Raw genomic sequence first — 69536 nt, 5'->3', positions numbered from 1 at the left:
ATTAAATTGACTTTACCTTTGTCCTGAAGCACCAAAACCTGGCTTTCAGTCTCTTTCAGTTTTGTTTCCAAGGATTTATCTTTCTCGTTGAGAACCAGAACCTGGCTTTCGGTTCCTTCCAGTTTTGTTTCCAAGGATTTACCTTTCTCGTTGAGAACCAGAACCTGACTTTCGGTCTCTTTCAGTTTTGTTTCCAAGGATTTACCTTTCTCGTTGAGAACCAGAACCTGACTTTCGGTCTCTTTCAGCTTTGTTTCCACAGCTTCTAATTTTGCTTTCACAGCACCGAGCTCTAGGAGCAAGAGTGACATTTCAGGAAAACTTAACTTTGTTTCACCAGAGATTTCTGTTTCATTAACATCATTCTGGGCCAAAGTTAGACCACAGAACAACACCAGCATCCAAGTAGTGAAATTCATGTTGATACTGTCTGCAAATTCAGACTAAATGAAATGATTTCTGGTCCTTTTATATGTTTTTTTTTACGGTTACCTGTTTAATGTTTAACAATAATTGTTGACAGAGTGATTGTAGGGCCTATTCATGACCACCAAGCATTATATCCTGCTTAGATAAAACTTTTATCAGAAGATATGCTTTGCCAGTGTACTGGGGTTTATGTCATGTTTTCAATTGCTTGACTTGACCTCTAACACCTGAGAATTGATATTCATACTTAACCAGTTTATAATTTTCATTAATGAAACTATATTGTGGTTTTGGAGCTGCGATAATATGAAAGAGAGTAGAGCTTGAGTAGGAGGTTGATCTGTAGAAAGTGTTTGAAAGATTTTGTTCCAGTGAGCACCGCAAAAAGAGCAGGGGGATCAATAGTGTCCACACTGGCAGTCTCACTGGAAGGAAACAAACACATCCTAGAAGAGGCTTCCAGTCCCCAGCATAACACCCTCATTCTATTGGCTGGGATGGTTGCCAGACAATGATACTTTTTATTTTGCGAGAGAGCAGAAAAGAAATACGCAAGCGAGCAGAGAGTTAATCCGTGCAGAGAGACGTTTTGCGCGTAAGGAAAATACAGTATCTGAGTGTGAACATAAAGATTTAATAAAGACCTGAGAATATTTGAAAGAAAGCAGAAGTTTTGAGTGCAAGCATTACTAGTTTTTTTTTTTTGAAGTCCTGCTTGCAAACTGAAAATGTGTGCTTTTGACCTATAGTAGTAAAACTCCCTCTTACCAATGGAAAGGTTTGCTAGGCAATAAAAGAGGTTGATCTGAAGTTATCATCTTTGGACCTAAACAGGAACGATCTAGAGTAAACACCCAGCTTCAGCTATTACAGCTAGAAACTAGTGATGGACTCTGAACCTTCAGAGTTACAAAGTCGGCCTTCTATCACCTGAAGAACATTTCCAGGATTAAAGGACTAATGTCCCAGCAAGATCTAGAGAAACTCATCCAGGAGTTTATCATTAGTCGCATTGATTACTGCCACACAGCTCTGCCTAAACAATCAATCAGACAGCTGCAGCTGATCCAGGATGCTGCTGCTGGCGTTCTCACTATAACTAGAAAATACATTATAGACTTGTTGTCGTATCAACCTTCCACACCTCTCAGGTCTTCGGGTTCTGGCTCTGCTCTGCATGCCCAGTAACCAGAACCAAACATGGAGAAAGCAGCATTCAACTTTTATGCTTCTCTAATCTGGAACAAACTTCCAGAAAACTGCAAAACAGCTGTAACACTGAGTTCCTTTAAATCAAGGCTAAAAATTCACCCGTTTAGAGTTGCCTTTGATTAGTAGTCAATGGAACATTGATCAACATATTTGATGTTTATTGATGATTTCAATGAGGAAAGAGGATCCTGACCACACTTTCCTCGTGATTTGCACTTGACTCACCCTGCAGTTACAACAAGCGGCAAGATGGAGCTGGAAGATGCTATACAAAAGCTAATAATAGAAGCTACATTGCTTATTTAAATGGTGGTCAAAAATTGAAAGCAGTAAAATTATAATTAAAAATAATGATAGGTTTACTTTGGGCTCGGGTCTATAATTCAAGTTATTTAGTTGGGCTTGGACAAAATGCCTATGGGATTGGTCAGGTTGAAGGTTTTAGGCCTGATCTAAACTCTGCAGTAGGGGCAAGAGGTGAGCTCAGGTTAGTTTTACTACAAGATATGGAAACACCAGCTTAGTTTTTGATACAACACTGTGGAATTTAGTTGGGACCGTTGAGCGATAGAGATGTGTTGTCTGCGAACTTCATTTTTCTTTGGTACCTTTCTATGTTTTCATTGTCCTCTTTGCCATGTTCCATAAGTTGGGTATGGATGGTTCAATATCCCTCAGTCTCAAGCAGTCAGTGAGGTTGCTAATGTTTTCTGTGACCGTCTGGTCTTATGGTAAAAATATTTTTGCCAAAGTGTTCAAAACAAAGAAGCTTAGGCCAGGGATTTAGGTTGGGGACGGGGCATCGATTTTCATTGTTGTTCTTGGAATGATTACTTTATAAAGTAAACACACAAGCTTGGCAATTGCACAGACACTATTTTAATGGGTATATACAGGACAGAGAAACAATGAATGAATTCCAAGCAGACAAATTCTAATGAGTCCAACAAATGTGTTTTTTGTTTGCAGGGACATTTATTTATACATCAGGAATTGTTTCAATTTTATCCTCTCTCTCTTTAGCTTTACCTGCTAACCTAGCGTCTTGTATTCCTTTTTGGAAGAGACAAAGGTAGCTGTTCAGGTTTTATTTTTTCAGACTTGATGAAGAACATCACTAAAAGTTGTGATATGCAATACATTTATATGTATTTGCATCAATCTGCACGCACACCTGGTTTTCCTGCAGCTGAACAAGGCGTCACAATAGAACTTTGAACTACGTCTAAAGCAGTTCAGGTCTGACTTTATTAAGTTGACATTTGAAATGCTCTTCATGGAAGACCTTCAAGGAGAAAACCTCTGCTGACCAAAAGGTCTGTCCAAAATTTCCAAAACAATATCTACATGATCCGTGGGACTTTTGAGAAAATATGGAATTACAAGTGTACAAAAGATTATTGAATATTTGTTTTCAGCCCTCTAATTTAGTTTTCTTTTAACAAGGTATGTAGTTTTTATTTTCCGCCACTAAGTGGCTGCTCGATCCCATTGATACATAGTTCTGAACATTGTGCAGTTCAGAGACACGGACATCGTTTACTAGAGCCTCTCAGCTGTGTGTGTTCATTACAAGCGAGTATTACTGATGGTGCTTGACCTTTGTTTTTTTTAAATGCCTAAGAGCTGTATTTACACTCTGTATTTTAAATTAATTTGGTGGTTTGGGCTAGTTATCTGCATGTTTTGAGGAGCTAACTGCTAGCCTCTTATATATGACTAAGCTTGATTCAACGTGATTTTATACAGTTGTTGTTTGAGGTTCTCATTTTTCTTTTGAAACGCCTCATTTTTGGCGTATGTTTTGTCATGAGACTATTATCGGCAGGTTTGATTACCAAGGGTGTAACTTTGTGTTGGTGGGGGCAAAAAGAAGCGGGGCAGAAGGGGGTTAAGGTGCTGATCCACCCACAGTTACTGGAAGGCCTTTTCTTTTCTAGTGCTAAGAATAAAGCCAAAAGTTACATGTGAATTCCAGACAGTCTTATTCAATAAATTAGGATATAAGTCCTGATCAGGCTTGTCAGATTAATAGTACCTTTCTAAAATAATCTTTTAGGAGGTGTTAAACATACTACGAAATATAAATATGTTAAAACATACATCATCAAATTAATCTATATAATGTCTTTGACTTGGTGATGGAACTGCTGACGAAGGAACTTTTCAGTCATTTTCTAATTTATGGAATCAGCCTGTATTTGCTCAATGCTTCCCTACAGTGGAAAACAGTTTCATAATTCAGTAATATTTTTGTGAAGAATTATCACAGTTGCCTTTTATTGTCTGATTTTTATCAAGTGCTAAAAACATAAAAAACATGAGATTCTACAGCAATAAAAAAGTTATTAAACATTTCAAAAGCAGAATAAGTGACTTCTGTGTAAACCAAATGAATCCTTTTCAGTACAAACTTTGTATTTTTCAGTTCTGTGATTCTGACTCCACAGCTGTCCCTCAGCTGGTTGGCAAAACCTTTTTGTCCTGCTGACTCACAAATAGCAGATCAGATATGATGTGTCTTTAATATAGCAAATAATAAAAATGCAAAAACCTTTTTTGGGTTTGGTTGGAGCAGCTGGTGAATAGATTGACCATCAACGTTACTGGATTCTATAAAATGTGGCTTAAAGCTGAGATGCTGATGTTTGGATATGTAAAATATATATTCTCTCTGCTAATAAATCTATAGTTTGGTTTCTGTCGGTTCTAGAAACAAGAGAGAACAAAGCGAATTTCTCTTTATAATGGCCCATAATTTAATTTTACTTAATAGGAGCTATGATTTAAAACTTAACAAACTTTGTCTTCTATATACATTATGAAATATTTCATCCTATTTGATGATTGTTCTGAATATTGCCACGTTCTACGAACAAATGATGCAATTTGTCCTGGGAAAAATGTAGAAAAACGGGTGATGGTATTATTTGTTTTCTCAGTCTGTCAGCTTAACGTCATACGCAGACACGTTGCCACGGCAACCAGTAAACAACAGCCCCCGGGGAGCCCAAAGCAAAGATTACGTTCAAGTGCATCAGAAATTTACACTAAAAAAACTACAAAAACATTTCCCACACAAAAAAGTAAAAACACCAAACAGAACATTCTGTCTGTTGCAGATTTATGTTTCTGAATTTCCATTTTGCATCATTAGCAAGTGATCCCAAGAAAACTGGCGGTGGTTGATTAACTAACTTAAACACCTGAACATCTGATTATCTGTCAGAAAATCTATGTGGGTCGCCTTGTTTTTGTGTTAATTGAACCGAAGTACATGTTGAAGTGATAAAAGTTAAGCTAGCATAACTAGCCTACTCTCCACTTTCTATATTTTTTTAATTAAAGCTTTTTACTGACCTGTGAAATGTGATCCCTTTGGACCTTGTTGTCTTGCTATAGTAGTGTTGACAATTAATATCAAAACTTTACGTCCCTTTCTCAGATTTATGCTTGATGGTGTCATTTTGACCACCGATATTCCTGACTCAATGTAAAGCAGCAGCTCATGTGGCGCACAGTGAGTCATGTGATGTCCAATCCACTAGATCATTGAGTGAACTTGCCATTTACGTTTTACAGCATTATTTAAAGCATTACCTGGCTGTTAATGCTTTGAATACAACGTGCAGCTGCTGCCGAGTTACATAGATGCAGGCACATAAAAAAAAGGTGCAGAACTTATTGGTGAGGACATGAGTCACCAGTCCTTCAGGGAGCCTATGTTGATTACTATTTATGTTTTGGTAATGATGTACATTTTTATAGCTAAAGTCAGCGAATCGCAGGTAATCAACTTCATAGCATTGTGGTAGACTTTGATCATGTTTATTCCCTTTGTCGATTTTTTTGGTGGTCTTTGTGACAAGAGTATTTATAGATTAGTAGTTATAATTTTGTATTTGTTTATTTGTCTTTGTAGAATCCACACACACACACACTCGAGTATAAACCCACACTGGCATGGTGATATTTGTATGGAGGAACATCAGTGCCTAATTATCAGTAGCGAGGTAAGTGTCATTGCCAGTTAAAGGCAGCATTTTTTGGCAACTAATGTGGCCAAGGTTGGTGCAACCTGGTCTTGGTCTAAGGTTCACTCAGTCATATTCTAGTTGGTTTGGTAAAAAATAATGAAAATAATTTGAGATGTACATTTTTTATTTACTTAGATTATCTTTCATTTACAGACCCAGTCAATAAATTATAAGTAAGTAATGTGAGGACTGCCATGTAGTGTTTTCAGATACAAATTGCAGAATGCCGTCAAGTACAGGGAAACGGAGCGTCCTGTACTGGACAATTCAACTTGGCTTAAAATACGGGACATTCCGACCAATTCGGTACAGATAGCAGCAGTCCAGTCGTCAAATATACTTTGTAACATATTTCCCAAACTTTAACAGCCAGGAAAGGATCTTTTTTATCACACAACTGATGCTTGTTGCCACATTGTTTCCCCAACACCACGTACACACACATCGCAGTAAACCCATTTACAGAAGGTCCCCCAACAGGAAGCACTTTCAACACTTTTCTGTGTCACACACACACAGGAAAGAGGTGATGAATTAATTATTCAGATGGCTGTTGGTTCCACCCAAGCTGAAGTATTAAGGAGCAGCAACGTTTCCACGTTTCTTGTCCAGGACTCCACTTTCAGACGACACAGATTCATTCACAGAGAAGGTGAGCAACACCTCGTCACACCGAACAAATGTTAAGAGTTTTAACACGAAGTAGAAGGTGAGTTTTAACTTAGTGCATTTTAGAGGGTCAGCAAACTTGTAACATGGTTTATTGAATTTTTAGTAACATAAAATAAAGTTTCACAATGTACACCAAAAACTAACTGTTGTAAAAGACTGTTCCCCGAGCTTTTTAGATTCCTGTCAATACTTTGTAGATGTATTTTTTTGTTTTTATTATTCATGAATTTATAATCAAATTATGAAGGACTGTAAGGTAAATACATCATAAGTATATTAAATATATTCTTAAGTATATTCTTTAAAACCACCATAGGGAAATATTTCTGCCACAACCCAAGAGCACACATTTTCAGTCTGAAAGCAGGGTTTCATGTCTTTTGTTCTCAAAACTTTTAATACTTTTGCTTACATTTTTATTTTGAAAGCAGGACTTTCTTCTCAAAACTTGTAATGCTTGTTCTCAAAACTTCTTCTCGCACTCAGACTGAGGCCCTATTTACACGACAATGATCCAACGAAAATGGAATTTTTGTTCCGTTTCTGTTACTACATTTACATGAAGACGTTCTGATTACAATCTTTGTTTACACAGTAACAGTACACATCGAAAAGGTGTAATGCTCTCACCACGCCACTAGTTAGTGCTAGGTTCTTAGTGCGCATGTGTTTAAAAAAAAAAAAAAGTTCTACTTGAAAACACGTCGATTCGCGTTTCCCCATCAGGTACCGTTCCCCCAGATACTGGGGGAAAACACGCACTATGTGCGTCTGATTAGGGCGCAGTTGGAGAAAAGAGTAATAACTTTGCTGAAACACGTTTGAGCTTTCACAGTGTCTGTAATTCTCTAGATAAGAGCACTTAACAAGCGAGTGCTTTTTATCAGCGCTGAACAAGGACACGTATATTTTGTCACCTGGGCTGTGAAGAGACGCTGAGGGAACCGTATCTGACGGGGAAACATGAATTGTAATAACACCAGGATTATCAGTAGTTTCTTCTTCTGTGGATTGTAGGAAGCAGCTATGTCTTGCGTCATGCTATGCATGAGCTAGGGATTCCCTGACAGAAAAGATCCATTTACTCTGTTTACAAGACAATGGACACCGGTACGTTTCAGAACCATTGCACTCTGGAACCCATTTTCAATCTGTGCCGTTGTCAGAGAAAACATTCGGTGGTTTCATGTAATGTACAGTACAAACACAACAAAACTCTTCCAATTTCACCCGAAATTGTTGCCGTGTAAACAGGGCCTGAGTCTCTGCTCGCTTTTGGAAACGCCTTTTATCACAGTCGCCTGGCAACCGCTCAGCCAATAGAATTTCCATGTGTAATTACAGCACCATATAAAGGAACATTGTTGTTGGGGGATTTTTGCATTATACAAACCATCTGATCCAAACTGTAAACTCATCAGTCTCATCACCCAGGCTTTAAAAACAGCAGTTATCAAACTACTGATAAAGAAACAACAATCTGGACAAATCACTACTGCAGAACTACAGGCCGAACTCCAACCTCCCATTCATCATCAAAATGATTGAAAAAGCTGCTTAGACAGTTAAATAGCTTCCTACCTATAACCAACAGCTTTGATGTCTTTCAGTCTGGTTTCCCGTCTCAACACAGTACTGGGACTGGCCTCATAAAAGTGTTCAATGACATTCATATAAACACGGACTGGAAGAACCACAGCGAAGAACATTTCAATTGTATTAGAGGTCTAATCCTCTAAACTCATTCATGAGTTTATCTTTAGTCGTATTGATTACTGCAACAGTGTCTTCACAGGTCTGTCTAACAAATCAATCCTCCAGACCTAGAAACTTCGAAAGTGCAGAAGAAAGTTGCTACATGTCAGAATAAGTCAAATATTTGTGTTACCACTACTCTAATATGCATCAGCAAATCGCCAATTCAGTTCATTGTAAATGGAAATCAATTGTGGTAATATTAACCAATTATCTTGGAGTTGGTGGATGTTGTTGCTGTGGGGAAGAAGGATAATCTCCAGCATCAAGCAGTCTTCTAAAGACAGTGTTGCTGCCATGGCATGCTAACAAATAAATATTCCAATATTCCACAATCACAAATCTTGGATGAGACCATAAGTTGTTGTGATGAACTGGTAAATCAATCTCCTCTGCCTCTGCTGCTGCTCCCTTATAAAAATCTCTCTGGCTGTTTGGTTTGAAAGCTGGGCAGAAAGATGTTGGACTTGGGGATTTGATTCTTGCCCATTACAAAACTATGGAAGAACTTTCACCTTTCCTCTGTTTTGTTTGCACAAAGCCTTCTTTTCAAGTTTTAGTACAGGTGACAGTAGTTCACTATTTTAACGTTTGAGATGATAATTAGCATATCGCAATAGTAAAATAATACCTCTTTGCCATGGATATCAATCATGTGAAACTAAAAAAGTAAGAGCAAAAAAAATAACCATGAATCAAAATGTATTTATTCTACAGAAAGAATAAATCAGTCACCCTAACACTGTATAACTGAGGAGGCTGGTTGGTCAGTGTGGTAGATTTCTCAAACACTGGCATCATCATCATTCCAAAGATGAAGGAAAACTCTGTGATGTCACAACTAGTCATGCTTGTGATGTCATCAGCACTGTATGTATGTAACAAACTGCTACCTTCTTGTCATTGCTTCCTGCACTACTGACGAGTTCAGACGTACGCAAAGCGCTTTTTGAAATGGAGACAGAGAGAATGTTTGAATTGACCCAAAAGCTAGCCTCCACCCAGAAAGAACTGGAGGAAACAAAAAATGAGCTGCAGACGCAGAAAACTATTAAGGGGATTTTCATGAAGATGCACAGAGACTTAAAGACAGAACTAGAGGCAGTAAAGAAGTTTAACAGTCCAGAAGCTGTAAACGCTTCAGACAAGATGCAGCTGACCAACGATGATGACAAGGAGAAACGTCTGCAGAGAGAGTTAGATCAGATGAAAACATCTTACCAACAACTGAAATGGACGTATGAAGCTGATGTTTCTGCCTTAAGACAAGAAATCACTAAACTAAAAAATATTGTGGATCTGGCTACAATTGCATTCGAAGGACTTAAAGCCAGACATGAAAGAGAAGTTTCTGGCCTGATGCAGCAGGCAGACATTTTGAAGCAGGACGGAGCTAAAGAGAGGGAAGCTTCCTCTCTAAAAATCATGGCGCTTGAAGCTGAGAACGAAAACCTTCTAAAAGAGCTGACTGACTTCCAGCAACTGCACTCTGGCTGTAAACTTAGTTGCAAAACGGAGCAGGAAAAAATTAAATCAGACCTTCAAGACGGAAATGAAAAAGACACAACCAACAATTCTGACAATGCAGCCAAAAATCAGGAACATCACTTGGAGGAAACCAAGTCAGAGGACAGTGATGTTCCTCATACATCGATCAAGCAAATAAATGATTTTGTGGTAGAGAGAGATCCTGAGGCCACAGAAGTGAGAGACAGCTGTGTGGCAAATCGGTCAGAGGAACCAGTGGAGGCAGCCGGAAAAAAAACCTCCGTGTGGAAAAGGATTCAAGATAGTTTTAGGCTGAAGAAATCACAGGAGAAAAAAACCAAGAAAAAATCTTAATAGAGCAACTAGGACAAAATGTCTAGTTAATTTCTGAACCGTTTGCAAAACCCCAAAATAAATCTCTTATTTTAGAGCAGAAAAAAAAAATGGCCGTGGGTTTTCTCCGGGTGCTCCGGTTTCCCCCAGATTTCTAAAAGCCATGTAAATTTTGATGATTGTCCAATGTAACGTGTCCTCAAGAAAGGTCGTATTAATTTCTATCAAATTTAATTTGCAAACGGTTCAGATTGGAGAAACACTTGTGGTGAGTAAAGAAAACCTCTAAAACAAGCAACTAGTTAAAAGAGTCCAGGTCAGAACCATTTTCAAAACCCCAAATTACATCTCATATTTTAGACAAAAAAAAAGGTCACCACGGTGGTGCAGTGGTTAACACGACATCTTCACAGAAAAGAGGCCTTTGTTCTCAACCAGGCGCCTCTTTCTGTGGGAGTTTGTCTGTTCTCCCCGTGTTAGTGGAGGGTTTTCTCCGGGTGCTCCGGTTCCCCCCAGGATTTCAAAAATGATGTAAATTGGGGTGATTGACTATAATGAACATTGTCCTCAAGAAACGTAGTATTAATTTCTAGAAAACTGAATTTGCAAACGGTTCAGATTAGAGAAACATAATGTCAGGTGAGAGTTGCTCTCCACAAGTTGCTCTCCACAGGTTGCTCTCCACAAGTTGCTCTCCACAAGTTGCTCTCCACAGGTTGCTCTCCACAAGTTGCTCTCCTCAGGTTGCTCTCCATACGTTGCTCTCCTCAGGTTGCTCTCCATACGTTGCTCTCCACAGGTTGCTCTCCACAAGTTGCTCTCCACAGGTTGCTCTCCACAAGTTGCTCTCCTCAGGTTGCTCTCTACACGTTGCTCTCCACAGGTTGCTCTCCACAAGTTGCTCTCCACAGGTTGCTCTCCACAAGTTGCTCTCCACAGGTTGCTCTCCACAGGTTGCCCTTTGTCACCAGTGTCTAGATGCAGTCAAGGTTTTGATGGGATCCGTTTTAGTGGCCTTAGCGTTGCGTCTCTGCTTTTTGCAGATGTGACGAGGTCCTATTGGCTTCAACAGCTGTGAGCAAATAAACTTTGTTGTCGGCCTAACAAGGCGAATGCCTGAACTGGAAAAGGAGTGGCCTTTGCTGGCCCTTACTGGCCCTTGGTGGCCCTTGGTGGCCCTTGCTGGCCCTTGGTGGCCCTTGGTGGCCCTTGCTGGCCCTTGGTGGCCCTTGGTGGCCCTGCCCATTCAGATTTCTGGCTCCCCACAAGACAGACTATGAAGATACTTTGAACTAACCAATAGCATACAAAGCTAATGCTGATGTTACACCAGTGAGTCACTAAGGAGAGTCTTGAAGCTCAGCACAGATGGACAGAGTACAGAAAAGATGTTGCAGTTTTTTTTCCAAATAATCATGTAAGTTGACTAATGTTGTTGTATCCACAAGATGTTGGCTAGATGATGACTAGTTAATTCATGCCAATATATCATGAAATGCCTGTTAACATGAATATTAATGTTGCTGTTAACCCATGTAATATTCCTTGATAGATAGTTGTTGCCAGGAATAAACCCAGTTCTCTTTATTTTCTTTGCAAAAGTTGTTCTCACTGTTGCTTTTGATATATTTCAAAGAAATGTTTATTGTCACAACAGAAGGAGCAAAGAGTCAGAGAGGAGACAACAGACCAGAGGTCAGCAGCAGGACCATGATGTAGGATCTTCTGTTACCTGAGAATAATTTGCTTAAGACGAGCAAATAATTACTTATTAATCATTTGTTTATTACTAAGATGAGTGATAAGCAAATTATTACTTATTAATAATTTGTTTATTACTAAGATAAGTAATAAGCAAATTATTACTTATTAATAATTTGTTTATTACTAAGATAAGTAATAAGCAAATTATTACTTATTAATAATTTGTTTATTACTAAGATAAGTAATAAGCAAATTATTACTTATTAATAATTTGTTTATTACTAAGATAAGTAAAAGCAAATTATTACTTATCATACAGGTAAGTAATAATTTGCTTATGCCCTAATTTCCACCCATACAAACACAAAACCAACACAATGCTTATGACCCACACAAATACAGGCTACAAGCACACAAATGTAGACACGTTGTGTGTCTGACCCACACAAAGACAAACACACACAATGTGACACAGCCACACACACAAACATATATTCCTACATAGCCTATTTCTTACAAATTACACTAAGTTATAAAAATAGTCAAATAAACCTTACCTAGTAGATATGAACTCTCCTCTTGCCGGTTCTCAGGCTCAGATTCTGTCTGTGACACCCAGAGGAGGTGAAATGATCCCATACGCTCCATTTCTTTTCTTTTTGTAAATATTTCTGACAAAATGTAACTGTCTACAATCTGTTACACAAATTCTCTGTTTAATTTTTAGCTTCACATTTAGATATGGAAAATGTGTGAGTCACAAAAAAACCCCAAGCAGTTTTGAATCTGAACTCAGATCCAGAACTGCACAGCATTCTGGGAGATGTAGGCAGAGGCATGACTTTAGCAGTTCTTCCTCACTCTCTCTTTGGTTACCTAGCAACTTAGTCATTCTTTGGTTACCTAGCAACGACCTTTTGCGTAACTTGCGCAGCAGCAGTTTCAGGTTTGGCCACTGTGCCTCATAACTGGAAAAAAAATTAAAAAAACAAACATGTGGAGTTAAAACTGGATAAAATAGGACATTTCACGCCACCAGTTTATAGTATTTTGGATAATTAAAACAAAAGACTAATAAATAATGATCAATATTAACAATTATTGACAGACTGATGTGAAATACTTTTACTGCTATGAGTTTTTCAGCTTTATTGTCCAGCTTACATTCAATAGAGATCTAAAAAACTCGTTTCCTTCCCTTGTGAAGTGACGTTTACAAACGTTGCTCTTGGTTATAGTCTGATTTAATGTCACACAGAGAGGAAATGCTTGTTTCATTTTATGTAATGTTGGCAAATACAATATGTCGCTTCAATAGTTTTTGCCTTACTTGAACGGCAAGCTCTCTTGTCCTTCTCATTTTGAATACTGACTAAGAAAAACAGGCCTTAAAGAAGTTTACTTGCATAGACTTTGTTTGTCTAGAAAGTCTGATTCGTTTGGGGAGTGTGAATCCAAATTTGAATTCCAAAACGGGCTGAAAAAGCGAACTCTGATCCGCCTAAAATCCTCGGTCTGCGGTCCGGCTGAAGTGAACTCTGATGGCTTGGAGGTCAGTGTGAATGCAAGCGGATCGGAGGTCGCTCCAAAAGTAGGACGCTAACTGTAGTTAGCATTCAGGGCATTCTGGTGTTGTGGAAAAAAAATACTACTTCCAAACACTGTTCAGGTAAAATCAGTCAATCAGGTTTATTCATATATTGCGCACAATACAGAGAGCTCATAAGACAATCAGTAATGTCAGGCAGAGACAACACATGAGGTTCACACCAAGGATAAAGAATTAACAACAAGGGGCTGAGACAGTCTGGTTCCGATGCAGCTGTAAAAATCATCTTCCAACCTTCTACATGAAACCCAAATAGTTCTTTTGGTGAGAGTTCACAACCATTTCATATAACATGACTAGCAGATGTGACCTTATTGTAATTTTTCCATCACACTGGTCAATATATTACTCTCTGCTCTGTAGATGAACGGAGATGTGGCGTCGGTTGCCATGGCAACGGGTCTGCCCCCGTGCCGTCACAAAGAGAGAGAGGAGTCTAAGGCCTCGTTCACACTGCAGCCTGAAGTAATCTAATTCCGATTTTTTTTTGTCAAATCTGATTTTTTTTTTTTTGTTGCTTTTGCCGTTCACACTTCCAAATAAATGCGACCTGTCTGAACGGGCAAACGACCTGAGGGCGCAATAACGCCAGCCTTCTCAGTGTTTTGCCAACCGCCATAAAAAGAAGAAGTGCTCAGTGTTTTGTAGACGTAAACATGGGGGGTAACGGTGGAGCGTAACTTACACGTTTGAAGTTGAATATTAGAATATTAACAACTTAATCCTCTTTATAGTCCGTCACAGTTGTTGAATAGTGAGATTTGTCGAGTATCAGTGACGTTCAGGTCAGGTGAACGCGGCCTGGACGTTCGGTCAGATTTAAATCCGATACCCAAGTGGCCTGGTTCGCATTCGAAAAGAATCCGACCTTTTGTTGTTCCGACTGTTATGGAAAGATCGGATACAGGTCGCATCACGTCAACCAAAGCGGAATTGGGTCACTTCAGGCCGCAGTGCGAACGCAGCGCAAGTCTGAGCGCAGGGAGAAGTTTCGGGTTTTGAGCATTACAAGCTTTGAGAAGAAAAACATGAAGTCCTCCTTTCGAAATGAATGTGTAAGTGAAGGTATTAAACGTTGTGAGAAGAAAAGACATGAAATCCTGTTTTCAGCCTGAAGATGTGTGCTCTTGGATGATGGCAGGAAGATTATCCCATAAACCACATTTTGTTCATAAATGTAAAAATGTAATTTTAGGGCGTTAGTATTATTTTACCAACTTATCAACTAATTGTTTGTGTTATTTTAGAGAGGATGAACGCTGTTCTTGTGATCACTGTCCTTTGCCTGGTTGTTGGTGAGATTCCAGCCATCTTCTTCCCTCCCTGTCGGGAGTCGGCTCCCAAGAATGCGTTCAACCTATTTGTTTACAACCACGTCCTGCGGGCACCATTTGACACTAAATCAAAGACTAGATGGGAAAGGTGAGTTAATAAAGTCAACCATTCAGCACTCCATTTAGATGGGAATCAATTACTGCACATACTGTGTAAATTCTGCTTGCTTGGATGTTTTTACTACAAACAGGACCGTCAACCTAGGAGGAAATTATTATTATAAGTTATGCTACCTATACTAGAGCCAAAAAAGGAGTGAATTTCTACCCCAAAATCTTCAGATTAATAAGAGAAATATTCTAGAAAATAGTCAGAAATTTCTGAGCTCCAATAGTCAAACATTTGCAAAAAAAAAAAATTAGGTGAATCAGAAACTTTCCAGAAAAAAATTTGTGAATTTCTGAGTTTCAAAAGTTTCTGTTTTCCGAAAGCCCTAAATGTTCAACTTTTGAAACTTTGAACATTTCTGAGATTCATCTCAAAATGTCTGAGTTTATTCTTGCAACTGTTCAACTTTTTAGATCTCGTTAGATCTTTTTCAAAAGTCAAAAGAAAAAAAAAATGCAGTCTTTTGAAACTCAGAAAATTTCCAAAAGGCGAAAAGCTTCCGACTTTTTGAACAGAGAATTTTCTAGTATTTTTCTTGAAAATATCTAATATTAATCTCAAAATTGAGGTTTTGGTGGAAATTTACTCCTCACTTTTGTTCTCTCTACCCCCCTAATAAGTGTTTTTTTCTTCTTTTTTTTTTTGCTTTAACAGTTTATTAGAAATCAGGTATTTGAACATAAACTGCATTGGACGCAGCTACTTTAATCGGCATAATGTCAATATTGGCTGCACACTTGTTACCAGTATGTCAGTACTTGTCTGATTTGTGAATTAGTCAACAGTTTGATTAATTAGCCGCAGTAAAAAAGGGGAGTAATTTATAACATTTATCCATTTAAATAAATGGAGGCATTAAAAGTGCAAATTTTGTTCAATGTTTAACATTCATTGAACATTCATCAGGTTGAAGGTTAAATGCTCATTTAACCTGGTGATCTTCCAAATAAATACATTTCAAACAACACCAGATTGTGATTGTTTTTCTGTTTGTTTTTCTCCTCTTCAGGTACTTGACAAACTTAAATCTCTGCGTCGGACCTAGGCGTGCCTTTGTGAGCCGCAGAGACCAACGGCATTTCGTGGAGATCTGCAACGGCTTCGGGATGCGTCAGGAAGGCAACCATTGCACCAGCACCCGCTTTGTTTGGCTGTACGATCTCAGAATCCGTCGGACTCGTCGAGGTTGCGTCGTCACTAATTTAATTCACGTACCGCGGTTCGTGACTGTCGCTTGTGACAAAGTCAACGACCTCTGCCGTCCTGTTCACTTGGACCGCCTTGAAACCAACAGCCCGAGCCGCAGAGCTCCGCGCTGCTGAAATCTGGATGCAACGCCGGAAATTAATGCGTCCTTGTTACGATACCTTGTCTTTGATTGGTCTTTAGTCTTTGATTCAACCATTTGCGGTCTTTGGTTTGGTTTGCCTTTCTAGCTGTGAGAGGACGTGCATTATTTCTTATGTTTCAATACCTGTTGTGCTCATTTTGGCCTTCATGGAGTTTTTTTTTTTTTAGCAAGAAACTAAAAAAAGAAAAAGACACTTTCAGAGCTCTGCTACAATTCTGCTACAATTGTTTCCTCAGCATTTTAATCAGAACTAATAAAATCCACAATGTATTTCTGTTGTCAAGTCATGTTTTCTCAGAACCGTTGTAGTTTTTCTCTGCCCTTGTTCTTTTTTTAGCTTCTGGTTTTAGTTTTCCTGGTGACAGAACTATTAACCATTTCCCTTTAAATAATACAATGTATCATTAACCTTTTCTAATTCCATCCAAGTCCATGATACAATATTTCTATTTCAAGTTTCAAACAATCATTTCATGTGCAGGTTCCCTAAAGTTTCGGACACAACTTGACATGATGATGCCCATCCGTTCACACTGAAACACGGCACAAGCCTGTTTGCGTCTGTAAAAATGTCATCTCACTATAGCACCAGAGTTAAAGGGACAGTGTTTTGTTTTCCAGGCACATAGTTATAAAACTGTTGTATCTATCAAATAGCTTGACTTTGTAATTTAAAGCCTTGAAATTGGGCCTCTGTCTCTTTAAGAAACTCCTGCTCTCTCTGAAAATTGCACTTAAAAGTCTCATTGCTGGAGGTGATTATTGTTATTATTAATAATGTACAATATATTTATTGACCTCCATTCTCATCCCACCGTACCTTCGATATGAGTTAAGAGTTTTTTCACCTAGCAGAAAAACTGCCTTGTGACGGGTAAACCCTTTGTAATTTTGGAGTTTTGGTTTAGCTCACATTAGAATTTGATTCAAGATTCAAGAGCTTTGTATGATTTTACCTCTTCCGCTTCCTCTTGGCCTCAGCAGCTCTCGTCAAATCAACTGACCCGTACTTGCAGCAGAGACGGGCGGTCGAATTCAATAAATGTGACAACCGACGAGTTCATTTCTCAGTTCACCGTGCGAAACACGTTATATTGATTAATTAAGTTACTTTTTTGAAGCCTCGGTCTCTGCTAATTAAGATGTACCGTTGATGAAAACACAACATTTAAGATTAAAACATATATATATATATACAGTACAGACCAAAAGTTTGGACACACCTTTTAATTCAATGAGTTTCCTTTATTTTCATGACTATTGACATTGTAGATTCACACTGAAGGCATCAAAACTATGAATAACACATGTGGAAATATGCACTAAACAAAAAAGTGTAAAACAACTGAAAATACCCCTTATATTCTAGTTTCTTCAAAGTAGCAACCTTTTGCTGTGATTACTGCTTTGCACACACTCTGCATTTTCTTGATGAGCTTCAAGAGGTAGTCACCTGAAATGGTTTTCACTTCATAGCTCAACCTGCCCTGTCAGGTTAATAAGTGGGATTTCTTGCCTTATAAATAGTCATGAAAATAAAGAAAACCCATTGAATTAGAAGGTGTGTCCAAACTATTGGTCTGTACTGTATACATACAGTATATATATATATATATTTATATTACAGTGTATTTTTTGCAGTCTCATTTAAAGCCACACAAATGTTTCACCTGATTTTACTCCCGGTTCCCAGCAGGGGAGAGTCTGTGCTGCTCTGCAATAGGCGCGTTCAGCCAACAGCATAAAAATCTGTTAGTGTGAGAGGGGTGAAGGCTGCAGGGGTTGAAACATCAGCTGCAACCACAAACAAACATGTTTGATTTTTTTTGTTTTATCTGGGTAGTTTGAACAGGTCACTGACCAACCCACCTTCCTCTCCACCCTTTCCCGCACTTGTTGTTGAGTCAATGAAAAAAAGAAAAAAAGCATGGCAGCAACTGTTAACTGATTATTTTTATTTTTTTTTTTATGTTTGAAGAAGGAGGATCTCACTGAAAGAGCAGAGCTGCAATGGAAGAATTGAAATGTAAAATATGTACGGAGGAGAATTGTCAGGTCAAGAATCTGTGATCATCCTTGAAAAATGATGTCGACTTAAATCAGTAAAGCTTCGAGGTAATTTGCCTTTCAAGTCTTCATCTCAGGTGAAATGGAGACGCTGTTGTAGGAAACCAAAAAAGGCTCTACAAAGTATTTACTACAGGGCGTTTTTTGGTACCAGCATTTTATTTGACTTTTATTTGAGGAACATTTAGGAAACCATGCATCGTTTGCCAAATGTATCCTCAACTTTCATTTGGCCAGTCAGCGAAAACGTACATTGAAGTTCATCTTTGTAATGTCACTAAATGTGAAACAGCTCAATGCCTTTTCAAGGTACCACATAGATGATGTACATAAAACTTTGTTGTGCATTCACAAGGAATAGCAGGTATATATTTGATTAAAACTCAGGACCACTGCATCATGAGTTTACAACAGGCTACAAGGAATCTCAAGAGCATTTTTTGGAAAGGTCACGTTAGATCAATGGTTGCTGCATTCCCGTAAGCCCTCTGGTAGAGTCAAGGTCAAGGAAACGGAACAGTAAATAGAGACTTTTTGACAGTATCAGCAGTTTTGCAGGTTTTTGTTGACTTGGTCTTGGTTACATTCCATGTATTTATCAATCGACTGTTAAATTTTAACAATCTGTATTGATCATTTAATCTGATCACACAGTATCGTCGGATTTCAGAAATCCGAGGATAAGACAACAAGCCTGCTTGTAAACCTGTTGACCGAGGGCAACGCACGCCGTTGTCGTTTACATTAGCCGAGCCGCTGCTAAATGAGGCAGAGTGCTACCTAGCACGGATGTTAACATGTTGTAAGAGCAACCCGCTATAGGCGTGACGTTATACCAACAAGTATAACATGTTGGCACAAATATAATCAGTGAGATTGATATGAGTGCATATATATTTGTGAACAAAGAATAACGAGTGGCATGTGCCTTTACTTCACACACATAAGTGGCAGAGACTTCTAAAGAAAATGGTTGGATTTAGGAAAGGAGAAGAAAATGTAATAATTCATCATTCATCAAATTCATCATTTTCTAAACAAAGAGCTTGTGGTTTTAGCCCACATCCCAAAATTCACTGTGCCCAGTCCTCACACAGCAGTCAGCTCCAACTTCAGTCAGAACCACCATCTCCATGTCCAGAATGCTAACAAAGAGAAAACCTGACAGGCTAATCTCCTCACAGTCGGGTAAAAGACTGAGAATCTGCTTCACACTGTTGAGGAAAAGGCAACAGTGAATCTGCTTTCATTTGTGACTGGTGAAAATATGCAGGTGAATATTTTGTAAATTAATACTTGGGTAACATGATGATAGGCAGCAGTACATTTCCTCATTCCCACACTGTCAGAACTATTTGATGTTTTTGTTGCAGTTGCAACTTGTCAACACAAGAGGGAGTAGAAATGCTGCTTGTCACTTTCTCCAGACCCATTTACCTCTGGTTCAATGGTGCTCTAGTGAGATGAGACAGGACAGAGTCAAACAGTGTTTTTGATTATTATTATTATTATTATTACATGGATTATTCTTAATGAAACAATATTGTGGTTTTGGAAGACCACAGGAACATTGTTCTCACTAAAACTAGGAAATAAATTCAAGCTGTTACAATATGAAAGAGGTTAGAGCTTAAATAGGAAGTTGATATGCAGAAAGTGTTTAAAGTTTTATTATCAATGGAAATGTTTACTAAGCAAAGAAAAAAATGAACTGAAGTTATCAACCTCAAATTTAAAAAAGGGGCACATTGAACAAAATCACCGTTCAACAACACAGCAACAACCCATATTAATCAAGAATTTAATTGGATCCTATTATATCATTGCCATCATGTGGAGACAATGCAAAGCAAATCTAGTTTATATTTTCCCCAACAGGTATAAAGTTTCTGTTTCTGCTGCTGACAGTCCTGGAGGGCTGAGCTGATCTGAGACTGTAGCTGTTAAACAGGCCAGAGGAGAGAAGGTCAAAGGTTATGAAGTTATGAAATAAGAACATTTGCTGCAATTTTAATAATTAAGCCCTAATAATGTCTATTTAACCTCTAGAACAACTTGGCTGCAGACTGATTTATAGATCAAAAAAGCTCAAAGGGGTTAACTCTATATAATGTTTTGATTTTAGTATCTCTGAGATCTAGAATTATAAGACTGAGATATCAAGGCAAAGATAACTCAGTAGCTGGTGGTGGGGCCATTCAGACATTCAGGGGCCTCCAGACATTCAGGGGCCCCTAGAAATGGTTTAATTGTAACAGAGACCATAGATCTAAACCTGTAGCATCCTTTATAGAGAATAACAATGTTATTAAATTTTATTTAATGCATAAATAGTACATTTAGGATTTAATTAGGACGTTTACTTTGTAAAAGTTTAAAGAATCATCTTGATAGTTGGATTGTTGTGTTACCATGGCTACAATATGGTGTAATCTTTGAGTTTGAATTGGGTTTGTTCACAAATACATCACAGCAATTAACCAATAATCAGTGATTGATTTTAAACTCGGCCAATAAACCTGGTCTCCCTCTCACAGATTCACCTGATCGATATTTAAACATGTTAGTGATGCTGATGTTCTTAGTAGGACGGGTTCTGGAGGGAGGGGGGTTCTGTCTAAGGCCCCATATTACCTTGGGCCGGCCCTGGAGGAACAGCTGCTGCAATGAACATCTCTGGAATCTACCTGGAATCCACCTGGAATCTACCTGGAATCCCCTGGCGGCCCCTGTCAGTCCCCCGATGCTTTGGAGACATTTTGATTCATTTCATTGTGGCATGTTTGGCTTTTTGCTGCGGTTCTAATTATTGCTACAATATTTTCTCTGATGTTTATTTTGTGACTCTAAATGGGCCGAATCTTCCTTTAACACTTAAGGTTCTGCAGTAACTTCTATTTACAGCCGTGAACCTCCAGCCCAGATCCAGTCAGCAGCGGCTTTAAACCGCCTGGTAGAAACGTTAAGGAGAAGCAGAGTGAACAGAGAGCAGGTGGTACCAGGTGGTACCAGGTGGTACCACCTGGTACCGGGGCTTTGATCTGCGTCGCGACTCGCGTTGACAGTCGGTACCGTGTCTTATATCAGTATGTCTGATATAAAGACAGATATTCTTTCTATCTGTCGGTGGGACCAACTCAAGCTGCCTGTAGTGAACCGGGCCTTTAGCAGAATGATGAAGTTAAAGTCACAAGTTTCTCTGGATCTGCAGCATTTCTGTGTTTAGGGGCGAGGCGGGTTTTTTACTGCTATTGCAAGGACGATAATAAAAATATAAATAGAAACAGTTTTTCTAACATCAGACCTACGTTTTTATTCACAAACCATGTATGAAAAAATATTCTTGCCCATAATTTGATAGAGGACACAGACCTGCCTCCTCCTCCTCACCATGGACCCGGAGTCTGAACAACATGGAGGCTCTGAGAGTCATTAATAGACTGAGGGCAGCCAGACTAGTTTATTTTTACTATTATTGCTGAGGGGCACAAACAGGCCTTCTGACATACAGATTAAAAATAAAAAATAAAAATACAAATTTTTTGAAAAAAAAAAACACTCAAAAAGGGCAATAGGGGCATCAAGGATAAAAAGGACAGGGGCTCAAGGCTCCCTCGCTCCCCTCCTCTGCACGTGCCTGTAAACATTAGTGGTTTATTGCAGAAATTATTCCAAGGTCATTCTTCATCGGGTACAATTTGAATTCTGGATTCATTCCCACTTGTGCTTACACAATAAATGACTCGAGGGCTGTTAACATAGTAAATTTAGTTTGGAGACAAGAAATTTATTAAAAAGCTTATACGTTAAGCGTATAGTAGCGTATGTTACATGCTCGTACTTTGCTTCCGCCTCCTGATTGTTTATTTTTGTTTTATTGTTGGCACCTTTGACGGTTCACCAGTGGGGGGCGGGGCTTAGCCAGCCCAGGTGTTTTAGTTGGGCTGGTGGCGCACCTGAAAAATGATGAGTGATGGTGGCGTGTGAAAAGCTGCGGTAGCAGCGGAGTTCGACAAAGAAAAATGGATTAAAACGGTGCGGGAAGGCTCTGGGAAAAGAGTACCTTCACCTCGGGACGGATCCACCCAGAGGGGAGCGTCGGAAGTTTTGGCCGGGAGGAAGTTTATCTTCGTTTGTTTGGATTTGTTTATTTATTTTTTTTTGTTTTGAAAACCGGCTGGACGCTAGGACTTTAAGCACCGGGGAAGTTACACGCCTGCCAAGACCAACCACCATTGAAATCACCAGAGGTGCGGATGTTTTAAGGAAAAGAGAAAAGAAAACTATATATATATATATATATATATATATATATATATACATATTTAAAGACAAAGAAAACATAAAAACTATTAAACAAAACGCCTGACGTATGAAGAATCGCGAGGGCTGGCCTTCTCCATGGATGAGTTCTGGATTGAGGAACGTAACCTACGGATTGGACGTTTAAGGTAAGCCCCACCACACTGTGTGTTCCGTCAGGTGCCCTTTTGTTTCTTTTTCTCGGTTTCTTTTGGTTGGAAAACATTACGCACTTAATGTTGCGGCCCCTCTTCCCCGTAATCTGTATAAAGGAACTAAGAACGAGCCAGGGTGAGGGTAGCGGGTCGTAACACGTAGCATATATAGTTTATTTCAGAGTTGACGCAGAAGAACACCACTGAAGGTGGTGAGGTGTTCGTTCTGCCAGACGTGACTGTTCGCATGCATCCGCATGTACACTTGGTCTCCTTGTTGCAGTTGCAGGAAAGCTGCATTGCCTCCATTATCAGCCACATCATGTGATGTTTTGTGGTCATAGGTTGTCACAACTTCCTCGTTGTTCTTCATCAGGGATAGATTGACAACTTGTGTTCCAACAGCATGATAAAAGTAGGTGAAGTAGTATATGCCTGGAACTGGTGCAGCGAAGATACCTGGGGAAAAACAAGATTTAGGTTTAATAAATATTATAAAACACGATTCAGTCTTTTTATTTAAGGAGGTTACTCATTTGCGTTGACTTTGGAGAGGCCGCTGACTAGCATGCATAGGCTGTTGACCAAATGGATTGCTGTCCATTAGCACAGATAGGCTAGCATTAGCCTTGGATATGCTCTTAGTCTCAGTCTTAATAGTGCGTTCACATCAGATGCGCTTTGATCATCAGACGTGTCCGGTTTACATTCAAAGTTTATGTGGTGACTCACATAAACGTGAGTTACGGTTCGTCACGGCGCATTTTGAGCTTCTAGCACGGCGCGATTTGAAGATTCGGAGCGTTTGATGCATCAAGCGCGTCCGTCACGTATGACAAATAGGCTGGCAACAGAAAACAAGGGCTAGAGCCACTTTGACACGTCAGACACGCAGGTAGCTTTATACATTTGTCTCTTTTAATCAGATTGAATTGCATGTTTTTGTTTTTTTATATTGTTGTTATAAAGTTAACAGGAAACCCTCTTATTTGTTTAGCAATAGATATTGTTAATAATTAACTACATTCTGGTTGTTGTTTATTGGTTTATTGCCCTTCGGCTTGACGGAGTTGTAACAATATTGTGTTTTAAAGTCTTGGACATCCGCAGTAGGAGAGTTCGTGAACTCCTACCCTAGTGACTCTGATACTACAGGTATTCAAATATAGAAATGTATGATTTAAATAATAGAATGACCCACCTGTGTGCTGATTGTAGGCATTGCCCACATTGATTATTAGTTTTCTGTAGATTATGGTTGTGTCTGTGCTGAAGGGTCCAATGTGTCCATTGCTTCCACTGCCACCAATTGCAGCACTAAATGCTATGTTGGATGCATCTAAAAAAAAAAAAGTATAAAAATATCTGTAAACTTTTCATTTGTTTAGTAATATATATTTTTAAAATGTCCAAAAACAGACTTTACCTTTCTTCTTCAGTTCTAGAACCTGGTTTTCAGTCTCCTTCTGCCTCGTTTCCATGACTTCTTGTTTCTCTTTCATGGCTCCAAACTCTTTGAGGAACTTACACATATCAGGAAAGCATGACCCGGTTTCAGAAGCGACTTCTGTTTGAGGTAAAACATTCTGGCCCAAAGTTAAACCACAGAAACACACTAACAACCACACACTGAAAGTCATCCTGGTTCTGTATGCTGTCTCTATTATTCTAATTTACTTGATCCTGTTTGCTGTTTTTATAAAGCTTCAGGATTAATGGTTAACTGTCGGGAAAACATGCTGTGAATGCTCCGTTTACTTTACCAGTGCTTTTGCGATGGTGAAATATTTCTTGAAAATCAATGTTGGCACTAACGGAGTTGGCTGACATAGAGATGCTCATATAAATTTCATTCAAAGTGACAATCATAATAATGAGGAAAATTATATACTTCAGATTCTTGTGAACACAGAGCCTGAATGACAAAAAACCTTTTAATCGTTTCTGTGTGAACACGTCTTTAGTGAGTCGCTGCATCTTGTGAAGATAACACTTCAAGGGATTACTCTGATACAGGGAAGAAGTAAGTATAGGTTAGTTTCACTAGAAGATAGACAAACACAAGCTTAGGTTTTGATACAATACAGTGGAATTTAGTTGACAGCCTGGAACGACAGAGACGTGTGTTGACTGCGATTGGTGCAAAAACCAGAGCTTTATTTTCCTTTGGTATAATGTTAGGTTTTCATTTTCCCATTTGCCACATTCTGATGATGGGGCGATTTTTCAAAAGGTTGCTGTGGTTGGCATCGTCAGCCTCACATGGTTGAATTCAGATGTGTTGAACAAGGGAGACATTTAAATGTTGCAGAAAACTGGCCCTGAATACCTGAGCTGGAGGACTCCTGCTCCAGACACAACACCTTAGATTCTCCATGGGGCTCCGGTCAACATGTCCAGTAACATCATGGTCATTGAATCGGGTCTTGATACATTTGGCATCAGAAGAGAAAAGTTCAAATTCCAGCTGGAACAAACATCAGGAAACATTTTCATGTGAAAAGAAAACTTTGGACCACTGAGCAACAACCTGGTTCTTTTCCACTTGGAACCAGATCAGACATTTCTGACAACACCTGTCTGATTCTAACAATGTCCTAGCATTTAAAAAAGTTCCTTTTCAGCATGTCTAAACCACCATGCTTCTCTATGATGCCGTTTACAAGAGTTTGTTGGAGCGTTGTACAATTGTATTTAATTCAACTCAAACTTTACTGACAGACTGAAGTCCACAGTTAGACATCTTGGAAAAACAAAATGTTCCTTGAGAGACTTGTATTTAAAAGGAACATTAAAAAAGGAAGACAAGTCAGGCATCTCTAAAACTATCATGAAACTATGTAAAAGAAGTAGCTATTAAAAAAAACTATTAAATATGTATTATGTAGTAGGCAAAGTGTGGCCCAGGGGCCATTTGTGGACCTTGAAATTATTTTTTCTGTCCCTGACCACAAGGCAAGAATGGTAAGAATTTGGTCAACAAAACAGAAATTGTTTGATTTTCTTTCAATAAGGTAACAGTTCTTAGCCATTGAATTAGAAGGCGTGTCCAAACTTTTGGTCTGTACTATATACATACAGTATATATATATATATATATTTTTTTTTACAGTGTATTTTTTGCAGCCTCATTTAAAGCCACACAAATGTTTCACCTGATTTTACTCCCGGTTCCCAGCAGGGGAGAGTCTGTGCTGCTCTGCAATAGGCGCGTTCAGCCAACAGCATAAAAATCTGTTAGTGTGAGAGGGCTGAAGGCTGCAGGGGTTGAAACATCAGCTGCAACCACAAACAAACATGTTTGATTTTTTTTTGTTTTATCTGGGTAGTTTGAACAGGTCACTGACCAACCCACCTTCCTCTCCACCCTTTCCCGCACTTGTTGTTGAGAGTCAATGAAAAAAAGAAAAAAAGCATGGCAGCAACTGTTAACTGATTATTTTTATTTTTTTTTTATGTTTGAAGAAGGAGGATCTCACTGAAAGAGCAGAGCTGCAATGGAAGAATTGAAATGTAAATATATACGGATGAGAATTGTCAGGTCAAGAATCTGTGATCATCCTTGAAAAATGATGTCGACTTAAATCAGTAAAGCTTCGAGGTAATTTGCCTTTCAAGTCTTCATCTCAGGTGAAATGGAGACGCTGTTGTAGGAAACCAAAAAAGGCTCTACAAAGTATTTACTACAGGGTGTTTTTTGGTACCAGCATTTTATTTGACTTTTATTTTAGGAACATTTAGGAAACCATGCATCGTTTGACAAATGTATCCTCAACTTTCATTTGGCCAGTCAGCAAAAACGTACATTGAAGTTCATCTTTGTAATGTCACTAAATGTGAAACAGCTCAATGCCTTTTCAAGCTACAACATAAATGATGTGGATAAAACTTTGTTGTGCATTCACAAGGAATAGCAGGTATATATTTGATTAAAACTCAGGACCACTGCATCATGAGTTTACAACAGGCTACAAGGAATCTCAAGAGCATTTTTTGGAAAGGTCACGTTAGATCAATGGTTGCTGCATTCCCGTAAGCCCTCTGGTAGAGTCAAGGTCAAGGAAACAGAACAGTAAATAGAGACTTTTTGACAGTATCAGCGGTTTTGAGGGGTTTTGTTGACTTGGTCTTGGTTACATTCCATTTATTTATCAATCGACTGTTAAATTTTAACAATCTGTATTGATCATTTAATCTGATCACACAGTATCCTCGGATTTTTCTGAAATCCGAGGATAAGACAACAAGCCTGCTTGTAAACCTGTTGACCGAGGGCAACGCAGCCGTTGTCGTTTACATTAGCCGAGCCGCTGCTAAATGAGGCAGAGTGCTACCTAGCATGGATGTTAACATGTTGTAAGAGCAACCCGCTATAGGCGTGACGTTATACCAACAAGTATAACATGTTGGCACAAATATAATCAGTGAGATTGATATGAGTGCATATATATTTGTGAACAAAGAATAACGAGTGGCATGTGCCTTTACTTCATACACATAAGTGGCAGAGACTTCTAAAGAAAATGGTTGGATTTAGGAAAGGAGAAGAAAATGTAATAATTCATCATTCATCAAATTCATCATTTTCTAAACAAAGAGCTCGTGGTTTTAGCCCACATCCCAAAACTCACTGTGCCCAGTCCTCACACAGCAGTCAGCTCCAACTTCAGTCAGAACCACCATCTCCATGTCCAGAATGCTAACAAAGAGAAAACCTGACAGGCTAATCTCCTCACAGTCGGGTAAAAGACTGAGAATCTGCTTCACACTGTTGAGGAAAAGGCAACAGGCTTTCATTTGTGACTGGTGAAAATATGCAGGTGAATATTTTGTAAATTAATACTTGGGTAACATGATGATAGGCAGCAGTACATTTCCTCATTCCCACACTGTCAGAACTATTTCATGTTTTTGTTGCAGTTGCAACTTGTCAACACAAGAGGGAGTAGAAATGCTGCTTGTCACTTTCTCCAGACCCATTTACCTCTGGTTCAATGGTGCTCTAGTGAGATGAGACAGGACAGAGTCAAACAGTGTTTTGATTATTATTTATTATTATTATTATTATTACATGGATTATTCTTAATGAAACAATATTGTGGTTTTGGAAGACCCCAAGAACATTGTTCTCAATAAAACTAGGAAATAAATTCAAGCTGTTACAATATGAAGGAGGTTAGAGCAGGCATGTCCAAAGTCCGGCCCGGGGGCCAATCACGGCCCGCGGTCAGATTTCATACGGCCCGCAGCTTCGGTCTTATAATGTATTATTTATGGCCCGCCTGCACTGTGAAACAGAATAAATAAATCATAAAACTTGAAACTGTAATTCCTCCTTTCACCAAATGGTGGCAGCACCACTTTAATACTATCAGTCTCTGCCTCCATGCAGCGAACCCCTCTCCACTCATTTCTGCCATGGCCACTGCAAAGAAAACAAGTTTACAGTGAGGGCCGCCGCTTTCAAGAGAGATGGGAATTATAATACTTCTTCACTGAAAATCAGGGCAATTGTGCTTGTCTAATTTGTGAGACGGTTGCCTTGTTTAAGGATTTTGACGTAAAGAGACACTACCAGACTAAACATGCTAACACATACAACAAGCTAAGAGTCACCGTGCTGAAAAACTGAAGCAGCTCCAAGCTGCCCTGCACCGGCTTCACAACAGCGATTTCTTTGGGCCTGGGTCAAAAGAAAATACCACCAAAGCAAGCTACGAAGTTAATGTTAATAGCTAAACATGGCAAACCTTTTACTGAAGGTACTTTTATCAAAGACTGTGTTATGAAAATGGTGGAGAACATTTTGCCCTGAGAAGAAGCAAGAATTTGCGAATGTTTGCCTGGCAGTAACAGTGTGGCACGGAGAGTTGAGGACATGAAACTGAGTGTTTTGAACGGCAACGTCTGTCACTATCAGCAGTGAAGAGCGAATCGAACATTTATGCACCTGGATTTATGGCACTTATTTTTATTAAACTCTTGAGTAAGATTTGGTTATGAACCTGTAGATGTGATACAAACTATTACTTTCTGAAAGATATTGTAAATGACAAGAGCAAAATTCACTTGTTTTAAAATTTAATAACAGACAATTTTGCATTACTTATAACTCCTGTTTAAAATGTTCTTGAGGCAAAGATATTTTTAAACTCATGTAAATTTAAGGTATTTTATACAGTTTGTTCAATGTTATCTGACTCTCCAGATATGAAAGAAAAGCAGAATTTCTGCTTTTAGAGTTGCCTGAGTGGCTTATATTTGGTTATTTTGTCATTTGAAAAATAAAGATAATTGTGACAATGAAAATTGATTTATTACAGTGTGTATTTGCATGAAACTTTTGTAGTTAAAAAATGTCCGAACAAACTATTTGCCCCCAGGCATCTTGACTTTATCAAATCTGGCCCTCTTTGCAAAAAGTTTGGACACCCCTGGGTTAGAGCTTAAGTAGGAAGTTGATATGTAGAAAGTGTTTAAAGTTTTATTATCAATGGAAATGTTTACTAAGCAAAGAAAAAAATGAACTGAAGTTATCAAATTTGGACCTTAAGAGGAAAGACCTAGAGTCAGGACACAGCTTCAGTTATTACAGCTAGAAACTAGAGACCAGGGTCAAAATTGGGTAGTAGTGATGTTTTGATTGTAGAGTTATATTTCGTTCAGCTAAAACAACATTTTCAATTTCTTAGCAAACAAAAATCAAAACACCTAACTGTGGTATTTTCTTTTTGTTTGTTCAATGAGTTTAAGTCATTTACATCAGCATTCAATCATTTTTCAGACTTGATGCAGCAGGAAGCCACTGAACGTGGTGTGGTAGTCGTTTCCCCAGACGTGGTTGTTTGCAGCCAGCTGGAGGTAGACCTGGTCTCCCTGCTGCAGCTCCAGAAGAGCCGCATTGCCTCCATTATCAGCCCCGTAATTCACTGTCTGCTGGTCAGAGCTCAACACAACAATGTTGCTGTTCTTCATCAGGTGCACGTACGAAGGATGTAATCCTGAGGCGTGATAATAGAAGGCGAAGTAATATATTCCTCGAACTGGTGCAACGAAGACACCTGTGGGAGCAACGATTTAGTCAAACAAGTGAGTCGGACTTAATGTTCCTTCACATTTCTGAAGAAAAGTGAAATCTTAATGGCTTCCGCTCCCTGGGCTTTTACTTCTTAACTTAGTGACAGCTAGCTACGTTTTCTGACAAGCTAACTACATTTATTTTGATTAATGTTTTTGTCCGACTTTAAGATTTACAACGGTAAGTTACATATAGCTGTATGATCAACTGAACTTACCAGAGTGCTGGTTGTAGGCACTGCCTATATTTGTTATTACGGTTCTGAAGACCAACGTTTGGTGTTGGCTGAAGGGCCCAATGGCTCCATTCCCACCTGTCGCAGCACTGAAAACTACCTTCAATGCTTCTAAACAAAAAAAAATGAAATATGGTGAAACAGTTCTAAAAAACTCAGTAAAACTTCTAACAGGGTTGCCCAAAGTGGGTCCTGGAGGGCCGGCATCCTGCATGTTTCAGTTCTCCCTGGTGGTAGTAACGACCTCCTTAGCATGTCAATGTTCTTCTTAGGCCTTCTAACGAGCCATGATTTGATCCAGGTGCGTTAAACCAGGGAGAGAATTAAAACATGCAGGATGCAGGCCCTCCAGGACCCACTTTGGGCACCACTCTTCTAAACCAATCAAAAAGAGACTTTACCTTTCTCTTTAAGCACCAGAAGCTGGCTTTCAGTCTCTTTCAGTTGTGTTTCTACAACTTCCAGTTTTGTTTTCACAGCACTGAGCTCTTGGTGGAAGAGCGACAAGTCAGGACAGCATGACTGAGATCCAGCAGACGTTTCTGTTTCAGCAACACTCTGGACCAGAGTTAAACCAGAGAACAACACTAGGACACAAAAAGTGAAGTTCATGTTGACTCTGTCTCCAAATACTCAGACTGACACCGTCCCTGATTCTCGCTGCTTTTATGCCATTCTGATGCTTTTTGTCTGATGTTGATTATTGACAGAGTGATTGTAGAGCCCACTCTCCAAGCAACATGCTCTGATTCCACAGAGCATTGCTCAGAAGATCTGCTTTATTCTAGTGGCCTGAGGGTTGTGACATGTTTCCAATTGCTTAACTTGACCTTAGTGACCTGAAAATCGATATCAAAAACCAAATACTTTGATTATATATATTAAAGTGTAATATATATACTATATATCTAATATGTTTGTTAGAGTTTTTTGTATCTATGCAAAAGTTTATTAGACAGTGGAAGAGTTTGAGGATAATGAATCGACTGTGGACATAATATTGGTGCTGTTGGACTGGACAAGGAAACACAAGATTAGTTCTTGGTAAAGTTTAGTGGACAGCCTGGAATGACGGAGATCGTCTGCGATTAGTGGAAAAAGATGAGCTTTATGTTTCTCTGTTGTGTGTTTTATATTTTCAGTTTCCTCTTTGCAAAATACAGAATTTTAGGTGTTGGACATCAGGACAGCATGTTCAGGAGGAAGCAATGAACTTTCTTCTTTAACAACAGCGCCTCCTGCTGGAGATGGTTTTTTTTGTATGGTTCAATCAAAATTCTACTTCATGAATACACATGCAAGAAAACTGTTCAGACTCGATATTTATGTTCACCAAAGACACTTGACTTTAAACCAGTGGTTCCCAAAGATTTTCTGGGCCTCCCTATGGATAACAATAAAATCCCCTCCAAAAATGAAAAAATAAATCGAACACATCGTTCAACCAGACATAAACCTAAACACACATTTTGTTTTCAAACTCCACTGAAGTTTATTTCACACTTCAGATTGCAACAAAACAAACTACAAACCATCTTTACAGTGAAACACTTTTGTGTAATTGTTTTTTTTATTATTATTCATCTATACCGATTACCGCGCCCCCCCTGCAATGTCACTGTGCCCCCCCCAGGGGGCGCGCCCCACACTTTAAACCAATTACAAATGAGATCCAAACAGGCTTGTTCTGCAGAATGTGTTTAATTACAAAGTCTTGAGAGGCAAAAAGATTTTTATCAGTGAATAATTCAGTCATTTAAGAGAAACCATACATTGATTTAGGCCTTTTGTTGTTGCAACAACAACATATATAAGTACCGTCAGATCCATTCACATAATCTGCTAATAAAAAGTCCTGTAGACATTCTTCTGTTTTCTCAACCGTTTTTTAAAATGTCTGAATTGCGACGGAAAGTCAGAGGTAAAGAAAAATTGTAAACATTAGTGGTTTATTGCAGAAATTATTCCAAGGTCATTCTTCATCGGGTACAATTTGAATTCTGGATTCATTCCCACTTGTGCTTACACAATAAATGACTCGAGGGCTGTTAACATAGTAAATTTAGTTTGAAGACAAGAAATTTATTAAAAAGCTTATACGTTAAGCGTATAGTAGCGTAGCATATATAGTTTATTTCAGAGTGGACGCAGAAGAACACCACTGAAAGTGGTGATGTGGTCGGTCTGCCAGACGTGACTGTTTGCATACATCCGCACGTACACATGGTCTCCTTGTTGCAGTTGCAGGAAAGCTGCATTGCCTCCATTATCAGCCCCATCTTGTGATGTTTTGTGGTCATAGGTTGTCACAACGATCTCGTTGTTCTTCATCAGGGATAGATTGACAACTTGTGTTCCAGCAGCATGATAAAAGAAGGTGAAGTAGTATATGCCTGGAACTGGTGCAGAGAAGATACCTGGGGAAAAACAAGATTTAGGTTTAATAAATATTATAAAACATGATTTAGTCTTTTTATTTAAGGAGGTTACTCATTTGCGTTGACTTTGGAGAGGCTGCTGACTAGCATGCATAGGCTGTTGACCAAATGGATTGCTGTCCATTAGCACAGATAGGCTAGCATTAGCCTTGGATATGCTCTTAGTCTCAGTCTTAATAGTGCGTTCACATCAAATGCGCTTTCAGCATCAGACGTGTCCGGTTTACATTCAAAGTTTATGTGGTGACTCACATAAACGTGAGTCACGGTTCGTCACGGCGCCTTTTGAGCTTCTAGCGCGGCGCGATTTGAAGATTTTGGAGCGTTTGATGCATCAAGCGCGTCCGTCACGTATTACAAATAGGCTGGCAACAGAAAACAAGGGCTAGAGCCACTTTGACACGTCAGACACGCCCGCGACGCGCCTCCAGATGCGCAGGAATCTCAAAACGAATTTGGGGTGAACGCACCATCAAGCGTCAGCATTCAAAGTCCACACGCGTTGATCTTGAAGCGCCGGGCGCATTTTTGACCCTCGCAATACGTTTGGTGTGAATGTATCATTAGCCACCTGCTGAATCGGAAGCCAGCTTCTTCAGCTGCGTACTACACAGCATGTTTATATGCTTGATGTCATGTTTTACAGTAAACTGTCAAAAGAACAGATGTCAATGCATGTAATGAATGACGCTAATAGATTTAATATGCAAACTATTTTTCTTGACAACGTTTTCCTTAAAGTAAGAAGTACGAGTCGCGGGTGACCAACATAGTCAAGTTAGCCTACAAAATGCTAATATTAGCCTTTCTGTGCTAATGGACAGCAGAGGAAGTAAAAAAAAAAACTAGTGGGTGACGAGCCTATGCATGCTAGTCACTAGCTTCTTCAAAGGTAGCAGAATTGCGTTCTCTAATTCCCATTTGACAGCAGCAGCCGTTCAGTTATTGTTACGCTCCTATCAATAATTTGATCAGTAGCTGGTTTCAGAATAGATTTAGCCTCCTGCGTCAAGGAAGTAGTCGACACTGGGTGTACTTTAGTCTAACGTTTGGCAGTAATATTGTAACAGGAGGCACCACCAGGTGTTGCTCCCTCCACAGCCTGAGCCTCCATTAAAGGGAAGCTGGGAGGATGGTGGCCAAGTGTTAATTTCCTGTGTGTGAGACCAGGTGTGTGTTGGGCCCAAGCTGTTTGCTGGCTGTGGTACGTTTGGAGGAAAACTGTTGTTGCTGGTTTATGCGATGAAGGTATGCATTGTTTTTAATCTGTTTTAGATTGACTTGATTAAAGTGATTTAATAAGCATTTAGTAATTTTTGTATTTTTGTTTTTACAGTTTTATCACTGCTTCCTGCTGTCCTTTTAGAGTTTGATTTTCTTTTTTGTCAGTCTGTCCAGTTTGGATTGTTTGTCTCCTCTCAGTGTTTGTGAAGCCGGACGAACAACCTTCCATTTATTTTGTTTGTTTTCTCCTCTGTTTGTCTTTGGGTCACTTCCTGAATACTCACATCCCATGTCGCTGTTAATCTTAAATATCTGAGACCCGATCCTGTTTGATGTGATCATTCTGCAGTGAATTGAGTGCATCTTAAGTTTGCAGTGAACATTTTAGTGGTTTATGTGGGTTTGTTCACCTGAAGTGGTGTTTAAATTCGGGTCGAACATTATTGGATTGACAACAAATGGATAAAGTTAATGAATAACCCTCTTATCTGTGTAACAATAGATATTGTTAATAATTAACTTCAGTCTGGTTGTTGTTTATTGGTTTATTGCCCTTCGGCTTGACGGAGTTGTAACAATATTGTGTTTTAAAGTCTTGGACATCCGCAGTAGGAGAGTTCGTGAACTCCTACCCTAGTGACTCTTGATACTACAGGTATTCAAATATAGAAATGTATGATTTAAATAATAGAATGACCCACCTGTGTGCTGATTGTAGGCATTGCCCACATTGATTATTAGTTTTCTGTAGATTATGGTTGTGTCTGTGTTGAAGGGTCCAATGTTTCCATTGCCACCAGTTGCAGCACTAAATGCTATGTTGGATGCATCTAAATAAAGAAAAAGTTTAAATATAGTTGTAAACTTTTCATTTGTTTAGTAAAATATGTTTTTAAAATGTCCAAAAACAGACTTTACCTTTCTTCTTCAGTACTAGAACCTGGTTTTCAGTCTCCTTCTGCCTCGTTTCCATGACTTCTTGTTTCTCTTTCAGCTTTGTTTCCAAGGCTTCACTTTTCTCTTGTTTTGTTTCCAAGGCTTCACTTTTCTCTTTCAGCTTTGTTTCCAAGGCTTCACTTTTCTCTTTCAGCTTTGTTTCCAAGGCTTCACTTTTCTCTTTCAGATTTGTTTCCACAGCTTCTAGTTTAGCTTTCATGGCTCCAAACTCTATGAGGAACTTAGACATATCAGGAAAGCTTGACCTGATTTCAGTAGCGACTTCTGTTTGAGGTAAACCTTCCTGGCCCAAAGTTAAACCACAGAAACACACTAACAACCACACACTGAAAGTCATCCTGGTTCTGTATGCTGTCTCTATTATTCTAATTGACTTGATCCTGTTTGCTGTTTTTATAAAGCTTCAGGATTAATGGTTAACTGTCGGGAAAACATGCTGTGAATGCTCCGTTTACTTCATCAGTGCTTTTGCGATGGTGAAATATTTCTTGAAAATCAATGTTGGCACTAACGGAGTTGGCAGACATAGAGATGCTCATATAAATTTCATTCAAAGTGACAATCATAATAATGAGGAAAATTATATACTTCAGATTCTTGTGAACACAGAGCCTGAATGACAAAAAACCTTTTAATCGTTTCTGTGTGAACACGTCTTTAGTGAGTCGCTGCATCTTGTGAAGATAACACTTCAAGGGATTACTCTGATACAGGGAAGAAGTAAGTATAGGTTAGTTTCACTAGAAGATAGACAAACACAAGCTTAGATTTTGATACAACACAGTGGAATTTAGTTGACAGCCTGGAACGACAGAGACGTGTGTTGACTGCGATTGGTGCAAAAACCAGAGCTTTATTTTCCTTTGGTATGATGTTAGGTTTTCATTTTCCCATTTGCCACATTCCAATGATGGGGCGATTTTTCAAAAGGTTGCTGTGGTTGGCATCGTCAGCCTCACATGGTTGAATTCAGATGTGTTGAACAAGGGAGACATTTAAATGTTGCAGAAAACTGGCCCTGAATACCTGAGCTGGAGGACTCCTGCTCCAGACACAACACCATAGATTCTCCATGGGGCTCCGGTCAACATGTCCAGTAACATCATGGTCATTGAATCGGGTCTTGATACATTTGGCATCACAAGAGAAAAGTTCAAATTCCAGCTGGAACAAACATCAGGAAACATTTTCATGTGAAAAGAAAACTTTGGACCACTGAGCAACAACCTGGTTCTTTTCCACTTGGAACCAGATGAGACATTTCTGACAACGCCTGTCTGATTCTAACAATGTCCTAGCATTTAAAAAAGTTCCTCTTCAGCATGTCTTAACCACCATGCTTCTCTATGATGCCGTTTACAAGAGTTTGTTGGAGCGTTGGACTGAGATGATGAGTCGTAGCGAGACTGTGTGTGAAATTATCATTGACAGCACCTCACACCACTTAATGCTTTAGACATTTTATTATTGATGTTTTCTATCACAACACTTTCAGTACAATTGTATTTCATTTAATTCAACGCAAACTTTATTGACAGACTGAAGTCCACAGTTGTCTAACTGTGGACTTCAGTCAATTAAATATGTATTATGTAGTAGGCAAAGTGTGGCCCAGGGGCCATTTGTGGACCTTGAAATTATTTTTCCTGTCCCTGACCACAAGGCAAGAATGGTAAGAATTTGGTCAACAAAACAGAAATTGTTTGATCTTCTTTCAATAAGGTAACAGTTCTTAGTCCTTTACTTTGGATTTTAATGATAAACAGATTTCATAAGACAAGATCTGACAATATTCCAATTTTTGCATGTTTAATTTAACGTATTTTGTGGCCCGTCAGTAGACTAAAGTTACCAGCTTTGGCCCCGAGAAGTAAAGACTTCACGACTGTCTCGTGAGTGACGTTCATGGAATGTGGGAGTACGTTTTGTTGTAGAGTTATATTTCGTTCAGCTTAAAACAATATTTTCAATTTATCAGCAAACACAAATACAGAACACCTAACTGTGGTATTTTCTTTTTGTTTGTTCAATGAGTTTAAGTCATTTACATCAGCATTCAATCATTTTTCAGACTTGATGCAGCAGGAAGCCACTGAACGTGGTGTGGTAGTCGTTTCCCCAGACGTGGTTGTTTGCAACCAGCTGGAGGTAGACCTGGTCTCCCTGCTGCAGCTCCAGAAGAGCCGCATTGCCTCCATTATCAGCCCCGTCATTCACTGTCTGCTGGTCAGAGCTCAACACAACAATGTTGCTGTTCTTCATCAGGTGCACGTACGAAGGATGTAATCCTGAGGCGTGATAATAGAAGGCGAAGTAATATATTCCTCGAACTGGTGCAACGAAGACACCTGTGGGAGCAACGATTTAGTCAAACAAGTGAGTCGGACTTAATGTTCCTTCACATTTCTGAAGAAAAGTGAAATCTTAATGGCTTCCGCTCCCTAGGCTTTTACTCCTTAACTTAGTGACAGCTAGCTAAGTTTTCTGACAAGCTAACTACATTTATTTTGATTCATATTTTTGTCCGACTTTAAGATTTACAACGGTAAGTTACATATAGCTGTATGATCAACTGAACTTACCAGAGTGCTGGTTGTAGGCACTGCCTATATTTGTTATCACGGTTCTGAAGACCAACGTTTGGTGTTGGCTGAAGGGCCCAATGGCTCCATTCCCACCTGTCGCAGCACTGAAAACTACCTTCAATGCTTCTAAACCAAAAAAAAAAAAAATGAAATATGGTTCAAACAGTTCTAAAAAACTCAGTAAAACTTCTAACAGGGTTGCCCAAAGTGGGTCCTGGAGGGCCGGCATCCTGCATGTTTCAGTTCTCCCTGGTAACGACCTCCTTAGCATGTCAATGTTCTTCTTAGGCCTTCTAACGAGCCATGATTTGATCCAGGTGCGTTAAACCAGGGAGAGAATTAAAACATGCAGGATGCCGGCCCTTAGGACCCACTTTGGGTACCACTCTTCTAAACCAATCAAAAAGAGACTTTACCTTTCTCTTTAAGCACCAGAAGCTGGCTTTCACTCTCTTTCAGTTGTGTTTCTACAGCTTCCAGTTTTGTTTTCACAGCACTGAGCTCTTGGTGGAAGAGCGACAAGTCAGGACAGCATGACTGAGATCCAGCAGACGTTGCTGTTTCAACAACACTCTGGACCAGAGTTAAACCAGAGAACAACACTAGGACACAAAAAGTGAAGTTCATGTTGACTCTGTCTCCAAATACTCAGACTGACACCGTCCCTGATTCTCGCTGCTTTTATGCCATTCTGATGCTTTTTGTCTGATGTTGATTATTGACAGAGTGATTGTAGAGCCCACTCTCCAAGCAACATGCTCTGATTCCACAGAGCATTGCTCAGAAGATCTGCTTTATTGTAGTGGCCTGAGGTTTGTGACATGTTTCCAATTGCTTAACTTGACCTTAGTGACCTGAAAGTCGATATCCAAAACCAAATACTTTGATTATATATGTTAAAGTATAATATATATACTATATATCTAATATGTTTGTTAGAGTTTTTCGTATCTATGCAAAAGTTTATTAGACAGTGGAAGAGTTTGAGGATAATGAATCGACTGTGGACATAATATTGGTGCTGTTGGACTGGACAGGGAAACACAAGATTAGTTCTTGGTAAAGTTTAGTGGACAGCCTGGAATGACGGAGATCGTCTGCGATTAGTGGAAAAAGATGAGCTTTATGTTTCTCTGTTGTGTGTTTTATATTTTCAGTTTCCTCTTTGCAAAATACAGAATTTTAGGTGTTGGACATCAGGACAGCATGTACAGGAGGAAGCAATGAACTTTCTTCTTTAACAATAGCGCCTCCTGCTGGAGATGGTTTTTTTTGTATGGTTCAATCAAAATTCTACTTCATGAATACACATGCAAGAAAACTGTTCAGACTCGATATTTATGTTCATCAAACACACTTGACTTTAAATCAGTGGTTCCCAAAGATTTTCTGGGCCTCCCTATGGATTACAATAAAATCCCCTCCAAAAATGAAAAAATAAATCAACACATCGTTCAACCAGACATAAACCTATACACACATTTTGTTTTCAAACTCCACTGAAGTTTATTTCACACTTCAGGTTGCAACAAAACAAACTACAAACCATCTTTACAGTGAAACACTTTTGTGCAATTGTTTTTTTTATTATTCATCTATACCGATTCCTGCGCCCCCCTGCAATGGCACTGTGCACCCCGCAGGGGGCGCGCCCCACACTTTAAACCAATTACAAATGAGATCCAAACAGGCTTGTTCTGCAGAATGTGTTTAATTACAAAGTCTTGAGAGGCATAAAGATTTTTATCAGTGAATAATTCAGTCATTTAAGAGAAACCATACATTGATTTAGGCCTGTTGTTGTTGCAACAACAACAACATATACTAGAAAATTTCTGAAGAAATTTAACTGGGGCCTGCCAAACCGTGCCCGTCGATTTGGGCCCAGCGTTGTCATGCTAGAAATTAGCATCAATGCTAAAGAACGCTGCAATGTAATCAATAGCATGTGGAGAATCACAAGAACTTTAAGTAAGGTGGACGTGCACCATTCAGTATGATTTAAAATTTTTGTCAAGGCTTTTATTTTGAAATTTTTGTAAAACTTCATTTCAAAGTGCCAAACTAAATCCATGTGTAACATTGCTTTGGCTGAAAAAGTCAAATAAAGCCAAAAAGAGCAATTACATGATGTAAAAATATTCAAGGCTTTTATTTTGAAATTTTTAGTTAAGCTTCATTTCAAAGGTCCAAACTAATCCCATGTATAACAGTCATTGGGTTAAATCAGTTATATAGTGCTCAACAGAGCAATTACCTGATGTAAAAATTCTCAAGGCTTTTATTTTGAAATTTTCAGTATGCTTCATTTCAAAGGGCCAAACTAATACCATGTGTAACAGTGCTTTGGATGAAAAAGTCATATAAAGCCAAAAAGAGCAATTACATCATGTAAAAATATTCAAGGCTTTTATTTTGAAATTTTCATTATGCTTAATTTTAAAGTTCCAAATTAATCCCATGTGTAACAGTTACTGAGTTAAATCAGTTATATACAGCCCATAGCAGCAGGTAGTTCTAAAGGCCAGTTCAGTCCTGATCTGTTTCAACTGAGTGTTCCACTATAGATAGAACTACAGTGATGCGTATTTGTAGTCCTAACCACCAGCCAATAGCCTCTTGAGTTCCGTTGCTATGGTAAATAATTTTCTCACCAAAGTGTGAATTGTTAGTGAGAGAGGCTGGGGCAGAGAATACTCTGTTTCAGCCAGCCAGTTTAACTGAAAAAAAGCATTGGGAACAAATCCTTTCCGTTCGGGAACCGTAATACATATTCGAAAACCGTTTGAAGCGTATGAGAGGGCTATGTGTCTTCTGCGATAGTCCCGAGATTCATGTCTCTACCTCCCTCACAGCAATAACAGTGATGAGAGAAAGAAATGTTGTGCCCAGATCTGAAATTGTAGTCAAATACATGGGAGAGAGCCTGAGACAGCCTCAGAAAATCCTGTCGCATGACTTTGCTCTGAAGCACCGTGACAGAAAACCGTACGGTCTAGATAAATTTCAAAAACATTTTACCGGAGCAGACATGCGTATCAATGTGAGGACCGATTTTGATACCAATCGTGCGATATTTGTAGGCGTGATGGCGATTTCAAAATTATTTTGGGGTGAAAAATTGTCTTCATTTCTCACTCTAGCAGAGGGGCACTCAGGAAGATTCACACTCTAATTTTAGGAAAAATGAGAAACTTTGGGTCGCTTAGAGACAAATTGTGGACAAACCGTAATTGGTATCGACGAGCCGTCTTCACTTTCGAAGAGATCACGGACGTATCTACAAAATGAAATTTGAATGGCATTTCTATGTGAATTCGTGACGACACAGAAAATCCTCAAAAATAGGGTATTTGTAGGATTTTTCCCATTGACTTATAATGGGTTTTTTTTCGTAATTTTTTGCGAATTATGTCGCCATGTTAACCTCGAATCCCACCAAAAGTAATAGCTCCAATGGCGTGAATTTTCTGCACGTTTTGATACCTCATTTGTAGGTGTGCACGCAGCAGTATGAGCCGCATTAACGGTTACGGAAGAAAAATAAAGAATTGGGAGAATAGCAATAGGTTCCTGCCATTGCTTTGCATGGCAGGCCCCAATAAGTACCGTCAGATCCATTCACATAATCTGCTAATAAAAAGTCCTGTAGACATTCTTCTGTTTTCTCAACCGTTTTTTAAAATGTCAGAATTGCGACGGAAAGTCAGAGGTAAAGAAAAATTGTAAACATTAGTGGTTTATTGCAGAAATTATTCCAAGGTCATTCTTCATTGGGTACAATTTGAATTCTGGATTCATTCCCACTTGTGCATACACAATAAATGACTCGATGGCTGTTAACAGTAAATTTAGTTTGGAGACAAGAAATTTATTAAAAAGCTTATATGTTAAGCGTATAGTAGCATAGCATATATAGTTTATTTCAGAGTGGACGCAGAAGAACACCACTGAAGGTGGTGATGTGGTCGTTCTGCCAGACGTGACTGTTTGCATACATCCGCACGTACACTTGGTCTCCTTGTTGCAGTTGCAGCAAAGCCGCATTGCCTCCACTATCATCTCCATCTTGTGATGTTTTGTGGTCATAGGTTGTCACAACTTTCTCGTTGTTCTTCATCAGGGCTAGACTGAGAACTTGTGATCCTCCGGCATGATAAAAGAAGGTGAAGTAGTATATGCCTGGAACTGGTGCAACGAAGATACCTGGGGAAAAACAAGATTTAAGTTTAATAAATATTATAAAACACGATTCAGTCTTTTTATTTAAGGAGGTTACTCATTTGCGTTGACTTTGGAGAGGCTGCTGACTAGCATGCCTAGGCTGTTGACCAAATGGATTGCTGTCCATTAGCACAGATAGGCTAGCATTAGCTTTGGATATGCTCTTAGTCTCAGTCTTAATAGTGCGTTCACATCAGATGCGCTTTGATCATCAGACGTGTCCGGTTTATGTGGAGGCACCTCACGGTTCATCACTTTGCATTTTGAGCTTCTAGCGCGGCGCGATTTGAAGATTTTGGAGCGTTTGATGCATCAAGCGCGTCCGTCACATCTGACACATAGGCTGGCAACAAAAAACAAGGGCTAGAGCCCTCTTTTCTGTGTAACAATAAGTATTGTTAATAATAGAATGACCCACCTGTGTGCTGATTGTAGGCATTGCCCACATTGATTATTAGTTTTCTGTAGATCAAGGTTGTCTCTGTGTCGAAGGGTCCATTGTGTCCACTGCCACCAGTTGCAGCACTAAATGCTATGTTGGTTGCATCTAAAAAAAAAAAAAAAGTATAAATATAGCTGTAAACTTTCCCTTTTTTAAAAATAATATATGTCTTTAAAATGTCCAAAAGCAGACTTTACCTTTCTTCTTCAGTTCTAGAAGCTGGTTTTCAGTCTCCGTCTGTCTCGTTTCCAAGGCTTCACTTTTCTCTTGTTTTGTTTCCACAGCTTCTAGTTTAGCTTTCATGGCTCCAAACTCTTTGAGGAACTTACACATGTCAGGAAAGCATGACCCGATTTCAGTAGCAACTTCTGTTTCAGGTAAAACATCCTGGCCCAAAGTTAAACCACAGAAACACACTAACAACCACACACTGAAAGTCATCCTGGTTCTGTTACGCTGCCTCTAGTACTCTGACTGACTGGATGCTGTTTGGTGTTTTTATAAAGCCTCAAGTTATCTGGTTAATGGTTAACTACTGAAAAACCACGTTGTGTATACTCTGTTTATTTTTTCAGTGCTTTTGCAGTGTTGAAAATGTTTTGTAAATCAGTGTTGGCACTAAGTTTTCATAGAGATACACATGAAAATATGTGTATTTTCATGTGTATCATGTGTATTGTTACTCGGCATGATTGTTACTCATGCCGAGTAACAATCATCATGAATACAATTCTGTATCTAAATCAATAATTGAAATATTGAATGTAGTTTAAAATAGAGAAAAGGATAAAATTATATCACCACACCCCTAATTTCAAAAAGATTCATGCAGATAAAAATATTCCCGTCTGTTTTATAACAACAAGTATAATATTGCTTTGTTTAGCTATTAAAAAGTTTCATTAACAAAGTCAGTCATTTTGAACAATATTACAAAGTCTGGACGCCGTCTGATTACCAGGAAATTTAAAGCCAAGAAGCTTTTTTTTGTTTTTAATCTATGTCAGGTATTGTTTTATGAATACTGGTGTAGTGAGGTGGAATATTGTAGAACAATAAGCAGCAACACCTGTAGAATAAAAGTGTTGCTGTAAGAGACAGCTGTGTTCCTGTCTGTCTCTTATTTACTCAGCTAGAAGTTTCATCGGCACTGAAGTCAGTCAGTAGTAATAATATTATTCAAAAGTTTTAACATTTCTGTTTAAAATGTCCCATTGATCTTATGTAAAAAAAAAAATAAAAACAAAATCTTACTCATTCAATTCTGGGTTTTCATGTCTGTAAGACATTACTCATCAAAATTACAACAAATAAAGGCTTGAAATGTGTTATTTTAAAACGAGTTTCACGTTTTAAAATGACAATCTTTTTTTTTTTTTTACCTCATATTTAATTTTTTTAGATGCACCTCCTTTACAGCCTTGTTGTACAAAATCAAACTCCATCAAGTATCAAACATACAACAGAAATCCGCAGTGTGAATTTTATTGTCATGTTTGTGGAGGCTGTAAAATGATTTGATTACATTTTAATTTTGTTCCTGGAGCTCTGGGTGTTTTTTGTTTGTTTTTTTTTTTACAGTCACCGTTCCACTGAAGGTTATTTTCCTGATCTACTTGCCGTGTTTGACCAAGTTACTCAATTGTGGGACTTTAATCTGCCGTTATCTGGACAGAATCCACCTTTGAAAGATTTTCCACTGCTTTAAGTCATAAAGCAGTCTGACTGGAAATGAGTTGAGTAACACTGGCTGTGTGGTGTAGCCCAAAAGTATTCACACCCTCAGCACATTTCAATATAAATGTTTTTTCTTCAAACTGCTGCTTGAGCAACGGTTCAAACATCTGCTGTTTCTTTTTCTGTTTCTTTTTAAAAAGATTCATCTTTGATGAAGAGCTCCAGTGTTTACATTTTCAACATGTCTAACTATTGATTTTCTATTCTTCCAAGGAATCAGACTTTCTTTTTGACAAAATACTTTTCTCTGGACTTTGGCCGTTTTATTTACTCACTGCTTGAAGCAAGGAGATTAAAATATGCATTTTATAGTGAGTGAATGAATAGATTAATAACACAATAATTTCCTGGATACGTGAAAATTTATATAGAGCAAAAACTCAGACATAATTTTCCATTTTCCATAATTTTGTACATCTTCTGTGCTGTCTCAGACCGTACCACTAGTACAACTACAGTTTTACTTTGGTTTGAGCAGCCCCTCATACTGCATTTAATGAATGTTTGTAATACTTGTGATTGTATGAGTAGCTTGAATATTGTTTCACTCTACAGGAAACATAATGAGCTAGTTATGAGAAGTTCGGCTCCCAAACGGCTGTTAATTTATTGTCAGCTGTAGCTTCAAGAGTCTCAATAAACGAACATGTTTTCTCAGCTTCAGTTTTCGTCATTTAGTTACTGTAGGTCTAGTTAACTATAACTCTGTACTAGTTAATTATCATAGGACATTTCAGCAACAAGGCAGCTCAAAGGGCTTCATATGTTCCAGTTATTATAAATCAAAGGCAGCTCTAGACAGGTGGGGTTTTCAGCCGTGGGTATATTTTCTGTTTATTTCATGAATACGCGATCAGTGGGGATTTGGCTCCCCCTTGTGTTGAGTCGGTGCTCCTGCGCTTTCTGATTAAAAACTGACCTCAGCATTCCCCAAAGCAGCGGCAGCAGCCGAGGTGAGCCTCAGTGTGGCTGTAAATTCATTTTTGGTTCATTTCTGGCATTTGAACTTCTGTATGGTCCAATGCTTGGATGGGGAGTTCGGTTAGGGGTTCTGTGCCATTTTCTTTTGACTAATTTCTTCCTTGTTTTGTGGCCGGCAAGAGAGTTTAGTAATTGTAGTCTTTGAGTCTTTGAGTTTAGACAGGAGTGGTTTTGTTGTTTGAGCTATAACAGGATGTGTTTGTGTTTGTTTTAGGTTTGGAAACGCTGAAGTCTTTTTACCACCGCTTGTGTTTCCAAGGAACTGAAGCGGAAGAAAATGAAAAAATCAATAATTGACCTTAGTTGAGTTTCCTTTGATTATTGACTTTCACTGCTTTTTGTAATTTGTGTTGCATCCTGTGTCACCGTAGAGTGACGGGGCTGTAATGGTTGTTAAAGGTTAAATGCAAAGATGACTGGAGGTCAATGGGGCCCACCTGGGAGAATATGAATACCATTAGAGCCATAGATCTGAATTATTAACAATTCCAGGATTTATTGACAGAAAAAGAATATTTACCAGAATTTCTGTCTACTTATGATCCTCAGCCAACAGCTTTGCTCCTTTTCCTAACTTCAAAAATCAGCCAAAACCTTCCTGCATTGACGTTTAAACTAGAACACAAGCTGTCCCATCCACAGGCAGCAGACCCAGGAAACCGTCTGACTATATTTGTTGATTCTTTCTTGACCCTCTTATGAAATCCTGAAATATTTTAATATGTGCCGTAATGTTTATGCTACAAATTTTAACTTTTTTATATAGATAACGTGAATCTGTCTAGCTCCAAAGTGGCAACACTGGCACGGCTTCCTTTAGACGGGCTTTTTATTAAATGCCGTGAAAACTATACAAATAAAACACAAAGCTTTAGACATAGATACGTTTACAGACAAACAAGTGACTCATGCTTTCACAACCGTTACCTCGTGGCCGCCTGCCACCTCGGAGGTCTTTAACAGATACATTTTCCGTCGTCCACTCTAAATCAAAATATTATGTAATTAAAAGACCATAAGCAATAAATTTACAAAATATTTCAAACATAACTACAAAATACCTTGACAGTTACAGGACACGAGGCTTCTGCTCCTTCTCTGTTTAATCAAGTCTTGCAGCCTTTCACATATACACAAATCTCGCGAAACTCAAATTCATCATTTTCTAAACAAAGAGCTTGTGGTTTTAGCCCACATCCCAAAATTCACTGTGCCCAGTCCTCACACAGCAGTCAGCTCCAACTTCAGTCAGAACCACCATCTCCATGTCCAGAATGCTAACAAAGAGAAAAGAAAAGAAAAGCAAGGGAAAGAAAACCTGACAGGCTAATCTCCTCACAGTCGGGTAAAAGACTGAGAATCTGCTTCACACTGTTGAGGAAAAGGCAACAGGCTTTCATTTGTGACTGGTGAAAATATGCAGGTGAATATTTTGTAAATTAATACTTGGGTAACATGATGATAGGCAGCAGTACATTTCCTCATTCCCACACTGTCAGAACTATTTGATGTTTTTGTTGCAGTTGCAACTTGTCAACACAAGAGGGAGTAGAAATGCTGCTTGTCACTTTCTCCAGACCCATTTACCTCTGGTTCAATGGTGCTCTAGTGAGATGAGACAGGACAGAGTCAAACAGTGTTTTGATTATTATTATTTATTATTATTATTATTATTATTATTACATGGATTATTCTTAATGAAACAATATTGTGGTTTTGGAAGACCCCAGGAACATTGTTCTCACTAAAACTAGGAAATAAATTCAAGCTGTTACAATATGAAAGAGGTTAGAGCTTAAGTAGGAAGTTGATATGTAGAAAGTGTTTAAAGTTTTATTATCAATGGAAATGTTTACTAAGCAAAGAAAAAAATGAACTGAAGTTATCAACTTTGGACCTTAAGAGGAAAGATCTAGGCCAGGGGTCTCAAACTCCAGTCCTCGAGGGCCGCAGTCCTACAGGTTTTAGATGTGCCACAGGTACAAAACACTGGAATGAAATGGCTTAATCACCTCCTCCTTTTGTAGATCAGTTCTCCAGACCCTTAATGACCTAATTAGGATATTCAGGTGTGGTGCAGCAGAGGCACATCTAAAAGTTGCAGGACTGCGGCTGGAGTTTGAGACCCCTGATCTAGAGTCAGGACACAGCTTCAGTTATTACAGCTAGAAACTAGAATCAGGTAGTAGTGATGGACTCTGACCTGAACCTTCAGAGTCACATAAGGACAGTAACAAAATCGGCCTTCGATCACCCGAAGAACATCTCCAGCATTAGAGGAAAGATCTAAAGAAACTCATCCACGTGTTTCTCATCAGTCGCATTGATTACTGCCACACAGCTTTGCCTAAACAATCAATCCTCCAGCTGCAGCTGATCCAGGATGCTGCTGCTGGTGTTCTCACTAAAACTTTTTATGATATAAAGCACTTTGAACTGTCTTGTTGCTGAAAATGTTCCGCACAAATAAACTTGACTTCGGGATTCTTGAGTGACTGAGAGTGTGGAACTATTTATTTTTGGTGTAGTAGGGACATTTATGCGTCTGCTGGCCTGGCAGGATCTTGGGCAAAGGCAGACATGCAGGAAGAAAGACTCAAGTCTATGAAAAAGCAGAGGATGCTTCTCAACCTGATTAAGTAATTTGAGATGCCAGAGATGAACACAGTAAATTTTTGTTAACAATTAAAATGAAATGTGCGTCCTCACGACAGGATGCAGAATTATTGAAAATGTTGTAGTAGGTATGCCAGGTCACTTTGTGGCGGCATAACAAAACCAAAGAATGACATAAAAAACCCCAATCAACATCGGACGGCACCATGTTTATTTGTGAGAGTGAGGCACATTGGGAATAGTGAGAAAGATGGAGTTACTATGGTATTGTTTAAAAAACGACATGACTGGCATACACACAGAGAGAGATGAAACCAGTATTTAAAAAAAAAAAAAAGTCTCTCACCTGGTTTCTCAAAACATTGGATCCGTACAGACACACGGACTGAACAACAAAAAACCTGTTTTAGATCCACTTTCAAATGTCTCTGTGTGGAATGGTCCTAAGTGAGTCATTCCATTTTGCGTAGGTAACACTATCAGGAATTTCTCCGTTAAGAAGACTTTAAATTTACAGCCAGAACCGAAACGGACCCAAATTTAAGGCCAGGCTGATCCAAAGTCATTTGCTCGCTGTTCAGGTCAGGCTCGGGCTTCTGTGGTGCATTCAATAAGTCTCCAATAAATACAGCACAGAGAAAGCCAAACAAGAATGCACAACATAAAGTTGTGTTAATCTACTTGTTATAGTGTAAATAGAGGAGAAGATAGTTTAACCTATTGAGGAAATAAGGGCTCAGAAGTTAATCAGACTGTAAAAACGCACCACATTGCATGTGCATGTGGCTCCTCCCTGATCTGCTCAAGCAGGATTCTATCCATCACTCTTCCTTGATGATTTGCACTTGACTCACCCTGTATTTACATTCTGTATTTTAAAATATCATGGTCGTTTCGGCTACTCGCCTGCATATTTTGAGGAGCTAACTGCTAGCCTCTTATGACTAAGCTTGATTCAACGTGATGTTGTACAGTTGTTGTTTGAGGTTCTCATTTTCTTCTTTAAGTGTATTACTTGTAGTGTATGTTTTGTCATGAGCCTGTTATCGGCAGGTTTGATTACTATTTATGTTTGGTAATGATGTACATTTTTATAGCTAAAGTCAGCGAATCACAGGTAACCAACTTCATAGCATTGTGGTAGACTTTGATCATGTTTATTCCCTTTGTGGATATTTTTGGTGGTCTTTGTGAAAAGAGTATTTATAGATTAGTAGTTATAATTTTGTATTTGTTTATTTGTCTTTGTAGAATCCACACACACGCTCGAGTATAAACCCACCCCTATTTGTATGGAGGAACATCAGTGCCTAATTATCAGTGTCATTGCCAGTTAAAGGCAGCATTTTTTGGCCACTAATGTGGCCAAGGTTGGTGCAACCTGGTCTTGGTCTAAGGTTCACTCAGTCATATTCTAGTTGGTTTGGTAAAAAATAATGAAAATAATTTGAGAAGTACATTTTTTATTTTCTTAGATTATCTTTCATTTACAGACCCAGTCAATAAATGATAATATTATTGAGAAGTCCATTTAATCAGGAACTTTATTAGTAAATGAAACTCATTATGTAGACTAGTTGCACACAGATGGATGTTTGAAAGCCTTTATTTCTTTTAATTATGATTTTCCACTTACATTTAATGAAAACATGAAATTCAAAATTTGAATATTACACCACATTACATTTTAATTTGACAATGAGCCTCACTGGAATGCATATTTTTATTTATTGACTGACTGTAATTTCTGTTCATGTCAATTCAAGCTTTATCAACAAACTTAAATCCATTTATACACACATTAAAACACCATAAAACCATAATGTCCCCTCAGATTTTATTAAAAAAATAATAATTCTGGAAAAATCCTGAATTACATAAATTCAAACCTTTTATTGATTTTCTGGATGGCTTTTTGCATGTATCTATATACATATTTTATTTTTCTTGGCATTTATACCTCTGATATTTTTGTTAGCAAGGCTCTTTTCTTCAAAGTAAGGCCTTCACTGATGTTCCAGGGTGACGTTCATGTTATGTGAAAGCAAGTTCTGTTGGATGGATCATTTTCATTCAATTTAATTATAATTTGAAGAACATTAACCATGGCATTGGCGCACTGTCTGGTTAGTAGGTTCAAGTCATTCAAATGATCACATCAATCTTATTTCAGATTTGGTACAGAAGAAAGCCACTAAAAGTAGTTGTGTAGCTGTTTCCCCAAACATGTGTGTTTGCCTCCAGCTGGACGTAGACCCGGTCTCCCTGCTGCAGCTCCAAGAAGGCAGCATTGCCTCCATTATCAGCCCCATCAAGCAGAGTCATGTGATCAGAGCTCGCCAGAATATATTCATGGTTCTTCATGAGGAACAGATTCACTGCACGTTCTCCACCAGCATGATAGAAGAAGGAGAAGTGGTACATGCCTCTAACAGGTGCAACAAAGATACCTGTGGAAACATTGAGTCAAATAAATTCTGTTGCCTTGTCAAAAACTCTGACTTATTGTTCCAAAAAATGTTTTTACACTCCTAATTTTGTATTACATAGTGGCTTGCATTCCCTGAAATAGTTTTTTCAGGGAATGAAAACTTTTTTTTTTTTTTCTTTTCTCCGAAGCGTTTTTGCGGCGCTAGTGGCTCGTATTTTTTTCCACAGTAGGCAGACAGGAAGGAGGGTGGAAGACATGCGGCAAAGGTCGTCGGGACCGGGAGTCGAACCCGCGACGTCCACGTCGAGGACTAAGGCCTCCAAACGTGGGGCGTGCTAACCCCCTGCGCCACCACAGCATGCCCCAGGGAATGAAAACATAACATAACATAAATAGTTATGAAATTGTTTTTTCAGGGAATTGAGTTTTCAGAGATTAAACTTTTCAGATTAATCTCTGAAAGTTTCTAAGAAAAACTTTAAAATGTCTGTTGTTGCAAAATTTAGACTTTTGGATCTCAGAAATGTCCTAATTTTTTCTGGAGAATTTTTGAGATTAAAAATTTTGTTGAGTGTTTTGTTACTTCTTTCTGTTTTTTTGTATTTTTTTCATGTCTACAATTGTCCAAATATGGCATTGTAGCCCATGCAGCCGCAGCCATACAGGGCGCTGCCATCCTACCCTCTGGCAGGAAAACTGGGACATCTGGGCTTCAGCACCCCCCTGTGCAACTGGCTGCTAGACTTCCTCACCAACAGACCTCAGTCAGTCCGGATCGGACAACGCACCTCCGATGTCATCACCCTCAGCACAGGCTCCCCTCAGGGCTGCGTCCTGAGCCCTCTGCTGTTCACTCTGATGACACACGACTGCGCCCCCAGGTTCGCCACCAATCACGTCGTGAATTTCGCGGACGACACAACGGTGGTGGGCCTCATCAGAGACGACAACGACCTGGACTACAGAGAGGAGGTGGAGCAGCTGGTGGACTGGTGCAGAGACAACAGCCTGATCCTGAACGTTGACAAGACGAAGGAGATGATCGTCGACTTCAGGAAGAACCGGCCCAGCCACGCTCCACTGCTCATCAACAGCTCGGCTGTGGAGGTGGTCAGCAGCACCAAATTCCTGGGGGTGCACATCACTAACGACCTCACCTGGACTGTGAACACCACGTCTCTGGTCAAGAGGGCACAGAAACGCTTGTACTTCCTGCAGAGGATGAGAAGACCTGCATCCAACCTGCCCCCGCCCATCCTCAAGACGTTGTACAGAAGCACCATAGAGAGCATTCTGATCAGCTGCCTCTCTGTGTGGTGTGGAGGCTGCAGCGCCTCCGACTGGAAGAACGTGAGGAGAGTGGTGCGGACAGCAGAGAGGATCATCGGGGCCCCCCTTCCCTCCATTCAGGACATTTCATCCCAGCGCTGCGTGTCCCGAGGCCGAAACATCGTCAGTGACCCCTCATGCCCCCACCATGGACTGTTCTCCCTGCTGCCCTCTGGAAAGAGGTTCCGCAGCATCCGGTGCAGGTCCACCTGGTTCCGAAACAGCTTTTTCCCACTTGCCATCAGACTGCTGAACTCTTAACTGGACTGCACTCAAAAACTGGTCTCCACTTCATACCTTGCACATGTACAGAGCTAAATAACTTCTATTTTACTGTCAGTCCTGCACTTTATATTTTATATTGTATTTTATTTTATTCTGGAGTAACCTCATAACATTGGAACCTCAAAACATTGTCCTGAGCCGTATGCAACGAAATTTCGTTCTGTATACACCCTGTGCATGCAAAATGACAATAAAGTCAGTCTAAGTCCAAATATGGCATTGTAGTAGAGCAATCTTTCTCAAACTGCGGTCCCCTGACCAATAGTGGTCCACGAGATACTGCACGTAAACAACCGTTTATTTGCCGTGACGAGGGCTACGACGCTACAGCTAGCTTACCAAAGAATAGTGTTAAAAATAATAATAGAAAACTGGCTTAAAATCAGGTCACTCGAAATGAAAGACGAACTGCAGATACTGGTGGAAAGAAAACAACTCCAGGAATGTTATATGATCAGAGGCAGTTGAGTCACAGCTGCTGTTTTCACTAACGATTGGATTCCTTTGAATCTAAGCGGTGAGCAGTAGGACTCGACTCAGTTAGTGAGAACTGTTCTTTGCTTTTTATGACTTTGCTTGCTCATGATGTTCTGCTTAGAAATCCACAGGTTTTGCTATTTTTATTTAATTAAAAATGATTAAATTAAACAGAATACTATAAATAAATAGAATTGGTAGAAATTGGTGGATCATTTTTACATTTAATGGTGCAGAACATGATTTTTTGTTTCTGCTGAAGCAGCTCAAGTCTATTTTTTATTGTGCTTCTAAATCACAAGAAGCCCTAAATGTAAATAATGCACACAATACTTGGTAGTAAAGAATGACTTATTTTTTATTTCCATGTGTTTGACATCATTGGAAAGCTTAGACACTTTTAGAATCTGTAAATAACTAAATATTTGGTTCTTCATGCTCATGGCTTTGTCGCGGCCAGTCCCATTTACAAACAGCATCACTGTTCTCATTAGGATGAACAAAGAAAACAACAATAAATGAGTTAAGAAACTTATGTTTTTATTTCAGGTTGAATTTCATATGTAAGACGTGCTATCGCTGGGACAATTTCAGGTTAGATGGTCCATGAGTGTTTGTTACATGGGTTAAGTGGTCCTCAGCCAGAAAAAGTTTGAGAAACATTGTAGTAGAGGGAACATAGTGATGGAGAAAGACAGTTTGATGTATCGCCTGTTATAGCACCAGAAACTGTCTTTGTACGCATCAAACAGTGGAAGAAGGTTTGGATATGTTGGAAGGTAAAATTTAAATGTTCTGTATTTGCACACCGGAGGATCGGATCGCACCGGAGCACATGGCGACCGAGGCGCGACCGCACGCTGACTGACACCAGGATGTTACTGACTAATTCGCACATAAAATAAAATTAGATATAGTCACCGGATTTTGAGGAGGCAGACCTTACTTATTACAAAATGGAACAAACCAAAGTCAGGCAGTTGTTCAAAAAATGGATAACTTGTCAGAAAACATTTGTTTTTTTAAAACTTTTTTTCATTGCCTTAATTGTTACTAATTAGGCATGCTACAATTGAATCCCATTTACAACCCTGCTCACACCACTCTGAATAATTAATGAAATTATGTTAGAAATTGTAGAAAAGAAATAGGTTGACAGACTCTTTTCAATCAAGCTCATGATATGAATATTCATTTGCTCCTGGACAGGTAGCAAAATCTTTTGATAAACAAAGTAAATTTTTTAAAATATTTTCATCCTACTAAAAGATGAAAAAAAGCTATTTAAATATAGTTATTATTGAAAAGAACAAATCGACTTACCTGTGAGCTGGTTGTAGGCATTGCCCACATTTGTTATTACTCTTGTGTAGACTAAGGTTGTGGGTAAGTTGACAGGTCCAATGGCTGCATCCCCAGGCAAACCAACACTGAAAACCACCTGGAGTGGTTTAGCTTCCAGATAAAATATAAATGAAAAATAGTTTAATCGGTTTCATAAACATCAGAGAAAGTGCTAAGCCAGTATATAAAAAAAGACTTTACCTTTCTCTTTAAGCACCAGAATCTGGCTTTTGGTCTGTTTCAGCTTTGTTTCCAAGGCTTCACTTTTCTCTTTCAGCTTTGTTTCCAAGGCTTCACTTTTCTCTTTCAGCTTTGTTTCCAAGGCTTCACTTTTCTCTTTCAGCTTTGTTTCCACAGTTTCTAGTTTAGCTTTCATGGCTCCAAACTCTTTGAGGAACTTACACATATCAGGAAAGCATGACCCGGTTTCAGTAGCGACTTCTGTTTGAGGTAAAACATTCTGGCCCAAAGTTAAACCACAGAAACACACTAACAACCACACACTGAAAGTCATCCTGGTTCTGTATGCTGTCTCTATTATTCTAATTGACTTGATCCTGTTTGCTTCTTTTATAAAGCTTCAGGATTAATGGTTAACTGTCGGGAAAACATGCTGTGAATGCTCCGTTTACTTTATCAGTGCTTTTGCGAAATGGGTTTTTTTTGTGAAATATTTCTTGAAAATCAATGTTGGCACTAACTGAGTTGGCAGACATAGAGATGCTCATATAAATTTCATTCAAAGTGACAATCATATTAATGAGGAAAATTATATACTTCAGATTCTTGTGAACACAGAGTCTGAATGACAAAAAACCTTTTAATCGTTTCTGTGTGAACACGTCTTTAGTGAGTCGCTGCATCTTGTGAAGATAACACTTCAAGGGATTACACTGATACAGGGAAGAGGTAAGTATAGGTTAGTTTCACTAGAAGATAGACAAACACAAGCTTAGGTTTTGATACAATACAGTGGAATTTAGTTGACAGCCTGGAACGACAGAGACGTGTGTTGACTGCGATTGGTGCAAAAACCAGAGCTTTATTTTCCTTTGGTATGATGTTAGGTTTTCATTTTCCCATTTGCCACATTCTGATGATGGGGCGATTTTTCAAAAGGTTGCTGTGGTTGGCATCGTCAGCCTCACACGGTTGAATTCAGATGTGTTGAACAAGGGAGACATTTAAATGTTGCAGAAAACTGGCCCTGAATACCTGAGCTGGAGGACTCCTGCTCCAGACACAACACCTTAGATTCTCCATGGGGCTCCGGTCAACATGTCCAGTAACATCATGGTCATTTAACCGGGTCTTGATACATTTGGCATCACAAGAGAAAAGTTCAAATTCCAGCTGGAACAAACATCAGGAAACATTTTCATGTGAAAAGAAATCTTTGGACCACTAAGCAACAACCTGGTTCTTTTCCACTTGGAACCAGATGAGACATTTCTGACAACGCCTGTCTGATTCTAACAATGTCCTAGCATTTAAAAAAGTTCCTCTTCAGCATGTCTTAACCACCATGCTTCTCTATGATGCCGTTTACAAGAGTTTGTTGGAGCGTTGGACTGAGATGATGAGTCGTAGCGAGACTGTGTGTGAAATTATCATTGACATCACCTCACACCACTTAATGCTTTAGACATTTTATTATTGATGTTTTCTATCAAAACACTTTCAGTACAATTGTATTTAATTTAATTCAACTCAAACTTTATTGACAGACTGAAGTCCACAGTTAGACATCTTGGAAAAACAAAATGTTCCTAGAGAGACTTGTATTTAAAAGGAACATTAAAAAAGGAAGACAAGTCAGGCATCTCTAAAACTATAATGAAACTATGTAAAAGAAGTAGCTATTAAAAAAACTATTAAAGATGTATTATGTAGTAGGCAAAGTGTGGCCCAGGGGCCATTTGTGGACCTTGAAATTATTTTTCTGTCCCTGACCACAAGGCAAGAATGGTAAGAATTTGGTCAACAAAACAGAAATTGTTTGATTTTCTTTCAATAAGGTAACAGTTCTTAGCCATTGAATTAGAAGGTGTGTCCAAACTTTTGGTCTGTACTGTATACATACAGTATATATATATATATATATATATATATATATTTGTTTTTTACAGTGTATTTTTTGCAGTCTCATTTAAAGCCACACAAATGTTTCACCTGATTTTACTCCCGGTTCCCAGCAGGGGAGAGTCTGTGCTGCTCTGCAATTGGCCCGTTCAGCCAACAGCATAAAAATCTGTTAGTGTGAGAGGGGTGAAGGCTGCAGGGGTTGAAACATCAGCTGCAACCACAAACAAACATGTTTGATTTTTTTTGTTTTATCTGGATAGTTTGAACAGGTCACTGACCAACCCACCTTCCTCTCCACCCTTTCCTGCACTTGTTGTTGAGAGTCAATGAAAAAAAGAAAAAAAGCATGGCAGCAACTGTTAACTGATTTTTTTTTTTTTTTTATGTTTGAAGAAGGAGGATCTCACTGAAAGAGCAGAGCTGCAATGGAAGAATTGAAATGTAAAATATGTACGGAGGAGAATTGTCAGGTCAAGAATCTGTGATCATCCTTGAAAAATGATGTCGACTTAAATCAGTAAAGCTTCGAGGTAATTTGCCTTTCAAGTCTTCATCTCAGGTGAAATGGAGACGCTGTTGTAGGAAACCAAAAAAGGCTCTACAAAGTATTTACTACAGGGTGTTTTTTGGTACCAGCATTTTATTTGACTTTTATTTTAGGAACATTTAGGAAACCATGCATCGTTTGCCAAATGTATCCTCAACTTTCATTTGGCCAGTCAGCGAAAACGTACATTGAAGTTCATCTTTGTAATGTCACTAAATGTGAAACAGCTCAATGCCTTTTCAAGCTACAACATAAATGATGTACATAAAACTTTGTTGTGCATTCACAAGGAATAGCAGGTATATATTTGATTAAAACTCAGGACCACTGCATCATGAGTTTACAACAGGCTACAAGGAATCTCAAGAGCATTTTTTGGAAAGGTCACGTTAGATCAATGGTTGCTGCATTCCCGTAAGCCCTCTGGTAGAGTCAAGGTCAAGGAAACAGGACAGTAAATAGAGACTTTTTGACAGTATCAGCAGTTTTGCAGGTTTTTGTTGACTTGGTCTTGGTTACATTCCATGTATTTATCAATCGACTGTTAAATTTTAACAATCTGTATTGATCATTTAATCTGATCACACAGTATCGTCGGATTTCAGAAAAATCCGAGGATAAGACAACAAGCCTGCTTGTAAACCTGTTGACCAAGGGCAACGCAGCTGTTGTCGTTTACATTAGCCGAGCCGCTGCTAAATGAGGCAGAGTGCTAGCTAGCATGGATGTTAACATGTTGTAAGAGCAACCTGCTATAGCCATGACATTATACCAACAAGTATAACATGTTGGCACAAATATAATCAGTGAGACTGATATGAGTGCATATATATTTGTGAACAAAGAATAACTAGTGGCATGGGCCTTTACTTCACACACATAAGTGGCAGAGACTTCTAAAGAAAATGGTTGGATTTAGGAAAGGAGAAGAAAATGTAATAATTCATCATTCATCAAATTCATCATTTTCTAAACAAAGAGCTCGTGGTTTTAGCCCACATCCCAAAATTCACTGTGCCCAGTCCTCACACAGCAGTCAGCTCCAACTTCAGTCAGAACCACCATCTCCATGTCCAGAATGCTAACAAAGAGAAAACCTGACAGGCTAATCTCCTCACAGTCGGGTAAAAGACTGAGAATCTGCTTCACACTGTTGAGGAAAAGGCAACAGGCTTTCATTTGTGACTGGTGAAAATATGCAGGTGAATATTTTGTAAATTAATACTTGGGCAGTGTTGTAAAGTAACGAAGTAAAAATACTTCACTACTTTACTTAAGTATATTTTGGAGTACTTCATACTTTCCTCGAGTATGAAAATTTTTGATAACTTTCACTTTTACTTTACTATTTTTCCGAACTTAATTGCGTACTTTTACTCTGATACATTTTCAATGTGTGGTTTAGTTACTCGTTACAAAAAAGTGAGAGAGAGAAACGCAAGTGTTTTGACCCCACCTACTGATTAGCAAGTAGCAAGCAGGCTACCGAACAAAGTCAGTAGCCTGCTTGCCTGGGCTTGTTCATCACCACCAATAGGATACACCTGTTTCGCTTCTCCAATTAAACACAAAGCAAGTCTCGCAATCAGCAGCAGCCACATGGAGGAGGAGACGGAGACCACAACGACTGCAACTACGTCGGACACGGCTCCAGGGGAACCACCAGCTGGTGATGAGAGCCCATGGCCTTATTTAAACACAATACACTCTTTCGTGGGTGTTAAAGATTCGTCGTAGCACATGAAATGTATGTTATTCCTGCCCAAAGATGTGGAAATTCTATCTTACAAAAACTCCCCGTCCAACTTGAAGAGGTAACTTCTTATGAAATGGTTATAATCCTCCTGTTTCAGTAACTATAGCTTGAGCATAACGTTACCTGTATAAATGAACTTTGTTTGGCATTGTTTCAGTTCCACACGTGGTGTATTTAGCTTAGGCCTAATGTTGACTGTATCAGGCTACCTAGACTCCTCTGTTCAAGGGGGGACAGAAGCCATAGCGATAGCAATTTAGACTAAATTTAACGAATAATAATCAGTTGTAAAGCAGGTTAAGTTAACCTTGTGCTATAGGTAAAGCACCTAATTTTCTTAACTAAATGATGCCTGCAGGTATATCTATTAGCAGGTTTAATTTTGCCTGCACTTGGTTGTGTACATTATTTTAAGTGTATTTGACAAGTTTACCAAAATATAAAAAAAGTCATTCAAACTACATTTGCCTTGTTTTACTTTTTACTTGTACTTTTCATTACATTACTTGAGTACATCCATTTTTACAGTAATTTCCATACTTAAGTACAAGAAGTTTCAGATACTTTAAGACTTTTACTCAAGTAACATTTCAGTCAGTGACTTGGACTTTTACCAAAGTCATATTTTGGAGAGGTACTTGTACTTTTACTTGACTCTGAGATTTCAGTACTTTATACAACACTGTACTTGGGTAACATGATGATAGGCAGCAGTACATTTCCTCATTCCCACACTGTCAGAAATATTTGATGTTTTTGTTGCAGTTGCAACTTGTCAACACAAGAGGGAGTAGAAATGCTGCTTGTCACTTTCTCCAGACCCATTTACCTCTGGTTCAATGGTGCTCTAGTGAGATGAGACAGGACAGAGTCAAACAGTGTTTTGATTATTATTATTTATTATTATTACATGGATTATTCTTAATGAAACAATATTGTGGTTTTGGAAGACCCCAGGAACATTGTTCTCACTAAAACTAGGAAATAAATTCAAGCTGTTACAATATGAAAGAGGTTAGAGCTTAAGTAGGAAGTTGATATGCAGAAAGTGTTTAAAGTTTTATTATCAATGGAAATGTTTACTAAGCAAAGAAAAAAATGAACTGAAGTTATCAACTTTGGACCTTAAGAGGAAAGACCTAGAGTCAGGACACAGCTTCAGTTATTACAGCTAGAAACTAGAGACCAGGGTCAAAATTGGGTAGTAGTGATGGACTCTGGCCTGAACCTTCAGAGTCACATAAGGACAGTAACAAAATCGGCCTTCTATCACCCGAAGAACATCTCCAGCATTAGAGGAAAGATCTAAAGAAACTCATCCACGTGTTTCTCATCAGTCGCATTGATTACTGCCACACAGCTTTGCCTAAACAATCAATCCTCCAGCTGCAGCTGGTCCAGGATGCTGCTGCTGGTGTTCTCTCTAAAACCAGGGAATTCATTAAAGATCTGCTGTTGTTGTACCAACTTTCCACACCTCTCAGGTCTTCTGGTTCTGGTTCTGCTCTGCATCCCCAGAACCAGAACCAAAAATGGTTGAAGCAGCATTCAGCTTCTATGCACCAAGAATCTGGAACAAACTTCCACAAAACTGCAAAACAGCCGAAACACATTGATCAACATATTTCGGTGGTGACATTTGACAAAATGTAATGTCTATTGCATCTTTCATAATTGCTGACAATATATTTTGTCACTATAAAGCACTTTGAACTGTCTTGTTGCTGAAAATGTTCTGCACAAATAAACTTGACTTCAGGATTCTTGAGTGACTGAGAGTGTGGAACTGTTGACCTTCTGTTTTCTCAACCTTTCTTTAAAATGTCAGAATTGTGACGGAGAATCAGAGGTGAAGGAAAATTTTAAACAGGCAGGGCCGTGCAGAGACCTATGGAGGGGCCAGGACTCAAATTTAAAAAAGGGGCACATTGAACAAAATCACCGTTCAACAACACAGCAACAACCTATATTAATCAACAATCTAATTGGATCCTATTATATCATTGCCATCATGTGGAGACAATGCAAAGCAAATCTAGTCTATATTTTCCCCAACAGGTATAAAGTTTCTGTTTCTGCTGCTGACAGTCCTGGAGGGCTGAGCTGATCTGAGACTGTAGCTGTTAAACAGACCAGAGGAGGGAAGGTCAAAGGTTATGAAGTTATGAAATAAGAACATTTGCTGCAATTTTAATAATTAAGCCCTAATAATATCTATTTAACCTCTAGAACAACTTGGCTGCAGAATGATTTATAGATCAAAAAAGCTCAAAGGGGTTAACTCTATATAATGTGTTGATGTTAGTATCTCTGAGATCTAGAATTATAAGACTGAGATATAAAGGCAAAGAAAACTCAGTAGCTGCTGGTAGGGGCCATTCAGACATTCAGGGGCCTCCAGACATTCAGGGGCCCCTAGAAATGGTTTAATTGTAACACAGACCATAGATCTAAACCTGTAGCATCATTTATAGAGAATAACAATGTTATTAAATTTTATTTAATGCATAAATAGTACATTTAGGATTTAATTAGGACGTTTACTTTGTAAAAGTTTAAAGAATCATCTTGATAGTTTTATTGTTGTGTTACCATGGCTACAATATGATGTAATCTTTGTGTTTGAATTGGGTTTGTTCACAAATACATCACAGCAAATAACCAATAATCAGTGATTGATTTTAAACTCGACCAATAAACCTGGTCTCCCTCTCACAGATTCACCTGATCGATATTTAAACATGTTAGTGATGCTGAGGTTCTTGGTAGGACGGATTCCGGAGGGAGGGGGGTTCTGTGTAAGGCCCCATATTACCTTGGGCCGGCCCTGGAGAAACAGCTGCTGCAATGCGCATCTCAGGAATCTACCTGGAATCTACCTGGAATCCCCTGGCGGCCCCTGTCAGTCCCCCGATGCTTTGGAGACATTTTGATTCATTTCATTGTGGCATGTTTGGCTTTTTGCTGCGGTTCTAATTATTGCTACAATATTTTCTCTGATGTTTATTTTGTGACTCTAAATGGGCCGAATCTTCCTTTAACACTTAAGGTTCTGCAGTAACTTCTATTTACAGCCGTGAACCTCCAGCCCAGATCCCGTCAGCAGCGACTTTAAACCGCCTGGTAGAAACGTTAAGGAGAAGCAGAGCAAACAGAGAGCAGGTGGTACCAGGTGGTACCAGGTGGTACCGGGGCTTTGATCTGCGTCGCGACTCGCAGTGACAGTCGGTACTGTGTCTTATATCAGGATGTCTGAAAGAAAGACAGATATTCTTTCTATCTGTCGGTGGGACCAACTCAAGCTGCCTGTAGTGAACCGGGCCTTTAGCAGAATGATGAAGTTAAACTCAGAAGTTTCTCTGGATCTGCAGCATTTCTGTTTTTAGGGGTGAGGCGGGTTTTGTCCCGCTATTGCAAGGATGATAATAAAAATATAAATAGAAACAGTTTTTCTAACATCAGGCCTACGTTTTTATTCACAAACCAGTGTATGAAAAAATATTCTTGCCTATAATTTGATAGAGGACACAGATCTGCCTCCTCCTCCTCACCATGGACCTGGAGTCTGAACAACATGGAGGCTCTGAGAGTCATTAACAGACTGAGGGCAGCCAGACTAGTTTATTTTTACTATTATTGCTGAGGGGCACAAACAGGCCTTCTGACATACAGATTAAAAATAAAAAATAAAAATACAAATTTTTTGAAAAAAAAAAACACTCAAAAAGGGCAATAGGGGCATCAAGGATAAAAAGGACAGGGGCTCAAGGCTCCCTCGCTCCCCTCCTCTGCACGTGCCTGTAAACATTAGTGGTTTATTGCAGAAATTATTCCAAGGTCATTCTTCATCGGGTACAATTTGAATTCTGGATTCATTCCCACTTGTGCTTACACAATAAATGACTCGATGGCTGTTAACATAGTAAATTTAGTTTGGAGACAAGAAATTTATTAAAAAGCTTATACGTTAAGCACAAGCTTAACGTATAAGCTAATGCGTATAGTATAAGCTTATACGTATAGCCTATACTTAAGCGTATAGTAGCGTAGCATATATAGTTTATTTCAGAGTGGACGCAGAAGAACACCACTGAAGGTGATGATGTGGTCATTCTGCCAAATATGAGTGTTTGCAGACATCCGCACGTACACATGGTCTCCTTGTTGCAGTTGCAGGAAAGCTGCATTGCCTCCATTATCAGCCCCATCATGTGATGTTTTGTGGTCATAGGTTGTCACAACTACTTCGTTGTTCTTCATCAGGGCTAGACTGACAATTTGTGATCCACCGGCATGATAAAAGAAGGTGAAGTAGTATATGCCTGGAACTGGTGCAGCGAAGATACCTGGGGAAAAACAAGATTTAGGTTTAATAAATATTATAAAACACGATTCAGTCTTTTTATTTAAGGAGGTTACTCATTTGCGTTGACTTTGGAGAGGCCGCTGACTAGCATGCCTAGGCTGTTGACCAAATGGATTGCTGTCCATTAGCACAGATAGGCTAGCATTAGCCTTGGATATGCTCTTAGTCTCAGTCTTAATAGTGCGTTCACATCAGATGCGCTTTGATCATCAGACGTGTCCGGTTTACATTCAAAGTTTACGGACCGTCACGGTGCATTTTGAGCTTCTAGCACGGCGCGATTTGAAGATTTTGGAGCGTTTGATGCATCAAGTGCGTCCGTCACGTATGACAAATAGGCTGGCAACAGAAAACAAGGGCTAGAGCCACTTTGACACGTCAGACACGCAGGTAGCTTTATACATTTGTCTCTTTTAATCAGATTGAATTGTATGTTTTTGTTTTTTTATATTGTTGTTATAAAGTTAACGGGAAACCCTCTTATTTGTTTAACAATAGATATTGTTAATAATTAACTTCATTGTGGTTGTTGTTTATTGCCGTACGGCTTGACGGAGTTGTAACAATATTGTGTTTTAAAGTCTTGGACATCCGCAGTAGGAGAGTTCGTGAACTCCTACCCTAGTGACTCTGATACTACAGGTATTCAAATATAGAAATGTATGATTTAAATAATAGAATGACCCACCTGTGTGCTGATTGTAGGCATTGCCCACATTGATAATTAGTCTTCTGTAGATTATGGTTGTGTCTGTGCTGAGGGGTCCAATGTGTCCATTGCCACCAGTTGCAGCACTAAATGCTATGTTGGTTGCATCTAAATAAAGAAAAAGTATAAAAATATCTGTAAACTTTTCATTTGTTTAGTAAAATATGTTTTTAAAATGTCCAAAAACAGACTTTACCTTTCTTCTTCAGTTCTAGAACCTGGTTTTCAGTCTCCTTCTGCCTCGTTTCCATGGCTTCTTGTTTCTGTTTCATGGCTCCAAACTCTTTGAGGAACTTAGACATGTCAGGAAAGCATGACCCGGTTTCAGAAGCGACTTCTGTTTGAGGTAAAACATTCTGGCCCAAAGTTAATCCACAGAAACACACTAACAACCACACACTGAAAGTCATCCTGGTTCTGTATGCTGTCTCTATTATTCTAATTGACTTGATCCTGTTTGCTGCTTTTATAAAGCTTCAGGATTAATGGTTAACTGTCGGGAAAACATGCTGTGAATGCTCCGTTTACTTTATCAGTGCTTTTGCGATGGTGAAATATTTCTTGAAAATCCACGTTGGCACTAAAAGAGTTGGCAGACATAGAGATGCTCATATAAATAGTTAAGTTAGAATCTGTTTCAACAACAATACAGTTATTCTTATGACACTTCCAGTGAACCAATCAGCTGTATAACGAGATTAAATGCTCAAAATACACAGTTAAAAATTAACAGCTGACCAATAAACATATAAAATGCAGCCAAGCTTGACATACAGCTGAAGCTACAGTATCAAAGTGTTGATATTTTCTATTGTGCTCCTTTGATTTTGGCTCTACCATATCTTTATCCATCTATAGATAAGTCATCCCCTGGGAATCCATGCTGTAGTCAACACCACTAAGATACACAATCTTCTACTTACCATCTTTCCTCGATTCTCTTCTATTGAGGTCAGTTGACGTTTGTCATAAACAATAATCCTGATAAGACAAACAATAGGTCATAGTTAATGTAATGTCTTGTGGCTCATTGTAGCTGATGAACTCAATAATTCAGAGAGACGACGTTGTGCCTCCATCTCTAGTTTATCTTTTGACTGTAGAACAACAAATGTGCAACTGTAACGTCGCATATGTCGGCATGCACATCTGCGTGTGCCAGATATTACATCCACCTTCTCTTAAAACAAAATACACACACTTTGGCAGTGCAACACTAAATGACACGAACACAGAATCTGACTAGAATTGATCTCAAACTTAAATCAAATGAAGTTATGAAGCCTAGGCGCAAATTCAAACTGGAAGACTCTTTAGCCCCACCCGCATCATCCAATCGGCGCGTCCCGCTCATCACCGCCGACCTATCAACGCTGGACCAAGCCACGTCACGTCCAATCACCAACCAAGGCCCAGTTGATAAGGACCTCCATCCATGGCATCTTCCGCTTTCCAGCTGCGCTCAACCCTCCTCCACCCCTTCTCCACCTCCACTCTTCAGGCTCCCATCCTTCACCGACCTCCACCACCAGTGTCGGGTCCCGGGGGATGACATTCCTAACCTACATCGGGAATGCTCATCCGAGCTGATCGCAATTCACAGCTCAATGTCCTCAGCCGGGGCCCGAGCGCCAAAGAACTTTAAATTCATGCATGTCAATAAACCTTTTTAATCGCTGTTTTTTCCGTCTGAGTCTCTCCAGATTGAAATGCCAGTATTATTATAACATTTTACAATGAAAGCTATTGTTGTCTGCGACTGGTGCAAAAAAAAACCAAACAATTGACTCCATTATCATCATCTCACTGAAAAATGGACAGGATGTCACAAGAGAACCTTGAACTACATCTAAAGTAATGCAGGTTTGATTTTATTAAGTTGACATTTGAAATGGTCTTCATTTCAAATGTCCTTGAAGGTCATGTAAGACCTTCAAGGAGAAAACCTCTGCTGACCAAAAAGTCTGTCCAAAATTTTTAAACCAAAATCTACATGATCCATAGGACCTTTAAGAAAATATCTTCTGTGGAATTACAAGAGTACAAAAGACAATTAAACATTTGCTTTATAATTTAGTTTTCTTTTAACAAGGTGTTTTAAATGTAGTTTTCATTTTTCACCACTAGGTGGCTGCTAAATCCCATTGATGGATAGTTTTGAGCATTATAGAGTTCAGAGACACGGACATCGTTTACTAGAGTTTCTCAGCTGTGTGGGTTTATTGGGAGTGAGACATCAGGCAGGTGCAGGGGGGGGGCAAAGGGGCCTTGAGCCCCTGTTCGTTTTATCCTTGATGCCCTAGTGCCCTTTTTGAGTTGTTTTTTTTCCAGAATGTTTTTTTCCAAATGTTTTTTAAATCTGTATGTCAGAAGGCCTGCTTGTGCCCCTCAACAATAATATTTAGCTGAATATAATAATTTAGCAAAAATAAACTAATCTGGCCCCTCATCCCCTGAACCCGTCCTACTAAGAACCTCAGCATCACTAACATGTTTAAATATAGATAAGGTGAATCTGTGAGAGGGAGACCAGGTTTATTGGCCGAGTTTAAAATCAATCACTGATTATTGGTTGTTTACTGTGATGTATTTGTGAACAAACACAAAGATTACTGTCATGAGGTGCGGGGTGAGGTGGAGAGGCAGACGCTGAGGATCAAGGTTTAAGTGAAAAAACGGAGTTTAATGATGATGTCTGAATGTTCCAAACAGTCCAAAACCCTGTCAGCACAGCAGAGCGGGAAAACAAAGCTCAGCACTGGTAGCACAGGTACACAAATGGACATGAATGAAAAAACAAATGACTGACTGTTGGTAGACAATGACCCAACAGAGACGCAGACACACAGGTGGCATTAAATACATGGGAGGGTAATCACAGAAACGAGACACACCTGGGAACAATCAAGGGGTAGACAGGACAACACGGAGACTCAAAGACACAGGAAACTCTAAATAAACACAGAAACACACAGATCCTGACAGTACCCCGCCCTCAAGGGCGGCTACCAGACGCCCCAAAAACAAGTCCGAACAGAAAACACAACCAGGGCGGGTGGAGGGGCGCTGGACGGGGGGCCAGAGTCCAAAATGACAAAAAACAACCCACCAGGGTGGGCGGAAGCACAGGGAAGGCCAAGAGTCCACAAACAAACAAAAACTACCCACAGGGTGGGCGGAGGCAAAGGAGGTGGGACCCACGGAGGTGGTCTGGCGGCCGTCCGCGGCGCTGGAGGCGGGACCCACGGAGGCGGTCCGGCGGCTGTCCGCGGCGCTGGGGGCGGGAACCACGGAGGCGGTCCGGCGGTCGTCCGCGGCGCTAGAGGTGGCGATGAGGAGTCCTGGGGGGCGCCCACAGGTGGCGACGACGAGCACCCAGAGGCAGGGTCTCGGGAGGAACGCAGGGGGTCTCGGTCTCGGGAGGAACGCAGGGGGTCTGGGTCTCGGGAGGAACTCAGGGGATCTGGGTCTCGGGAGGAACTCAGGGGATCTGGGTCTCGGGAGGAACGCAGAGGGTCTGGGTCTCGGGAGGAACGCAGAGGGGCGGAAGTGGTCCGGAGCGGACCCTGGGAGCTGGCAGTGGAGGAAGTCCAGAGAGGCGCCTGGGAGCTGGCAGCGGAGGGGTGCCGGAGCGAAGCCTCAGGGCCGGCGGCGGAGCGCCGGCAGGAACGCCGGCTGCATCGTGCTCGGGTGCGCCGGCTGGAACGCCGGCTGGAAGTCCGGCTGGAAGGCCGGCTGGAACGCCGGCTGGAAGGCCGGCTGGAACGCCGGCTGGAACGCCTGGTCCCGGAGATGGAGCTGGGTCTGGGCTGGCGGAGAGACTGTGCGGCTTGGGAGACAGAGGGTTACTCTTCAGCACGGCGATTGCCGTCAGGCGCTCCCCCTCTGCCTCCTGCTGCAACTCCGCCAGACCCAGTATTTCAGTATTTGCTGTGAATTCTGAAGGTAAGCAATGCTGACCGCCAGCTCCTCAATGTAGCCAAATGTTACTACAAAAGTTGTTAGTTTTGTATCGTTTTGTCTTTTTCTTCTTTTTTTAAATATATGCTGAATCTGTTAAACAAAAAATAATAACTGCGTTAATGAGGCTTATATTGACACGCAGTATTTGCTGTGAATTCTAAAGGCGAAGCCGCTGCGCTGTTGGTTGGTCCGAATAAACGGTCTGAACCACAATCTCAACCGCCGTGTGTGTCCGATTTCTGCCTCAATTTTCCTTCTGACAACCACCATTAAAGAAAACACAAGGCAGAGTCTAAGGAACAGCGAGGTGTCGTCTCACACGGACAGGGTTACATATACAAAGATTAAAACACACCATGGAAATAATAATGTCCCCTCAGATATTTATATTTATAATTGTAAAATTCTGAAAAATCTGGAATTGCATCAATTCAAACATTTTTATGCTTTTCTGAATGACTTGTTGCATGAACATACATTTTCTTTTCTACTTTTTATACCACTGATGCTTTTGTTAGCAAAACTCTTTTCTGCAAAGTCACTGATGTCTCAGAGTGACGTTCATGTAATGCTCATGTAAGTTTTGCTGGATGGATCATTTTAATTCAATTTAATTATAATCTGCAACGGATTAGCAAATCAAATTGAAAAACACTAACCAAGGCCAGTGTCTGGTCAGTAGTTTTAAGTCATTCAAATGATCACATCAATGTTTTTTCAGACTTGATGCAGAAGATAGCCACTAAAAGTAATTCCGTGACTACCTCCCCAAATATGTGTGTTTTCAACCAGCTGGATGTAGACCTGGTCTCCCTGCTGCAGCTCCACCAAACCATGTTACAAACCATCTTTACAGTGAAACACTTTTGTGTAATTTTTTTTTTTCCTTATTATTCATCCATACCGATTCCCGCCCGGGGGGCACAATGGCACTGTGCCCCCCGCAGGGGGCGCGCCCCACACTTTAAACCAATTACAAATGAGATCCAAACAGACTTGTTCTGCAGAATGTGTTTAATTACAAAGTCTTGAGAGGCATAAAGATTTTTATCCGTGAATAATTCAGTCATTTAAGAGAAACCATACATTGATTTAGGCCTTTTGTTGTTGCAACAACAACAACATATATAAGTACCATCAGATCCATTCAAATAATCTGCTAATAAAATGTCCTGTAGACATTCTTCTGTTTTCTCAACCGTTTTTTAAAATGGCAGAATTGCGACGGAAAGTCAGAGGTAAAGAAAAATTGTAAACATTAGTGGTTTATTGCAGAAATTATTCCAAGGTCATTCTTCATCGGGTACAATTTGAATTCTGGATTCATTCCCACTTGTGCTTACACAATAAATGACTCGAGGGCTGTTAACATAGTAAATTTAGTTTGGAGACAAAAAATTTATTAAAAAGCTTATACGCAGAAGAACACCACTGAAGGTGGTGATGTAATTGTTCTGCCAGATGTGACTGTTCGCATGCATCCGCACGTACACTTGGTCTCCTTGTTGCAGTTGCAGGAAAGCTGCATTGCCTCCATTATCAGCCCCATCTTGTGATGTTTTGTGGTCATAGGTTATCACAACTTTCTCGTTGTTCTTCATCAGGGATAGACTGGCAACTTGTGATCCTCCAGCATGATAAAAGAAGGTGAAGTAGTATATGCCTGGAACTGGTGCAACGAAGATCCCTGGGGAAAAACAAGATTTAGGTTTAATAAATATTATAAAACACGATTCAGTCTTTTTATTTAAGGAGGTTACTCATTTGCGTTGACTTTGGAGAGGCTGCTGACTAGCATGCATAGGCTGTTGACCAAATCGATTGCTGTCCATTAGCACAGATAGGCTAGCATTAGCCTTGGATATGCTCTTAGTCTCAATCTTAATAGTGCGTTCACATCAAATGCGCTTTCAGCATCAGACGTGTCCGGTTTATGTGGAGGCACCTCACGGTTCATCATGGTGCATTTTGAGCTTCTAGCGCGGCGCGATTTGAAGATTTTGGAGCGTTTGATGCATCAAGCGCGTCCGTCACATCTGACACATAGGCTGAGAACGGAAAACAAGGGCTAGAGCCCTCTTTTCTGTGTAACAATAAGTATTGTTAATAATAGAATGACCCACCTGTGTGCTGATTGTAGGCATTGCCCACATTGATTATTAGTTTTCTGTAGATCACGGTTGTGTCTGTGTCGAAGGGTCCATTGCTTCCACTGCCACCAGTTGCAGCACTAAATGCTATGTTGGTTGCATCTAAATAAAAAAAAAAGTATAAATATAGCTGTAAACTTTCCCTTTTTTTAATAATATATGTCTTTAAAATGTCCAAAAGCAGACTTTACCTTTCTTCTTCAGTTCTAGAACCTGGTTTTCAGTCTCCGTCTGCCTCGTTTCCAAGGCTTCACTTTTCTCTTTCAGATTTGTTTCCACAGCTTCTAGTTTAGCTTTCATGGCTCCAAACTCTTTGAGGAACTTACACATGTCAGGAAAGCATGACCCGATTTCAGTAGCGACTTCTGTTTCAAGTAAAACATCCTGGCCCAAAGTTAAACCACAGAAACACACTAACAACCACACACTGAAAGTCATCCTGGTTCTGTTACGCTGCCTCTAGTACTCTGACTGACTGGATGCTGTTTGGTGTTTTTGTAAAGCCTCAAGTTATCTGGTTAATGGTTAACTACTGAAAAACCACGTTGTGTATACTCTGTTTATTTTTCAGTGCTTTTGCAGAGTTGAAAATGTTTTGTAAATCAGTGTTGGCACTAAGTTTTCATAGAGATACACATGAAAATATCATGCCGAGTAACAATCATCATGAATACAATTCTGTATCTAAATCAATAATTGAAATATTGAATGTAGTTTGAAATAGAGAAAAGGATAAAATTATATCACCACACCCCTAATTTCAAAAAGATTCATGCAGATAAAAATATTCCCGTCTGTTTTATAACAACAAGTATAATATTGCTTTGTTTAGCTATTAAAAAGTTTCATTAACAAAGTCAGTCATTTTGAACAATATTACCAAGTCTGGACGCCGTCTGATTACCAGGAAATTTAAAGCCAAGAAGCTGTTTTTTTTTGTTTTTTTTATCTCTGTCAGGTATTGCTTTATGAATACTGGTGTAGTGAGGTGGAATATTGTAGAACAATAAGCAGCAACAC

The 69536-nt window shown here is 39.4% G+C and overlaps 7 protein-coding genes and 1 long non-coding RNA gene across 10 annotated transcripts in view; all 8 read right to left on the bottom strand.

Annotated features, from left to right (window-relative positions):
* LOC116733066 (complement C1q-like protein 2) overlaps positions 1-432 on the bottom strand; it is a 1706-nt gene extending 1274 nt beyond the window's left edge. The window contains exons 1-2 of one of the 2 annotated variants that reach the window (XM_032583759.1): positions 228-432; positions 17-164 (exon numbers count right to left, since the gene is read on the bottom strand). In XM_032583759.1, the coding sequence (XP_032439650.1) occupies positions 17-164; positions 228-419 (340 nt within the window). In that variant the 5' untranslated portion in view covers positions 420-432. Of the gene's footprint in view, positions 1-16 lie in introns of both variants that reach the window. The other variant, XM_032583756.1, reaches the window with a different exon arrangement.
* Positions 433-22707: 22275 nt separating this feature from the next.
* Positions 22708-24232, bottom strand: LOC116733286 (complement C1q tumor necrosis factor-related protein 3-like). The gene is made up of 3 exons (XM_032584084.1): positions 23984-24232; positions 23759-23896; positions 22708-23016 (listed from the first exon to the last, which is right to left on the bottom strand). Exons 1-3 carry the CDS (start codon positions 24195-24197, stop codon positions 22736-22738), a joined length of 633 nt encoding a protein of 210 aa, XP_032439975.1. The 5' UTR covers positions 24198-24232; the 3' UTR covers positions 22708-22735.
* Positions 24233-29187: 4955 nt separating this feature from the next.
* LOC116733289 (complement C1q tumor necrosis factor-related protein 6-like) lies at positions 29188-30624 on the bottom strand. Its single transcript, XM_032584087.1, has 3 exons — positions 30272-30624; positions 29853-29981; positions 29188-29618 (listed from the first exon to the last, which is right to left on the bottom strand). The coding sequence occupies exons 1-3, from the start codon at positions 30480-30482 to the stop codon at positions 29338-29340; spliced, it is 621 nt and encodes a 206-aa protein (XP_032439978.1). The 5' UTR covers positions 30483-30624; the 3' UTR covers positions 29188-29337.
* Positions 30625-31555: 931 nt separating this feature from the next.
* Positions 31556-34868, bottom strand: LOC116733283 (caprin-2-like). Its single transcript, XM_032584080.1, has 4 exons — positions 34643-34868; positions 34451-34546; positions 34234-34362; positions 31556-32287 (listed from the first exon to the last, which is right to left on the bottom strand). The coding sequence occupies exons 1-4, from the start codon at positions 34824-34826 to the stop codon at positions 32007-32009; spliced, it is 690 nt and encodes a 229-aa protein (XP_032439971.1). The 5' UTR covers positions 34827-34868; the 3' UTR covers positions 31556-32006.
* Positions 34869-36204: 1336 nt separating this feature from the next.
* LOC116733287 (complement C1q tumor necrosis factor-related protein 6-like) lies at positions 36205-37843 on the bottom strand. Its single transcript, XM_032584086.1, has 3 exons — positions 37491-37843; positions 37072-37200; positions 36205-36837 (listed from the first exon to the last, which is right to left on the bottom strand). The coding sequence occupies exons 1-3, from the start codon at positions 37699-37701 to the stop codon at positions 36557-36559; spliced, it is 621 nt and encodes a 206-aa protein (XP_032439977.1). The 5' UTR covers positions 37702-37843; the 3' UTR covers positions 36205-36556.
* Positions 37844-40846: 3003 nt separating this feature from the next.
* On the bottom strand, positions 40847-62815 carry LOC116733285 (collagen alpha-1(VIII) chain-like). Of its 2 annotated transcripts, XM_032584082.1 has the most exons (4): positions 53271-53496; positions 41938-42000; positions 41717-41845; positions 40847-41280 (listed from the first exon to the last, which is right to left on the bottom strand). In XM_032584082.1, exons 1-4 carry the CDS (start codon positions 53452-53454, stop codon positions 41000-41002), a joined length of 657 nt encoding a protein of 218 aa, XP_032439973.1. In that variant the 5' UTR covers positions 53455-53496; the 3' UTR covers positions 40847-40999. The 2 variants fall into 2 exon arrangements, with proteins under 2 accessions (XP_032439973.1, XP_032439974.1); XM_032584083.1 differs by lacking the exons at positions 41938-42000; positions 53271-53496 and adding an exon at positions 62600-62815.
* On the bottom strand, positions 48784-53054 carry LOC116733290 (uncharacterized). Its single transcript, XR_004341993.1, has 2 exons — positions 52920-53054; positions 48784-49524 (listed from the first exon to the last, which is right to left on the bottom strand). It is a non-coding gene; the product is annotated as an uncharacterized LOC116733290 (long non-coding RNA).
* On the bottom strand, positions 61130-68991 carry LOC116733284 (collagen alpha-1(VIII) chain-like). Its single transcript, XM_032584081.1, has 5 exons — positions 68708-68991; positions 68490-68618; positions 67796-68053; positions 61359-61416; positions 61130-61295 (listed from the first exon to the last, which is right to left on the bottom strand). The coding sequence occupies exons 1-4, from the start codon at positions 68952-68954 to the stop codon at positions 61394-61396; spliced, it is 657 nt and encodes a 218-aa protein (XP_032439972.1). The 5' UTR covers positions 68955-68991; the 3' UTR covers positions 61130-61295; positions 61359-61393.
* Between the last annotated feature and the right edge of the window lie 545 nt (positions 68992-69536).

The sequence above is a fragment of the Xiphophorus hellerii genome, chromosome 14 (genome assembly GCF_003331165.1).
Source record: "Xiphophorus hellerii strain 12219 chromosome 14, Xiphophorus_hellerii-4.1, whole genome shotgun sequence".
Taxonomy (NCBI): domain Eukaryota; kingdom Metazoa; phylum Chordata; class Actinopteri; order Cyprinodontiformes; family Poeciliidae; genus Xiphophorus; species Xiphophorus hellerii.
This window is presented reverse-complemented; position numbering and strand designations above follow the sequence as displayed.

Excerpts from the sequence above, each read along its gene's own strand:
- LOC116733286 (XM_032584084.1), bottom strand. The coding sequence starts at position 24,197 with ATGACTTTCAGTGTGTGGTTGTTAGTGTGTTTCTGTGGTTTAACTTTG. Across the intron at positions 23,897-23,983 it reads TCTAGAACTGAAGAAGAAAG|ATGCATCCAACATAGCATTT; the intron begins GTAAAGTCTGTT and ends TTTTTTTTTTAG. Across the intron at positions 23,017-23,758 it reads TGCCTACAATCAGCACACAG|GTATCTTCGCTGCACCAGTT; the intron begins GTGGGTCATTCT and ends GTTTTTCCCCAG.
- LOC116733289 (XM_032584087.1), bottom strand. The coding sequence starts at position 30,482 with ATGAACTTCACTTTTTGTGTCCTAGTGTTGTTCTCTGGTTTAACTCTG. Across the intron at positions 29,982-30,271 it reads TCTGGTGCTTAAAGAGAAAG|AAGCATTGAAGGTAGTTTTC; the intron begins GTAAAGTCTCTT and ends TTTTTTGTTTAG. Across the intron at positions 29,619-29,852 it reads TGCCTACAACCAGCACTCTG|GTGTCTTCGTTGCACCAGTT; the intron begins GTAAGTTCAGTT and ends TTGCTCCCACAG.
- LOC116733283 (XM_032584080.1), bottom strand. The coding sequence starts at position 34,826 with ATGACTTTCAGTGTGTGGTTGTTAGTGTGTTTCTGTGGTTTAACTTTG. Across the intron at positions 34,363-34,450 it reads TCTAGTACTGAAGAAGAAAG|ATGCATCCAACATAGCATTT; the intron begins GTAAAGTCTGTT and ends TTCTTTATTTAG. Across the intron at positions 32,288-34,233 it reads TGCCTACAATCAGCACACAG|GTATCTTCTCTGCACCAGTT; the intron begins GTGGGTCATTCT and ends GTTTTTCCCCAG.
- LOC116733287 (XM_032584086.1), bottom strand. The coding sequence starts at position 37,701 with ATGAACTTCACTTTTTGTGTCCTAGTGTTGTTCTCTGGTTTAACTCTG. Across the intron at positions 37,201-37,490 it reads TCTGGTGCTTAAAGAGAAAG|AAGCATTGAAGGTAGTTTTC; the intron begins GTAAAGTCTCTT and ends TTTTTGGTTTAG. Across the intron at positions 36,838-37,071 it reads TGCCTACAACCAGCACTCTG|GTGTCTTCGTTGCACCAGTT; the intron begins GTAAGTTCAGTT and ends TTGCTCCCACAG.
- LOC116733285 (XM_032584082.1), bottom strand. The coding sequence starts at position 53,454 with ATGACTTTCAGTGTGTGGTTGTTAGTGTGTTTCTGTGGTTTAACTTTG. Across the intron at positions 41,846-41,937 it reads TCTAGAACTGAAGAAGAAAG|ATGCAACCAACATAGCATTT; the intron begins GTAAAGTCTGCT and ends TTTTTTTTTTAG. Across the intron at positions 41,281-41,716 it reads TGCCTACAATCAGCACACAG|GTATCTTCGTTGCACCAGTT; the intron begins GTGGGTCATTCT and ends GTTTTTCCCCAG.
- LOC116733284 (XM_032584081.1), bottom strand. The coding sequence starts at position 68,954 with ATGACTTTCAGTGTGTGGTTGTTAGTGTGTTTCTGTGGTTTAACTTTG. Across the intron at positions 68,619-68,707 it reads TCTAGAACTGAAGAAGAAAG|ATGCAACCAACATAGCATTT; the intron begins GTAAAGTCTGCT and ends TTTTTTATTTAG. Across the intron at positions 68,054-68,489 it reads TGCCTACAATCAGCACACAG|GGATCTTCGTTGCACCAGTT; the intron begins GTGGGTCATTCT and ends GTTTTTCCCCAG.